A 53,631-nucleotide genomic window follows, 5' to 3' on the forward strand; every position below is an offset into this window, starting at 1 on the left:
TAAACAAAGGAGAGGGCAATTTTTGGAATCCAATGGATTACAAGATCTGAGGCAGCATCGTTTTACAGAGGTAAATTCTTGTCAGATGAATCTAATCAATTTCTTTGCGGTGACCAGATAGTTGGATCAAGGGAGAGCGCTAGGCGTAGTGTACTTGGATTTCAGCAAGGCCTTTGACATGGTTCCACATAGAAGACTTATAAATTGTGTGCCTTTGGTATGGAGCCTAGAGTGGCTGAGTGGGCATGAGAAAGGGTAGTGGTAAATACAGTTTTTTCCGAGAAAGTTGTGTGCCTCAGGGATCAGTCTTTGGACAGGTTCTTTTCAACATTTTTGTGAGCAACTTAATGGAAATGACTGTTGGAAAAATATTTGTCCTTTTTTTGCCAGTGATACCAAAGTCTGTAATAGGGTGGACAACCAGGAAGGTGTGGAAATCATGAGAAGGGATCTAGTGAAGCTCAAGGAATGTCTAAAGGTCCGGCAGCTAAGACTTAATTCTAAACAAATGCAGAGTATGCATTTAGGATGCAAACACCCAAGGGAAAGGTTCAGTATTGGAGCTAAATTCTTCTAAGCACAAAGGAAGAGCAGGATCTGGGGGTAATTGTATCTGATGATCTTAAGGTAGTCAAATAGGTGGATAAAGTGACGGTAAAAGCCAGAATGATGCTTGGCTGCTTAGGGAGAGGAATCATTAGCAGAAAAAGGGAGGTGATATTGCCCCAAATAGGTCCCTGGTGAGACCTGGAATATTGGGTACAATTCTTAAGACCTCACTTTCAAAGGTATAAAAACACGATGGTGTCAGTCCAGAGGGAGGCTACTAAAATGGTCCGTGGTCTTTGTTCTAATGCATAAGGGTATAGACTTAAAGATCTAAACATGCATACCCTAGAGGAAAGGTGAAATAGGGAAAATATGATAAGACATTCAAATATCTCAAAGGTTTCCATGCACCGAAAGTGAGAATTTTTCAATAGAAAGGATGCTCTAGAATGAAGGCTCAAGCAATGAGGTTGAAAGGGGGTAGACTCGGGAGTAATCTTAAGAAATATTTCTTATAAAGAAGGTGGTGGATGCATGGAAGGGCCTCCCAGTGGAAGTGAGGCAGACAAAAAATAGTATCTGGATACAAGAGAGAATGGGATAAAGACAGGGGATCTCTAAGCAAATGATGAAATAATGCTAAATTAATTGGACAGATGGGCAGCCTGGATGGCCCATTCGGGTCTTTTCTGCAGTCATAAGAACATAAGATATGCCATACTAGGTCAGACCAAGGGTCCATCAAGCCCAGTATCCTGTTTCCAACAGTGGCCCACCAAGTCACGAGTACCTGCAAGTACCCAAACATTAAATAGATCCCGTGCTACTAATCCGGCAACAAGCAGTGGCTATTTCCTATTGATTAATAGCAGTTTATGGACTTCTCCTCTAGGAACTTATCCAAGCCTTTTTTTTAACCCAGCTACACTAACTGCTTTAACCACATCCTTTGGTGAGGAATGCCAGAGCTTAATTGTGTGTGAGTGAAAAACAATTTTCTCTGATTTGTTTTAAATGTGCTACTTGCTAACTTTATGAAGTGCACCCTAGTCCTTATATTATTAGAACAAGTAAAAACCATTTCATATTACCTGTTCAAGTCCTTTCATGATTTTGTAGACCTCTATGATATTCTCCCCTCAGCCATCTCTTCTCCAAGCTGAACAGCATTCAGCATTTTTTAACATTTTCTCATAGAGGAGCCGTTGCATGCCTTTCATCATTTTAGTTGCCCTTCTCTGTACCTTCTCCATCGCAACTATATCTTTTTTGAGATGCGGCGACCAGAATTGCACACATTATTCAAGGTGCGGTCTCACCATGGAGCAATACAGAGTCATTATGACATTCTCCATTTTATTTGCCATTTCCTTCCTAGTAATTCCTAACATTGTTTGGTTTTTTGACTACCACAGCGCACTGAGCAGATGATTTCAATTTAATATCAACTATGATGCCCAGATCTTTTTCCTAGCTGGTAACTCCTAAAATGGAACCTAAGATTTTGTAACTACAGCAAGGGTTATTTTTCCCTATATGCATCACCTTGCCCTTGTCCACATTATATTTCATCTGTCATATGGACACCCAATCTTCCAGTCTTGTAAGGTCCTCTTTCAATTTATAATGTTTCTATAATAGGGCATTTAAATTGTTTGATGGGGATTCCCCTCTTTTAGTACTGATCAATGCTAAATCAGTAGTTATCCATCGAGTTCTTAAAGCAATTAAATAACCCTTTTAGTACAGTTGCCCAGTGGTACAGCTTAGAATCAGGTTTTGCGAGCCCTCTGTTTTTTGTTTTGTATGAAGACATTCCTAGCTACTGTTTCTTGTCTATAAATCAAAACACATATTTGTTTAGATCTGTAATCAACAAGTCTGGGACTTGAATTAGTAACCTAAAAAATACATATATTAAATGTGGGAGAATGTTCATTTCTTCACCAACAAACATACATAAATTAGAGAGCCAAGATGGCCGACGTGTCCGGACATGGGTAACCAGGGCTCTGAGGAGTAACGTTTGTTTGTGAAGAAAAATGCCTCATACCGGCAGAAAAAGAAGAGCGAAAGAGAGAAAGTGTGGGAGAACTTACTGAGGGTTGGATCCAGGGCCCTATGGACTCTCATGTAATACGGGAGCAGAAGCCGGTGGGAAAGCTCGCAGCGAGGAGAGCAGGTGGAAGAAGAAACCGCCTCCCCACGTGAGCTCCAGACCACCTTATCCCCGGTAATGCGGATGCGCCCAGGAAATCCTGCAGCCCTGCGAGGGGGGCAAACGGGAGTGATCTCAACCGCGAAAGCGAGAGTGAAACCGCCGGAGAATCGTGGCTGCATGATGAAGGCGGTGGGGAGGAACAATAGAGGCCACACCTCGCGGAGGAGACCGGCCTGGGAGAGGCTGTAGGCCGTACAACACAGCCTCCAATGGAAAGGAAAGTACTTTTAACTTTACCTAAAAAGAAAGAATTAACAAAACCAGATACTTTCTCTTTAGAGAAGGTTTGGGAAGCAATACAAACAGTAAATGATAATCTTTTTAATCAGATAAATCCTCTGGCTTTAGTGTTAAATACAACCATGGAGAGAATGGGAAAATTATAGGAAGATATGAATAAGCAAATGGATAAATATGAAAAGGTTGAGACAGCATTGAAAGAGATGAGAAATCTTCAATGTAACATTATAAAAGAAAATTCTATATTAATGAATCGCCTAGAACACATGAAAAACCAAATAAAAGGGAGAAACTTACGGTTAACAAATTTTCCCAGAGACCCTATGGTGACCCCCACGTGACATGTGGAGGCAATATCTGTTCCAGACATCGAAGATTTCAGAGGAAATGATCCCTCCTACATCTAAGCTGTATTATATACCAACTCTTAAAAAAAAGTTGAGAAGGAAGTAGAAAAAGAATTTCAAATCTTGACATCAAATATAATGGAAACTCCAGCTTTGGATGTAACAAAACTGTTAGAAACAATTCAGAGCGAGCAAGTGAAGCCAGGTACTCTTATTGTGAAGTTCTTGCCTGAATCAGATAGAGATTGGATTTTAAGATCATACTTTCGTAACAGGACTGAGTCTTTTCTTGGTTTAAAGGTTGGAATATTTCCAGATCTGGCGAGAAGCACCCAGCTTAGAAGAAAATTATTTCTGAGACCCCCAAGTACAAAAAATGGGAGCTATGTATATTCTTAAATATCCGTGCAAATGTTGCATAAAATACAAAAATGTTTCGTATATATTTTTTCAACCTGAGCAGTTGGAGAATTTCCTAAAAAAGTATTCATTAGCGATAACAACTTCCTCTCCTGTATTGGAAGGCTAAGTACTATTAGTCTACAGTTGGATCCGTAATAATGGAAATCTCCTGCATAGGACCCGTTAATTTCAGTAATTGCTATGTTATATTCCTGAGGTAGAGTGGTTAGTGCAGTTAGTGTAGCTGGGTTTAAAAAAGGATTGGATAAGTTCTTGGAGGAGAAGTCCATTAGCTGCTATTAAGTTCACTTAGAGAATAGCCACTGCCATTAGCAATGTTTACATGGAATAGACTTAGTTTTTGGGCACTTGCCAGGTTCTTATGGCCTGGATTGGCCCCTGTTGGAAACAGGATGCTGGGCTTGATGGACCCTTGGGCTGACCCAGTATGGTATGTTCTTATGTTCTTATCTCTCCCCGTTGACGAGGACGTTAAAGCAGATTGTTTAGGGAAAAGACGTTACTGTGTTAAGCTGTAAAATGTTTGATAGTTTAAAACTGCTAGCTACACAAGATTGTTTTCTTGATGTATCTTGGAAAATTGAAAAAATAAAAATTAGCCATTGTGTATGCAGATATATGATGGTGCCAAGATGTAGCCAGCTCTCAGAACTCAGTACAGTCTTTATCGCGCATGCATGAGAAGTTCCGATTTGCGCACACTTACCTCATCATCCTCTCTGCCTTTTTTTCATCCTAGCTACCACAAGGACATGTCCCCGTCTCTCTTGATATAATTTTCTACTTTTTGTGGCTTAGTGCCTTGAACTGCTCATTGCTTGATTGTTTTTTTCTATTGCTTCCGCTGTAGTCCCTTTTAATTTTAAAAAGAAAACTTAAAATGTTGCAAAGCATGGAAAGCGCAAGGCCAAAAAAAGCCTGTGGTCAGTGGGTTCAGTGCCTGTATCTGTGGGTGCCATTAGTAGAGCCTTGACCACAGCACTTCAGACTGCTGTCGCTGTAGGGTCTCTCGGGCCCATCAGTACCATGCCTGGAAAATGGAGGCCCTGAGAAGCATCTTCAGGCTTCCAGCATAAGAAGCTGAGGTGAGAACTGTCGTCCTTTCAATCCTGCAAGCGTGGGGGTAACTCTTGTCTTGATGTTGGCCTCCAGCTTAACCTCAGGTCAGGGACTGAGTGTTGTACGGAGGCCAACAGAGCAGGTGCCAAGAAAAGCACCAAAGTGGCATGGGGGAATGGCTTTGGAGCCATCCTTCTTGGAGCCAAAGAAGAGGCTGACACTATCTGTACAGGGAGTGGAGCCCTGTTATTATTTGTGATAATTGTGGGTGGATCCTTGGGCCAGTGGCAGATGACCACGCCCACGGGGGAAGATCCCGAGAGGGACCACCGGTCAGGCTCAGAGTTAGGAGACAGACACACACTAGTTCTTTTATTAGACAGTATACTGAACCACCAGAGGTGGCAGTAGTGAGCTGGAAGAGCCCAGGTGGGCTGTAGTCCCTCAGGCACTGGAACAGCGATCCCAGGATGGCTGAGCTGTAGAGAAACTGAGATAGTGAGTAGGCAGGGTATGCAGAGTTCAGGAACAGAACCTTGATGGTAACACTCACACGATATCCTCTTAGAACAGCCCAGGAGCTGGAATGGAGTAGGCCCTCGAGGAGCGAGTACCTGGTTCCAGGGAAAGCTCAGAGAGAGAGAAGGTAACTCACTGGTGTTGTAGGCAGTGGTGACTTCCTGGCAGAAGTTATATTCAGTAGCAGGTCCAGGAACGTGGGCCCTCGAGCGAGTACCGGTTCCAGACTGCGACCAGAAAAGCAAGAGAGAGAGCGAGGCCCCCGAGGAGCGGGTACCCCTGGTAAAGTCCGAGGAGGCAGAGTAGCAAGGTATGCGGAGAGCGAAAACACTGCGAGCATAGAATACTGTAGCATGGTGGACTGGATTGTAAAACAATATTTTATACAAAAATAATTTATTCATTGTTTTATTCATGAATATTCAAATCACATCATATAATAAAATCGTGGGGGGATGTCCTCACAGACCCACGCCGCATATAGATAAAATGCAAACAATGCAAAAATCAAATTGAAGAGTTCTGGTTTCTAGTTAGTCAACAGTCCTACTTTCTGGTTAATTGTCAGTCTAATAATGAAGGTTTATTAATCCTTTATGAAATATTCAATAAGTCCTTCATAATAAAGAGTCTTGCGATGGAGAAGGTACAGAGAAGGGCAACCAAAATGATAAAGGGGATGGAACATCTCCCCTATGAGGAAAGGCTGAAGAGGTTAGGACTGTTCAGCTTGGAGAAGAGATGGCTGAGGAGGGATATGATAGAGGTCTTTAAGATCATGAGAGGTCTTGAACGAGTAGATGTGACTCGGTTATTTACACTTTTGAATAATAGAAGGACTAGGGGGCATTCCATGAAGTTAGCAAGTAGCACATTTAAGACTAATCTGAGAAAATTCTTTTTCACTCACTGCACAATGAAGCTCTGGAATTTGTTGCCAGAGGATGTGGTTAGTGCAGTTAGTGTAGCTGGGTTCAAAAAAGTTTGGATAAGTTCTTGGAGGAGAAGTCCATTAACGGCTATTAATCAAGTTTACTTAGGGAATAGCCACTGCTATGAATTGCATCAGTAGCAAGGGATCTTCTTAGTGTTTGGATAATTGCCAGGTTCTTTTGGCCTGGTTTTGCCTCTGTTGGAAACAGGATGCTGGGCTTGATGGACCCTTGGTCTGACCCAGCAGGGCAATTTCTTATGTTCTTATGGAGTGTGTTTGTGGAGGGTGGTATGATACGAGAGGAGATTTATAGTTCGGATATGATGAGAGTATGGGGGTATTCCCATCTCAATATGGGGATGGAGGGAAGAAACCGAGTTTCATATTATTTTGGCAATGGGGTCTATAAAGATTGTTTCCCGGAATGTGAAGGGGTTGAACACTTTTGGCAAGAGAAAGCTTTTATTGAAAGATTGGGTAGGTGGAAGTGGTGAAGACCAGAACTGTGAAGGACTTCAAAGGGGCATGGGATAAACACTGTGGATCCATAAAGTCTAAAGGATGTGAATGAATGTGGAAAAAAGAATTTGCATTCACAAAAAAGCAGGGAGTAGCTTGCTTATTACGGCGGTTACTACCCCAAACCAAATAAGCCTGATACTTCACTTTCAATGCATATCCAGCATAGCTGTGTGCTTCAACGGCAGGGGGAATGAAGAAAAGTGGATCTATATACAGACAACAACCAAAAACAAATAAGCATGGGTGTAGCTTGCTTATTGTGGCGGTTAGTACCCCTAACTAATTAAGCTAAATATTTTACATAGATGCAGCTCCAACACTGCTCTCTGCATTAATGGTGGGGGTGGAAGGGAAATAGAACCAAAAGATTACTAAGAGCCAAGAGTAACAGATAAGTATGAGAAAAAAAAAAGTGCAAAGCTTGCTGGGCAGACTGGATGGGCCGTTTGGTCTTCTTCTGCCGTCATTTCTATGTTTCTATATTGTGCTATGTAAAAAAAAAACAAAAACTGAACACATCTGAAAACATGAACATTTACTGGCAATGCAGCATTTTCCACAGCAGTTTTTTGCATATTTCACAGTGAAGAATAAAATATGGTGGGGTGGGTGTTTTATTCTCAAAGAATGTAGTAGTGGATATTCTAGCCAAGGTTAGAGGTACGGAGGAACAATATATTATAGTAAAATTCAGGATGCATAAAGATTTGTATACATTAGTGAATGTATATGCCCCAAATATGCAACAGGGGTCTTTTCTGGGGGGCCTATCCAAGGTTCTGTCTCAGTGGGCTGAGGGATATTTCATTCTTGGGGGGGGATCTTAATTAAACTCATTACCCATATTTAGATAATAGTGGAGGGCACCAACTTCCTAGAAGCTCATATAGAACGTGTTTAAAGGCATTAATGAGGGATGGGAGGGTTGATTGATGTTTGGTGATTGATGCATCCCATAAGAGCACAATTATACCTTCTACTCTAAATCACATAAGGTTTATTTTAGAATCGATTATTTTTTGTAGATAAAACTTTGATTTCTAAATTAGAGGAGACAGACACAGATTTCATGTCGTGGTCGGATCATGCCTCAGTCTGGGTGAATATAAAGGGTGTGGGGGAACAACGGGGAGACATTTTTGGAAGATTAATGAAAGCTTGCTAGAGGATCCAGAATATTGCAAGCAGTTACAATCTGAACTTGAGGAGTATTTGAGGGTTAATGATAATGGGGAGGTTTCCAAAGGGACCCTGTAGGACTGTCTAAAAGCTGTGGCTAGGGGAAAACTGATTGCAAGAGCAACTCAGGTGAAGCAGAAAGAGTATAATCGTGTCAAGTTATTGCAGGAAATAGGCAAGTTGGAAGTTGTACATAGTAGCGGAGGGTCTGCTACTATAGTTTCGCAGTTGGGAGTCTCTGAGATCTGAACTGAGGGATCTGAATATGGGGGATATATTGTTTCAGTTGGACAGAGCTACGCAAGAGTATTTTTGAAGGAGGTAATAAGGATGGCCGTATGCTAGCTAGGAAACTGAAGGATCGCTAATTTCAAAATCAGATTTTGAAAATTAAGGACAGGTCTGGGAAGATGATTTTTGAGAGTGAGGATATTAGCGAGCGCTTTTCCTAATTCTTCCAGGAGCAGGACAGAAAGATGTTCAGTTGGCGGATATAGCGGGGTATCTGGAAAGGGTTGTACTCCCTCGCACTACAGAGGTCCTGTGCATGAGTCTAAATAAAGAGGTGTCTATACGGGAAGTGCAGCAAGTGATTAGGAATCTGAACAAGGGGAAATCACCCGGCATAGATGGATTCTTTGCAGGTTTTTATAAATCAATGTCATCAATAATGGCAGCTCCACTGGCAGCTATGTTTAATTCTCTGCTAGGAATTACGGTGCTGGCCAAGCCAGGGAGGGACACAACATTATGCAGGTCCTATCAACCTATTTCTCTAATCAATTTAGATTTGAAGATATTGGCAAAAGTTTTGTCTGAGATTGGGGTCTATATACTGGAACTCATACATCAAGATCAAACACAGTTTGTCCCAGCCAGATTAGTGTCAGATAATGGTTGCAGAGTGATAAATCTGGTTTTGTGTACTCAACAACAGCAGTGTCCAGCTATCCTGTCGACTGTCAATGCTGAAAAAGCTTTCAAAATGGTCCATTGGGGAGGAAGTGACGTCACCCCTCATGCGAGCAGCTTAACTCTGCTGCTCCGTGAGCACCGCGGGCTTCAAGAGCTTAAACCGCGCGGTTTTTTTTCATTTAAATCGGAGCAATCACGAGTAGAAGGGCTCCTGAACATCGGGGCATGATGGCTAAACGCAAAATAAGCGATCTTTAAAAGTTTTCATACGCCAGGGACACGGGACACCGGCGATATCGGCGGCGAAAATTCCAAAATGGCGCCGGAGAACCCGCTCTCGGAGAGCGAGGAGGGAGCGACTGTCCTCCCGACCCCTGAGATTGCAGAACCATTTCGGGAGGAACTAAGAGGTTGGTTTATTGAGCTGAGGCAGGATATTAAAAACTATAAGGCAGAAATCACTAATTTAATCGCTGAAATGCGAGAGGAGACTGCTGAGCTGGGCAGAAGGGTGGATGAAGCTGAGATCCGGCTAGGGGAAGGCTGGACTCAGATGCAACTTTGCCATCAGAACTTACAAGCTACCTGCCAAGCTTTAGCTGACAAAGTGGAAGATATGGAAAATCGGAGCCGGAGAAGTAACCTTCGGATCAGAGGGGTGCCGGAAACAGAGGAGTATGGGGATTGCTTTGCTGTGGTGGAAAAAATTGCTATTTTTCTTTGGGAAAATGAAGAAACCCTGAAGGATACCACCATGCCTAATATTCTCCTTGATAGGGCACACAGAGCTCTGGGACCCAAAATTGCAAATAGACCTAGAGACATAGTGGTATGTTTTCATTCCTTCACTTTGAAAGAAAAGCTCTTTAATATCTCCAGGAGCAAGCGCATGTAGCTTTGGGAGGGCCATGATATCGCCATCTTTGCTGATTTGTCCTCAGCCACTTTAAAAAAACGTCAGGAATTCCGCTGTGTTACCACTAAGCTTCAGGAGGCTAACATCCGGTACCGCTGGCTTTATCCAGGAGGTGTGTCTTTTATGCTTCAGGGAGCTACCCACAGAGTTAAGACAGTTATGGAGGCCAGCGCGATTTTGAAGGAGGCAGATATTGTTATCGAAGTCCCACCTGCGGCGAAAGGAACCGGCCCTTCCCTGACCAACATTGCGACTACAATCAATTCTCAGCCTCACTGGCAGCGAGTCCCTAAGGGACGAAGAAGGCTTCAGAGACTCCTGAGAATGATCACACGACTGACAACATGGATTGACTGAGTTTTGGTTTATACATGTGCTGGAACTTTTTTCTGCTTGGTAGTAGAAACACTGGCGGTTACTTTATGTTTCAATTGCCACCCGTTTAGGTGCCATGAGGAGCGACGAAGACTTCCTCCATGCTTATTTGGAGCACAGGGTTTGGGCTTCTGGGTTTGACGGAGGGGGAGGGTGGGGGGATGGGGTTTGGTTTATTGCAATGAAGGTGATATTGTTAATTTCTCCAAGAAATCGGATCCTGAGTGGTGGTCTCATAGAGGGAGGTGGCAGGACAGAGGGGAGTTTTTATTTTAAGTAGGAGGGGAAAATAAACCTATAATTGGCCATAAGAACCTCAAGTACCTGCACCGGGCGCAGCGACTCAACCCATGGCAGGCACGTTGGGCTCTATTCTTCACCCATTTCAATTTTATCCTCCGGTACAGACTGGCTGGGAAGAATGTCAAGGCTGACACCCTATCGCGGGTGTTTGAGTCTACGGAAGATTCAGATGAACCGCAGTTCATCATTAAGCCGTCATGCATTCTGCTGTCTGCCACTACGACCATCCTGCCCGGGAAAACTCTAGTTCCGCCGCATTTGCGGAAACAAGCCCTGGCATGGGCTCATGATTCCCGCTGTTCCGGTCACCCAGGACAATCCCGGATGTTACAGACCCTGCGCCGGTACTACTGGTGGCCAAAAGTTAACAAAGATGTCCGGGCGTATGTGGAGTCCTGCCAGACATGTGCCCACCACAAAAGGATCCCCGGTTCGACCCCAGGCTTACTTCAGCCCTTACCAGCACCTTCAGAACCATGGACCCATGTGGCAACCGACTTCGTGGTTGATCTGCCACTAATCCAGTGGCAACACGGTGATATGGGTGGTCGTCGACCGTTTTAGTAAAATGGCGCACTTTGTGCCGTTGCCAGGATTGCCGTCCACTCCACAGCTGGCCCAGCTGTTCGTCCAGCACATCTTCAGGCTACATGGCCTACCAAGAAGCATCCTTTCGGATAGAGGACCTCAATTTACTGCCAGGTTTTGGAGGGCCCTTTGCCAGAAGTTTGACGTTACCCTAGACTATACGTCTGCTTACCACCCACAGTCTAATGGTCTTGCGGAAAGAACAAACCAGACCTTAAAGCAGTTCCTCCGTATCTACATCAACGAGAAACAGGATGACTGGGCTAGCCTGCTACCCTGGGCAGAATTTGCACTTAATTCTCATCTCTCCACGGCTACTGGATCCTCGCCATTTCAGATAGTGTATGGGAAGCAGCCACGTCCACCGCTGCCAGTTCCCATTCCAGTTACGTCCCCAGTAGCCCAACTCTCTGCAGATGACTTACACCGCCTGTGGATCTCCACGCGGCGTGCGCTGATCAAAGCCCGTCAAGCGGCAAAGAGGTATGCCGATCAGCGAAGAAGGCCATACCCGCCTCTCAGGCCGGGCCAAAAAGTATGGCTGAGCACACAGTTCATCCGCCTGAAGCTGCCATCAGCGCGACTGGCCCCACGATTTATTGGGCCTTTTCCCATCATTCGACAGGTGGGTGCCATATCGTATCAACTTCGTCTGCCGCCTTCCCTCAAGATATACAACACGTTCCATGTGTCCCTCTTGAAACCCTTGGTATTATCGTGGCCTTCCAGCACGCCTCCGACTCCCCAACCTATTGCCTCCGAAGATGACCTCACCTATCAAGTCCGAGAGGTCTTGGACGTGAAGAAGCATATGAAGAAATTGGAGTACCTATTAGCGTGGGAGGGGTTCAGCCCCGAAGAAAACACCTGGGAGCCATTGACCAACATCTTAGACCAGGGCTTGCTTGACCAATTCCACAGGGACCATCTGTCTAAGCTCAGGCCTCCGGGAAAGCGACCTCTTCTTGACCATTGTCTCCAAGGACCTGCCTAAGTCCCAGCGGCCCGGGTCCCTACGGGCTCCTCCCGGGGGGACCGCGGGCTTCCAGGGGTGAAGCTCCAGTCAGCCCTTGCACCGAACATCTTGACCTCCCAAAGGTCCACCTAAGTCCCAGCGGTCTGGGTCCCTACGGACTCCTCCTGTGGGGACCGTGGACTTCCAGTGGCGAAGACACACTTCCGTTCTTCAATGTCTTCTGTTCCTGCCTCGCCACCCGACGGGAGAACCTACGGATCTTCCTCCTAAGGTATTCCATCCTCCCGTCGGCCCAAGGGTTCACAAGCCTGAGCATAACAGGACTGGAAAATTAATCAGTGTGTGCATAATGCATATATAATGCCAAGACCCCCTTTCTAAAATGCACAGGGATTGGCAAATTCAAAACATGCACTAGCATTTCATCTGCCAGTGCCTAGTAACACAAGAATAAACGAACAAATTCTAGTCACATGACTAACGACATAATCAGAGATTCACAGTAGGACTACAACTTTTTGTCAAGCTATCCCCCCATATAAAACACACTCTGTAGGAACCTTGGTAACATGAATAAATAATAAGACAGCCAATAGGAATACATATTAATTTCTAAATTGATTAAAATGTGTCAATTTAGTATCATTTTCTCTTACTGCGCACTAACAGCTGTTAGTGCGCACTGCCACAGAGTTAGTGTGCAGTATATTTCCTAAGCATACTGCGCGTTAATTCCTGTTAGTGCGCGGTAATGGCTGAATCAGTGCGCACTTAAGGACATTACTGTGCATTATGCACCTACAAAATAATGCGCACTAATTGGTGTTACTGTGCACTAGCAGCTATTAGTGCGCACTACCACAGAGTTAGTTGCAGTATATTTCATAAGCATACTGCGCACTAATTCTCGTCAGTGTGCAGTAATATCCAGATCAGTGCGCACTAATAGACATTACTGCGCACTATGCACTTATGAAACAGTGCGAACTATTCGGTATTACTGCGCACTAAGAGATATATAGTGCGCAGTAACTCTGTTAGTGTGCACTAACACGAAATACGAATTTTGCTGAAATTTCAGCAAAATTTGCTTCGTATATCGGTGCTTCTGACCCATGACAAATTAGACAATATCATTGACATTGTCTAATTTGTGAAAAACAAATGCTCATCCCTACTAAATAATATTCCCCAATATTTATTTATTTAGCATTTTTATATACCGACATTCTCGATACAAATATCAAATCAGGTCGGTTAACTTTGTCCCAGTACTTTTAAAAAAGAAAATTTCCCAACTGATTCCTTTCAGCCACCAGCAAGGTGATCCTCTCCTCTCAGTGCTCCCGCTGGTTGGGTTCTACACCTCAAATAGGTTCCAAAGGACAGACTGGCCGAACCTACTATGTGTTCGCCATCCCTATTCAGACACTGATGTGAATGTGTGGAAAGAACTCCACGTCACAGCCTTTCAGATCTCCTCCACAGGAACTGCTTGCAAGTGGGCCACCAGCGCTGCAACGGCTCTGACAGAATGAGCCTTGACATGACCCAAGATGCAGTCCCGCCTGGGCTTACAGGAGATGCAATCTGCTAGCCAATTGGATATTGACTGGCAACGGCAACACCCAACCTATTCTTACCAAAAGAAACAAAAAGTTGGGTGGACTGTCTATGGGCTTCTCTCCACTCCAGATAGAAGAAGGCTAAGGTTCGCTTGCAAGTCCTGAGTTTTGGAACTCACTCCCTTTTGAAATGCGGCAATGTGATTGTATAAAGAATTTCAGAACTCTCCTAAAAACTTTTGTATTTAAACTTGCTTATTTTTAATCTTAATTTGAAGCTTATTTTTATTGCATTTGTCTTATGTTGTATTATGATTTTATATTGGGTTTTTTACTGCGTTTGTGTGTTTTATTTATGTTTGTTACTTTTATATATTGCCTAGACCACTTGTGTGTTAAGCAATTCATAAATTCAATAAAATGTAAATGTCCAAACTGTGAAGTGCTCGTATCTTGGTGTGAATGGGGCCTGGGAAAGAATATTGGCAGGATGATTGACTAGTTAATATGGAAGTCCATCACCACTTTGGGCAGGAAGTCAGGCTGTATATGCAAGACCACCCTGTTTTGATAAAATTTAGTATAAGGTGGATAAGCTCGCTGACCTTGCGAGCTGAAGTGACCACCTCCAAAAATATGGCATTCCAGGTCAGGTAGTTCAGGTCAAAGGAGTGTGGCGACTCAAAAGGAGCTTTCGTCAGCTGAACTAACACCACGTTAAGGTTCCAAGACACAGCAGGAGGTCTTAAGGGAGGCTTCAGTTGAAGCAGGCCCCACATGAAACATACAACTATAGGCTGTACAGAGAGAGGCATACTATCTACACCTTGTAGTATGTGCCAATTGCAGTCAGATAAACTCTTATGAAGTTGGTATCCAAGCCAGCCTCCGATAGGTGCAGAAGGTAATCAAGCAGTATGTGTGTGGAGCAGGAGAATGGATCTAGGGCCTTCTGCTCACAACACATGGAAAATCTCCTTCACTTCAGTGCATAGGACTTTCTAGTGGAAGGCTTTCTAGAAGCCACCAGGACCCAGACACATCTTCTGAAAGTTCAAGCGGCTACAGAATCAACCTCTCAACATCCAGGCTGTGAGTGACAGGGCCTGGAGGTTGGGAAGCTGCAGCCTCCTCTGATCTTGTGTAATGAGATCTGGGGAAGTCTCTAGACTGATCAGTTTCCGGATGGATATTTTCCGCAGGAGTGGAAACCAGGGGCAATGAGGATCATAATCCCTTGGTCTTCGTGAAGCTTCAAGAGAGTCTTTCGCACTAAGGGAATCAGAGGATATGCATACAGAAGAACCTTGCCCCAATGATGGGCAAGGGAAACCGAGGATGGTTTGCCATCTGACCTGAACAGGGAGCAGAACCAAGGCACCTTCCTGTTGCAGGAAGACGTGAACAAATCTACGTCTGGGCTCCCCCAGAGGCAGACTATACAATTCACTACCCTCTGGTCCAGGGACCAGTTGTGGGGTCTGAAGGCTCGACTCAGACCCCACAACTGCTGCCACCTTCTCTGTCCTGGTCAAGTACATGGCTCTGAGCACCATCCCGTGGGACAGGGCCCACGACCAGATCTGGACTGCTTCCTGACACAGGAGGTATGAACCCGTACCTCCCTGCTTGTTGACATACCGTATGTCTATCTGGTTGTCAATCTGGATCAGGACAACTTTTTTGGACAATGATCTCTAAAAGACCATAGTGCGTACCTGATTACCTGAGGCTCCAGGAAGTTGATTTGACAAGAACATTCCTGAGTGGACCAAAGACCCTGGGTACTAAGCCCATCTACATGAGCTCCCCACCCCATGGTAGATGCATCCATGGTTGGGACAATTTGAGTGGGGAGACTCGAAAAGAAGATCCCCTGTTCCAGATCTGAAAGTACCCGCCACCAGGACAGAGTCCTGGAGAGATGGGGTGACTTGGATGTAATCCTGGAGACTCTGAGTGGCCTGATATCACTGTGACCTCAGGGTTCATTGGGCTCTGCACATATGTGTAAACGTGCCAAGGGAGTAACATGGACAGTTGCGGCCATATAGTCCAACAGTCTCAACATGTACCTGGCTGAAACCTGCTGGCTCTGTTGAATTTATTTATTTATTTTATTTATTTGTATTTTTCTATACCGGCATTCACGGAGTTCGTATCATGTCGGTTTACATAAAACAAGGGGTGAGAAATACATTATAACGTAAATAACTAATAATATAAGAGTATACATTAAAAGGTAAAACAAGTGCATGGAAGAAAAAAGTTACAATAAAACGGGGTCATTCTAACTGGGATTAGAGTTAGAGGAAAGATAAACAGTTTAACGAGAAGTAAAACATTGTAATGATTGGTAGATAGAGACTGTTTCAGTTTAATAGGAAATGATCAGTAATGCTGCATTTGATGGTAGAGTCACTGATCCAATGGTTTCCACGGTGATGGTCCCTGCCTGAGACGTGATCTTGACTAGCAAATTGTCCAGATATGGGAAGACATGCACCCCCAGTCTGCACAGGGGTGCTGCCACCATGGCCAGGCATTTTGTGAAGATCTATCGGGAGGATGTGAGCCCGAATGGCAACACTCGGAACTGGAAGTGCTGTGTTTCCATCACAAATAGGAGATATTTCCTGTGACCTGGGAAGATCTCAATATGAGTGTATGCGTCCTTTAGGTCTAGGGAGCATAGCCAGTCACCTTTTTGCAAAAGGGGGATCAAAGTGCCCAGGGAAACCATCTTGAACTTTTCTCTTTTTAGAATCTTGTTCAAGGTCCTTAGATCTAGGATGGAATGGAGCCCTCCTGTTCTCTTTGGAATCAGGAAGTACCTGGAGTAGAATCCCCGCCCTCTTTGCCCAGGTGGTATGGGCTCAACCGCTCTGGCCATTAAGAGGGAGGAAAGCTCTGTCTGTAGTACCTCCTGATGTGCTACCAACTTCCAGTGTGGGCACGGACGGCAATTTGGCCGGACACCCAATAGATTCAATTGGTACCCTTGGCAGACGATGGACAAAACACATTGGTCTGAGGTTACACTGGGCTAGTTCACAAAGAGCCACAGCCTGCCCCTGGCTGAAAGGTTCATTGTCCTGAGTATGGGCAACTGGCTTATGCTCCCTACGGCCCAGTCAAAACCCTGTCTCCGGAGTTGATTGAGGAGCTGCCTGGGGTTTAGGGGCTCTCTGCTGCCTGGGATGGCTGAAGGAGCCCTGATGGTGTTGACGGGAGTGAAGAGGCAGAGGATAGTACTTCCTCTGGTGAAGGAAAGACTTCCTTGGCCCCAGTCTTGATGGTGACCTGGATGAGGAAGACTGGTTTGGAGTACTGGCGGAGAGTTGTTGGAGGATCTCATGGTGGTCCTGAAGTTGGGCTACAGCATCCCTCACCCTATCTCCGAAGAGATTCTCTCCAGTACATGGCACGTCAGCAAGTCGTTCCTGTACCTCTGGTTGGAGATCTGAGGCCTGCAGCCATGCCATTCTGTGGGCACCGATTCTCATTGCAGAGACATTCAAACACATCGTAGGTCACATGGACCTTGTGTTTCCCACATTCCAGACCCTTGTGCACCAGCGCCACGAGGATGTGTTGCTGCTGTTGCGGCAGCTGCTTAGCCCCCTCCTGCACCTGTTTTGAGATGTTCCACAAGTACTGGTTTATATAGAGGAGTTAGGCAGCGATGCGGGCAATAAGCTCTGGAGGAGGAGGCAGCAGCAGGTCAGCCCTGGCCGGGCTGGCGGGACGCACACTGCCGCGCCAGCAACACGCTGGGGAGATTTCCTTCGAGATGGAGCCGCCAGGGCTTGGTTGCAGTGCATGGGCAAGGCCCTCAGCCAGCCGGCCAATCCCATTCCGCCGCTGTAGTATCCTGCGTTCGGATTGGCCGGCTGGCTGAGGCATTCAGTTCTTGGCGTCGAAGGGCTAAAATCCGGTCATTTTAGCAACTCCCAAAATCTTCCGGGCATGAAGCAGAAACATAGAAATGACAGCAGAAGAAGACCAAATGGCCCATCCAGTGCGCCCAGCAAGCTTTGCATTTTTTTCCTCATACTTATCTATTTCTCTTTGTTCTTAGTAACCTTTTGGTTCTATTTCCCTTCTACCCCCACCATTAATGCAGCGAGCAGTGTTGGAACTGCATCTAAGTGTAATATGTAGCTTAATTAGTTAGGCTAGTAACCCCCGCAATAAGCAAGCTACACCCATGCTTATTTGTTTACCCTGACTATGTAATTCAGTCCTTGTTGGTTGTCTGTATATAGATCCACTTTTCTTCATTCCCCCTGCTGTTGAAGCAGAGAGCTATGCTGGATATGCATTGAAAGTGAAGTATCACTTTCAATGCATATCCAGAAATTCAAAGTAGTGTCTGGGAAAAAATCCGTATGGATCTTGGGAAGCCTAGCTGCGCGCAAGGCGGGGCCCCGTTCATGGCCTACTGGGCCTCTTGCCAAATTATGTGCAAAATATTAAAACTCTGCGCTGCGCAGTCACATAGACTCCCCCCCCCGGGGAGTACTCACACCTACCACCCAGTTCATATAGCTATGAAGATGGAGTTGCTGGTGATAATGGGGGTTGGACGCTAAGGAGTGCAGAGCAGACAGAGTAAGGAAACCACGGCTGTGCATTTGTTTGAAACAAAATTTACATTGGTTGAATTCCTTTTTCAAATTTTATTTATTTATTTATTTATTATTTTTATATACGGACATTCATCTCAATTGAGATATCACACCGGTTTACATTCAGGTACTGTAGGTATTTCTCTATCCCCAGAGGGCTCATAATCTAAGTTTTTTTGTACCTGAGGCAATGTAGGGTAAAGTGACTTGCCCAAGGTCACAAGGAGTGACAGGGGGACTTGAACCTTGGTCTCCTGGTTCATAGTCCACTGCTCTAACCACTAGGCTATTCCTCCTCTCTTTTCTATTTTCTATTCCTCCTATTCTTTGTTTGAAAGAAGTCAAACAATTGAATTTGTTTTCCGATGTTTCATTTTCTAAAAAAAATCTTTTCCCGATGCCACTAGCAAACGAAAGAAAAAAGAAAAAATACACAACACCCTCCTTGGCCTCCCTTCTGCAAACTTTCTTCCTGGGGCAGGAGAGATCCCTGGTCACTCCCTGCCTCACTTCATTTTTTTTTTTATTTTAATTTTTTGTGTTAAATAAAAAAAAAAAACAAACAAACAAAATGGAAAAAAAAAAGTCTGGGCCCACTCCTAATGGCAAGGAATTGCTAGTAATCAGCATCGTTTAGTTAATAACCACCCGCAGTGGGCGGAAGGAACCCCCTTTGTTGTTTCTATAATGAATCAGGTGCCAGCAGGCTCTTTGTCCTTTTCGCTGCTGCAGACTAGCATGGCTACCCCCCTCAGGCACCAAAAGGGGTTTCACCCTTACAGCTCCTCCTCCTCCACACAGAGCCCAGGGTGCGGGTGCAGGGAAGGATCCGATAGATGGCAGCTCCCTCCTCCTCTCGCTCTCTCTCTCTATCCCTCCTTTATTCCCCCTCCTCCCTCCTCTGATGCCATTAGGCGAGAAGCTGAGCTGCCGGGCACCCAGCAAACGCCCCGATCTCCCACCCGGGGAGATGTGCAAGGAAGCAGCCGGGACTGAATCTGCAACCTCGGACGTCCTGCTCTGGGAAAGGGCCAGGGAAATGGCTGCAGCCAGGCTTTCTGCTCAGCAGGTAGGAGACCGGCAGGGCATGCGGCTCGGGTCCGCTCGCGCCCCGGGAGCCGGGGCTGGAAATCCTGCTGTGGAGGAAAGGGCCCGGAGAATGGTGGCCGCAGGGCTTTCCGCTCAGACTTGAGTTCCGTTCTCTTTTTCTCCCTTTGGGGACAGGATCGGCTCTCGGTGCCCTCTGCTAGGAGCAAGCTCTTCCGACTAAAACGGAAAGCAGCCCGGGGCCGGTAAAAATAAATAAATAAAATAAATCCCCCCCCCCGATCCCGGTAGGGTCTCTCTGGCAGTGCCAGCCCCAGCCCTCTGCAGCCTGCTCTCCATAAATAAACCCGGGAGCGGCTCCCTGGGGGGGGGGGGGGGAGAGCATTGCTCGGGCTTCCTGCAGCGCAGAAAGCCCGGGATCTCGGGCCCTTTTGCTGTGAGAGCTGCGTGCATTGTGTCTGTCTGTCTGTCTGTCTCTGTACCCAAGGCCCTCTGCCTGGAGAGCACCGTAAACGCGGGCAGCTAAAAGGCCTGTTCGCCCCCCCGTAAGATCATAACCCGAGCCTGCCGCGGTTTCCTGGCCCGATGCAGCCATTCTGCCCTTCCCCTGGCCGCACGGTGGCCTTTGTCTGCTCCCCTTTTTTTTGTGGCCGCCTGCCGTTCCGTGTGATCGCGCACATAGGGCTCAACACTTGTAGTGCGACGCCCCTTCTTCTCCCCTCTGCCCGCCCGGCTGCTTTCCCGAGCAGGCTGGGCTCCTGCCTTGGTTTCAGCTCCCAGCACCTCCGCCGGGACCAGAGAAGTATTTCCTGCCAGGCATCCTCCCTCCATTGTTTCCCCCCCAGTTTCCTTTCCTCTGGAAGGCTTTGCCGAAGCCCTGATAAATATTTGACTGCTTTTACCCTGTCCCCCCCCTTTTTCCTTCTCCCCGCCAGTGAGTTCGGGTTGAAAGGATTTTTCAAAGGCCTGTTTTGCACGCCCTACCTCGACCCCTCCATTCAGTTAAAAATCCGTGCACCCTTTTACAGTGCGTGTAGTCTGTGTGCCATTTTTAGAGGGGGGGATGAGAAAATAATGCACACGGGGGAGGGGTCATTAAGGCTTTACTCCAACAGGAGCAGGGCTGCACCTGAGGCTGGAGGGTGCTATTATCGAATTGGAGCTGCCAGACCCTTTTTTTTGGGGGGGGGCAGTCAGGGTATTAAAACGTAAGGGGCAGAGGAAAAGAAGGGGGGGCAGAGGAAAAGAAGGGGGGGCCCAGGAGGGAAGCGAACACCAACCAGGGCGTGGTTTAAGAATGGGATCATACGGCCAGGGCCAGAACCACTTTGCTTTAACTTTTTAAACTTTCGCTGGCTTGGGAGTGAGTGGATGTCTCTTTAGACCGTCAGGAGTTTCAGCGCTAAGGGCTGAGGCCACTGTCGTGCAATACCGCATGGCTGTGGTACCTTCCCCCCCCCCCACCCCCCATGGTATTTTACTGCTGGATTCATAAACCCGTGGCGGTGGGTGCAGCAGATCGGTCACATAATGAAGTTGTTACACCTGTAACGTTAGTTCTTCGATGGACAGCAGGATGTCGGTCCTCACGCAGGGGGTGACGCCGTCAGACGGGCGCCTGGTGCAGAACGTCTGATTTCAAAGCTTGGTGCAGCCCAGACCACCTCCCAGGCAGGGAGCACCCCCCCCCTCCATCCAGGATAAAGTTAAGACTTGGACAAACCAACTCCAAAGGTGAGGCGGGAGGGTGTGGTGAGAGAGCTGGCCATCATGCTGTCGGAGAACCAACGTCACAGGTAAGTAACTTCACTCTCTCTGGGGGCAAGCAGGATGGCGCGGCCCTCGCGTGTGGGGGGGAATACGAACCGGCAGGCCGCCTCAAACAAAAAAAAGGAAAAACTAAACCGTGAGCAGCTGCTGCTGATGATGATGATAGGCGATGGTCCAGCCATCAAAGATGACGAACCAATGAGAGTGGGAAGGTCATCAAAGACTCCACAACGTCCATCAAGTTCCAAAACAGTTTTACTGTAATCAAGCAAGCAGAGAGGTTCAAAGTGGCAGCATCCAGCCAAATAGTTTATATCGGTGAATCAATGGTCCGTCCCCCCCGACACGGGCCGGGTTTCGAAAAGACTGCGTCGGGAGGGCGCCCTTAAATTATAAGGAGCTCAGGTCAAAATTAAAGGTTGCAGTCAGAAAACATTAAATCCCCCCCCCCCCCAAAGCCAAGAAGGGTCAAAATAACCATGTACAGTCCCTTTTGAAATTACTTTATTAAAGGCTTTCCGAACCAAGTAGTTTTCTATAAATCTGTCGATTTATTTTGACCCTCTGGGTTTGTTTGTTTTCTTGGGGTTTTTTTTGAGGCAGCCTGAACCAGAATAACGGGCCCTAGGAGGAATGGGGTTGGGTTCTACACCTCAAAGAGAACTCCGTAGGACAGAGTGCTAAAAATTCAGCTCTGCGTCGGGTACCCCTGACAAAACAGGGGTGCGCTGTGAATATGTGGAGAAATTCCCACGTTGCAGTTTTGCAGAGCTCCGGCACTGTGAGTCGTCGCCATAAAATTTCTCAAGGCAAGTAGGGCTATCCCTTCCCCTAAGCCCCGTAATAGAGCCTGGTAGGGTAGCGCTCCCTCCCTCCTCATGTTTAATGATGACATCAGTGGACAGTCGGAGGGCCTGATTTAGTGCGGTTTTCCAAAATGGGCACAGACTGGCCTTTGGCCCCTCCCACATGGCAAGGGTCTACCAGGTCGGCAAATGGTGCCGACCTGGCTCAAGGCTTGGGCCCTCCAACTGTTCCACTAGTGTCATTTTTAAAGGTAGGAGAGTCGGGGGCACTAGCTCACTAAGAACATAAGAAATTGCCATACTGGGTCAGACCAAGGGTCCATCAAGCCCAGCATCCTGTTTCCAAAAGAGGCCGATCCAGGCCACAAGAACCTGGCAAATACCCAAACACCAAGAAGATCCCATGCTACTGATGCAATTAATAGCAGTGGCTATTCCATAAGTCAACCTGATTAATAGCCGTTAATGGACTTCTCCTCCAAGAACTTATCCAAACCTTTTTTTTTAAACCCATATACACAAACTGAAGTTAGCAAGCAGCTCATTTAAAACAAATCAAAGAAAATTATTTTTCACTCAGCGCATAGTTAAGCTCTGGAATTCATTGCCAGAGGATGTGGTTACAGCAGTTAGTGTTACTGGATTTAAAAAAAAGTTTGGATAAGTTCCTAGAGGATAAAGCCATAAATTATGATGGTAATTAATAAGCAATAGCAGCATGTGATCTATCTAATGTATGGGTACTTGTGGCTTGGATGGGCCACTGTTGGAAACAGGATACTGGGCTTGATGGACCCTTGGTCTGACCCAGTATGGCAAATCTTATGTTCTTAAGTAGTCCTTCTATTATCTGAAAGAGTAAATAACTGATTCACATCTACCCGTTCTAGACCTCTCATGATTTTGTAGACCTCTATCATATCCCCCCTCAGTCGTCTCTTCTCCAAGCTGAACAGCCCTAACCTCTTTAGTCTTTCCTCATAGGGGAGCTGTTCCATCCCCTTTATCATTTTGGTCGCCCTTCTCTGTATCTTCTCCATCGCAATTATATCTTTTTTGAGATTCGGCGACCAGAATTGTACACAGTATTCAAGGTGTGGTCTCACCATGGAGTGATTATAGAGGCATTATGACATTTTCCGTTTTATTCACCATTCCCTTTCTAATAATTAAAAAATGATTTTTTACATTGCTTTTCTGTATTATTATTTTGATTTATATTCTACCTTTTGTGACTGATCACCCACTTCAAAGCAAATTACATTTAGGGTATTGCAGGTGTTCTTTGTCCCCAGAAGTCTTACAGTCTAACGGAAGGCGCAGTGACTTGCCCAAGATCACGAGGAGTGTCGGCGGGATTTGAACCCTGGCTTCCCTGGTTCATGGGATCCTTTATCCCTTTAAATTTTATGGAAAGGGGGGCATGGGGAACTGATTATAGAGGAAGGAGGTACTGGAATTGAACGGGGAGGGGGTTAGTCCAGGGGGAGGCAAAGCGTTGCTGCGTGGCTGATTTTTCTCTTTGTTATATAAATTTTATATTTGTTTAAAGGATTTATCTCTCGCACCCTTCCGAGGTTCAGAGCGCCTTGAACGATGGCCCCGACGGACTTAACATATTTTTTTTTGGGGGGGGGAGGCGTGTTGGAGGGCCGCCATGGCGCGTTTTCTCTCCTGTTTAACAGTTACCAGCTCTTGGGGCAATCCTAACCGATAAGCGGCTGATGAATTTCTACTTTGCTGCTCGGAAGCACAGCTTTCGCCCCCCCCCTTTCCACCGTTTTCAGCCGTGCGCCCGCCTGGTACGCTGGGCGTCTCACTCACTAATCTACGCCGGTACCCAAAACACCAGGCACCCACCCCCCCCCCCCCCCCCCCCACCGCGTTTCGATATCTTCTTTGTCGAGCAGCTGAAACTACGAGTCGACACTCCCGACGCCCTCGGAGATGAGGGCGTAAGCTGAGGGAGCCCGCCGCTCGCGTTCTGGAAACCGTGATATACACACACACGGCGTAGTTACGCTCCTGGGGAACGCCTCTTCGTTTTATTTATCACAGCTAAAAAGCACGAGTGTTGCAGTACTGGAAGATTCCCTTCAGCAGATTTAGCTATGACCGCCCCTGATTTTTACCTGCTCAAGTCGTCAACTGAGCCTTTCAGCATTGCTGCAGCTGCGGCAGCCAGAAGGCGGTGGACCTCGCTCTTCCTCCTGAATCTTTTCTCACTTTACTTCCCTCTGTGTGGAGTCCCCCCCCCCCCCCCCAGCAAGAGTTGCTTCTTCCTGCTCCGGGTTCCTCTGAAATGTTTTTCGGGGCTCCGTGCTGTGGAGGATCTGGTCCCCAGTTGCTGCTGCTCCACCAACGTACCCTTTGCCTCCGCTTAACTGAATCCATCGCCTTAGCTCGGGGACGTGGTTCTGATCTGTCCGCTCCCGTTGTGAGGCGCTGTGTTTTGGTCCAGTGGTGGGGGCGGGGTAACAAGAACCCCCTTTAGAGTTTCCTGGACGGCGCAGAGAAGGCCCCCCCCCATAAGTAAGAGCACCCGAGGGATCATGAGGGCGTTCAGAGAGCCGGAAACCCAACACGGCTCCGTTTTTTTTTTTTTTCCCAGCAGGATCCTCGAATGGAGACCGTTTAAGTAGGAGGATTCTGAGCCTTGGCGTAAGATAGGATAACACAGGAAGTGCTGGGCTGGTTGGGCCAGAGGGGCCCATCAAGCCAACAAGCGGGCCGGTGCGGGTCACTAAATAAGTACCTGGCAGGTCCATTCCTCGTGGCTCTCCCAGAAACAGGCAACGGCAGTCCCCCCATTGCTTGCCTGGCTAATTCATTTTTTTAAAGGTGCCGTCCTCCTGAAGCTTGCCCGAAACTTTATTGAATGGCCTTGACTGCATCCTCCAGCAACAAATTCTGCAGTTTGTGTTAACTTAAAAAAACAAAACAAAAATTCTTAAATTTGCTTTAAATCTGCTGCCAGTTAGTTTCATGACATGTCCCTTACTTTTTAGTACAGTTTGGAAGGGCAAATAACCGTTTCCCGCCACTCATGATTTTGTAGACCTCTATCCTATGCCCCCTCAGCCGTCTCTTCTCCAAGCTGAACAGCCCTAACCTCTTCAGCCTTTCCTCATAGGGGAGCTGTTCCATCCCCTTTATCATTTTGGTTGCCCTTCTCTGTACCTTCTCCATCACAACTATATCTTTTTTGAGATGCGGCGACCAGAATTGTACACAGTATTCAAGGTGCGGTCTCACCATGGAGCGATACAGAGGCATTATGACATTTTCCGTTCTATTAACCATTCCCTTCCTATTAATTCCCAACATTCTGTTTATTTTTAGACTGCTGCAGCACACTGAGCCGACAATTTTAAAGCCTAGATCTTTTTCCTGGGTGGTAGCTCCTAATATGGAACCTAAGACTGTGTAACTACAGCAAGGGTTATTTTTCCCTATATGCAACACCTTGCACTTGTCCACATTAAATTTCATCTGCCATTTGGATGCCCAATCTTCCAGTCTTGCAAGGTCCTCCTGTAATGTATCACAATCCGCTTGTGTGATTTAACCACTCTGAATAATTTTGTATTGTCCACAAATTTGATAACCTCACTTGTCGTATTCCTTTCCAGATCATTTATATATATATTAAAAAGCACCAGTCCAAGTACAGATCCCTGAGGCACTCCACTGTTTACCCTTTTCCACTGAGAAAATTGACCATTTAATCCTACTCTCTGTTTCCTGTCTTTTAGCCAGTTTGCAATCCACGAAAGGACATCGCCACCTATCCCATGACTTTTTACTTTTCCTAGAAGCCTCTCATGAGGAACTTTGTCAAACGCCTTCTGAAAATCCAAGTATACTATATCTACCGGTTCACCTTTATCCACTTGTTTATTAACCCCTTCAAAAAAATGAAGCAGATTTGTTCGGCCAGATTTCCCTTGGGTAAATCCATGTTGACTGTGTTCCATTAAACCATGTCTTTCTATATGCTCTACAATTTTGATCTTGAGAATAGTTTCCACTATTTTTCCCAGCACTGAAGTCAGGCTCACTGGTCTATAGTTACCCGGATCGCCCCTGGAGCCTTTTTTAAATATTGGGGTTACATTGGCCACCCTTCAGTCTTCAGATACAATGGATGATTTTAATGATAGGTTACAAATTTTAACTAATAGATCAGTCTCACAAGGTCCTCTTGCAATTCATCACAATCTGCTTGAGATTTAACTACTCTGAATAATTTTGTATCATCTGCAAATCTGATCATCTCACTCATTGTACCCTTTTCCAGATCATTTATAAATATATTGAAAAGCACAGGTCCCAGTACAGATCCCTGAGGCACTCCACTGGTTACATTTTTCTACTGTGAAAATTGTCCATTTCCTAGCGTGTAGCAGTTGGACTCAGGACCAATGGGTATAGTGTACTCCTGTTAGCAGTTGGAGACGGATCAGATTTCAATCTGACGTCAGTCCCTAGTACATATACCCCTGCAGGAAGTGCAGCTCTTCAGTATTTTCCGTCTCCATAGCAGTTAGGGACTATCGGCATGCTCTCAGAGCGTTAGACCAAAATTAAAGAACAAAACCGAAATTTAAAGAAGAAACCTACCTGAAGACGAGCCCCGCACTCCTGCGGTGATACCCTCGGGTCCCTCCCCCAGTTGAGTTTCCCGAGGTGATTTCCGTGGTCCCTCGGAGGTGAGCCTCGGTCCGGTGGCCGATTCGCGGCAGGGACCTAGCCCCCGAATCCTCGGGTGCGGCGTAGAGGTAGCCTCGGTCCAGCGGCCGAATCGCGGCGAGGACTTAGCCCCCGATCTCGGGCACGGCTGAGAGGCAGCGGGTGCACCCCCTCGAGCGCGGCGGTGAAGGATTTGCCCTCTCCCCCTGCAGCCGGAGACCACCCGGAGCAAAACCGGGAGTGCCGAAGACGAGGTAAGGTGGAAATCTTCTACTTAATCCGGTCTCCGAAGATCGAGGAGGAGCACAGGTCGGCGATTGGAATCTGTGCCACCGGGTTGATCCGCCCTAGCAGGGCTTGGCCCCGGCTGTTCCAGGGTCTGCCCACGTGGAGACCCTCCAAGGAGGTCGCCATATTGCCCGCATGCTTGCCGTCGCCATCTTGGCCTTGTTCGCTGCACCGCCCGCCGTCCGATCCGAGCACACAAATTAAGCTAAGCTTAATTTGTGTGCACATAATTATTTATGTGCACATAATCTTAGGCGCACATAAAACCTTACGCGCATAAGTTACGCACACAGTACAAGGCGCACATCTACGGCTAGGCGCAAATCTGCACGCACAGATCAGACGCAATGGAGCGCATAAGAGCTTACGCGTCCACAGAAATGGCACCGCCAGAAACAGGAATAAAAGCCCAAGGCCTCTGCCCAGCATGTCACATCAGAGCCGCACAGAGCGAGGAAGCGGACTCCCTATGCGCACACTGTGAGGAGGCCCTGGGAGATCCAGGCCAGGGCCAGTCCCCCCAGGGCCCAGTGCTAGCTCCTCAGGGGGCACCCCAGACCTAGCAGGCCCCAGTGAGTCCATCCCACAGACGGGGACCCCCAGGGAACCGGCGCCCCTCAACTTAGACCCAGCATCGATCTCCTGGGTAGAGTTATTTAAGGGGATTCACGCCTTTGTCAAAATGCAAACTGAACCCCGGGCGGACCAGCTATATGCGCCACCGGAAGACCCTCATGCCCCAGGACCCTCGAGGCCTAGGCACAGGCTCCCACCTCCCAGAAGCCCCACCTACGGGGACACGGATTTCTCCGAAGAAGAAGTCGAGCCCCTTGAGGAGGGAAACTTCCCTCAGGGACAGAGCCACACCGAACCATGAGACGCTTCTTCTCAAAGGATGAGCTTCCGGACCTTTTATCCCAGTGCCTATCGGAACTCGCTATCCCGGGCCAAGGCACCCCGGGGGAACCTAGAATGAACCCCCTGCTGGAGGGCCTTCGACAGACGTCTCGCCATTTTCCTCTCTTACAGGCGGCACAACAGCTAATTGACCTGGAGTGGAATGCGCCGGAGTCCTCATTCAAAGGGGGTCGAGCCTTATCGGCCATGTACCCCCTGGACCCAGCAACCAAGGAGCTTCTGGCTTGCCCTAGACTGGACGCCATGGTATGCGCGGTCGCTAAGCGCACTACCATCCCAGTGGAGGGAGGAGCGGCGCTCAAGAATGCACACGACCGGCGCCTGGAAGCCATACTAAAACAAGCATTTGAGGTGGCAGCCATGCCCCTGCAGATTGCGGCCTGCTGCACCGTGGTGACACGTTCCTGTTTATCCCAAGCCAGGAACAACACTCCAGGAGAAGACATGGAATCAGCACTATCATTCCTCACTGACACGGTTTCCGATCTAGTGCGCACAGCAGCCAGAAGAGTGTCATCCACAGTGGCAGCCAGGAGACAACTCTAGCTTCGAAATTGGCCGGCTGATGCCTCCTCCAAAACACGCCTCACGAGAATGCCCTTCAAAGGATCCCTCCTGTTCGGCAGCGAACTAGAGAAACTGGCTAACAATGGGGCGACTCCCCATTACTCGCCTGCCGGAAGACAAGACGAAGAGAAACCAGCGTCCTTTTCCCAGGTCCACCAGAGGCAGAAACTCACAGCGCTTCAACCCTTACAAGAACAACTATCAAGCGCCCCGCCCTACGGGCAGGAACCAGTCCTTTCAGAACAAACACAACAAGAGGAGAACCAGCTCGGGTCCAGGCCCCAGCCGCACCCCACAATGAGATTCAGCCGACCCATCCAAGGGAAGAAGCCATAGGGGGCAGATTTGCCCAATTCTACCAAAGATGGATCGAGATAATGTTGGACAAATGGGTCCTAAACATCATTCGAGAGGGATACTTTCTGGACTTCACAGCATCCTTCCAGACAAATTTGTGAAATCTCCCTGCCAAGAGGACAGCAGTGGAAACCATATTAACCAAATTGCTCACCTTAAAGGCTATAACACCAGTGCCCACGCACCAGCGAAATACTGGACACTATTCCATCTATTTTATCATCCCCAAGAAAGAGGGAACGTACCGCTCATACTGGACCTCAAGTCTGTCAGCCGCTACCTGAGGGTACCACACTTCCGCATGGAAACCTTACGCTCGGTCATAAGGGCGGTACAGCTGGGAGAATTTCTGACTTCCCTGGACCTGTCAGAAGCCTATCTGCACATCCCAGTCCATCACGATCATCAGCGCTTCCTACGCTTCGCGATCCTGGACCATCTCTACCAGTTCCGAGCGCTACCCTTCGGGCTAGCTACAGCCCCAGGACGTTCACCAAAATCATGGTCGTAGTGGCGGTGACACTGAGGAAAGAAGGATTCCTCGTTCACCCATATCTGGACAATTGGCTGATCAGTCAAAATCCCCAGAGGAAAGTCATCAGATGACCACCAGAGTCAAGAACCTCTTGGAGAACCTCAGATGGGTCGTCAACTCAACCAATCTCTGGAATACCTGAGAGTCCGGGTCGACACCCAACAGGACAAGGTTATTTTTCCCCCTACAAGGAGAAGGAAATTGATGGACCAGTTGAGAAAACTGTTGAACAGTGCTTGCCCCACGGTACGGGACTACCTACAAGTCCTCGGACTCATGACTTCAACCCTAGAAGTCATACCATGGGCAAGGGCCCACATGCAACCACTACAACGCTCCCTACTGTCACGATGGAACCCGATGTCCCAGGAAGCAAACCTGCAAGGGATCTCGGCCGCCCACATCGCGGGAAAAGACAACGTCACTGTGGATTACCTCAGCAGAGAAAGTCTAGACCCAGGGGAATGGAGGCTGTCATCCACAGCCTTCCAGTTGATAATAAACTGCTGGGGAACTCCAGCCATGGATCTTCTGGCAACCCGGTCCAACGCCCAAGTTCCCAAGTTCTTCAGTCGCAGACGAGACCCTCAATCCCAGAGGATCGACGCCCTCATCCAAAACTGGCCACAAGAAGACCTGCTGTACGCCTTTCCTCCATGGCCACTACTGGGCGGGATCATCCGCAAGATTGAATACCACAGGGGGCTAGTACTTCTAGTGGCCCCGGACTGGCCAAGAAGGCTGTGGTATGCAGACATGCGAAGACTTCAGGTGGGGAACCCACTGTGTCTACCTCCACAAAGGGACCTGCTCCAGCAAGGAGCGATCCTCCACGAAGACCCAACTCGATTCTCTCTTATGGTGTGGCCATTGAGAGGCTTGCCTGAAGAAGAGCGGATACTCGAGGGCAGTAATTGACATCTTGCTCCGAGTACGCAAGTTTTCCACATCCTTAACTTATATACGAATATGGAGAATATTCGAAGCCTGGTGTGAAGACCACGACATCCTTCCTCGGACAGTCAAAATTCCCATGATCCTGGAATTCCTGCAGGACGGCCTGAAGAAGGGGTTGTGTCTCAACTCCATCAAGATTCAACTGGCCGCTTGCCTGCTTCAGAGCCAAAGTGGACAGCATCAATCTATCTTCCCATCCAGACCTCTCCCGCTTCCTGAGAGGGGTCAAGCAAATCTGACCATCACTAAAGTGGCCGGTACCCCTTGGAATCTCAATCTAGTACTCGACTTCCTAGCGGGAGCTTCCTTCAAACCTACACACGGTCTGTCCCTACGGCTCCTGACCTTGAAGACTGCAATCCTAGTGGCAATATGTTCAGCCCGTCGCATCTCAAACTTCAAGCGCTATCCTGCCGGGAACCGTTCCTCGGATTCACACCGGGATCCATACAGCTACGCACTGTCCCCTCCTTCCTTCCAAAGGTGGTTTCTCATTTCCATCTAAACCAAACCATCTCGCTGCCATCTCCAGACGAGAATAAGGACTTGGAAGACTCACACCGCCTACGCCATCTTAACGTTGGCAGACTCCTAGTCCGATACCTAGAAAGATCAGAATCCGTACGAAAGACGGACTACCTAATCGTCCTTCACAGCGGGAAGAAACAAGGGGAAGCTGCCTCATGGGTAACCATAGCCCGCTGGATCAAAGAAGTAATCAAGGCGGCATACATAGAGGCAGGCAAGCTTCCACCTCTGCAAGTCAAGGCCCATTCGACAAGGGCTCAGGCAGTGTCCTGGGCAGAAACCAAGATGCTGTCACCTGCCGAGATCTGTCGGGCAGCGACTTGGTCCTCCATTCGCACCTTCTCGAGGTTCTACCGCCTGGAGGTTCAGGCCAGTGAGGACACAGCATTTGCTAGTGCAGTACTAAGTGGGCCATGGGCAGCCTCCCACCTGGTTCTGGAGTAGCTTTTGTACATCCCATTGGTCCTGAGTCCAACTGCTACACGCTAGGAAATGGAGAAATTACTTACCTGATAATTTCGTTTTCCTTAGTGTAGACAGATGGACTCAGTATCCCGCCCACGGCTGCCTCATAATACGGAAACCTCGGGTGACAATCCCAATCCCCGAGAGCAAGACAAGCACGGGTAAGCCACGCTTTATCTCTAGTTAGGACACCCATAGTTACCGGGTGCCGGCGTTTCTCGGTTGAGTGCACTGGCTGTCTCCAGCTAAAATTCACGTCAACCAGTTCAATTTAATCACGTTAATTAAGTTATTCAAAGACACATATATCCACAATGCTTTTCGAAGAGAATACTGAAGAGCAGCACTTTCTGCTGGGGTATATGTACTAGGGCTGAGGTCAGATTGAAATCTGATCCGTCTCCAACTGCTATCAGGAGTACACTATACCCATTGGTCCTGAGTCCATCTGTCTACACTAAGGAAAATGAAATTATCAGGTAAGTAATTTCTCCATTTATCAAGTTTACCATTCGTGGCTTCAATAACCCCCGCAGTCCCTTCTCTGATTATCTCTGCGACATCACTTTCAACCAGCGCGGCAGCTGCTGTTGCCATGATGATTTCGGCCAGTCACATTTTTTTTCAGCTTTGGGCCCTGCAGAGCTGCCTTGATAGAGGGTGGAAGGGTGGGTAGGGGTCTACAAAGACCCCCCCCCCCCAAAAGAGGATTTTTAGGATTTGGAGGGAAGGCTTGTATGGGTCTTGTGGAGCTTTATATATCATCACGGGCGCATCAGGGCATGCGCTACTGTCCCAGTGCTCCCTTGGGAAATGATCTACAATCCCGAGCTCTAGATACAATGAATGCGGCTTGCCAGGTTTTTGGAAAGCCACATTATTTTATTAGAGTAGGATTACTTATGCATTAACCTCTTGGCGTGCATTTGCAAAATGTATGCATACAAATCTCATGCAAAGCAGTTCTTTGTAATAGGGGCATGTTTTGGGCCAAACTAATGTGCGATATGCTGGTACTGCACAATATACAATGTTTTTATTAGTCATTCATGGCATATCGCAGCGTAGTAAATCTCCCTATAAGTTTTTGTACCTGAGGCAATGGAAGGTGAAGGTCGTAAGAAGTAGCAGGAGGAGTTGAAATTTTGGCTTCCCTTGTTTGCATCCAGTTGCTGTAACCACTAAGCTATTCCTGCACTCCAGTGGCTAGGGCAGTGTGCAGTCTCCTCCTGTTTTCCTCCTTCCTCCTTCCCAAGTCCTCCGCCCCTTCCTGCCCTGCTGATCTCCAACACTGGGAGGTCTCCTGATGCAGAAGGGGCTGAGTGTTTCTGGTTTGTTTTTCAGGTGCCGGTTACATTTGAGGACATCGCTGTCTATTTCTCCCAGAAGGAATGGGGATATTTAGAAGAATGGCAGAAGGAGCTTTACAAGGAGGTGATGAAGGAGAATTATCAGACCCTCAGATCGCTGGGTAAGGGAGATACAGACTTATCATATGAACTACAACTGGGATGGGAAATTTTTAATTCGTCTCCCTTGGCTAATTACATTTTGTTCTGTAATTTTGAGCATCGCTGAAGAAACACATTTAAAATTATAGAGTCACCCATGAAAGGGTTTTGTGACTTTCCTTAGTTATAACGCGGTAGTTCTGGTATTTGGGAATTTGATTCAATTGATGTCTATAGAGGTCAGGGGCATGATTAGGAGGATGGTGCCACTGAGTTTCTATAGAGGTGAGTAATGTGGTTAGGACTAGAGGGTGCTAACATTGAAATGTATTTATTTTTTATTTATGCAATTTTTATATACCGTTACCCTGAACACAAGGTTCCATCTTTACGGTTTACAATTAATTAAGAACAGAAAAATACAATAAAGATCAATTAAAAATAATAAAATAGTAGAATATTAAACATAAAATTAGCATTAATAAAGATAAGAACAATCAATTAAAAAACTGCGGACTTAAATATCAATCTGGGTGTTAGTTCCGTAAGCTTGTAAAAAGCACCATGTTTTTAAGTCTTTCTTAAACTTCTTTAATGGAGGTGAATGACATGGTTAGGAGGAGAATATCATTGACGATTCTGGAAGTGAATTACATGTATAGGAGGGAGATACCCATAGAATAAGAACATAAGAAATTGCCATGCTGGGTCAGACCAAGGGTCCATCAAGCCCAGCATCCTGTTTCCAACAGAGGCCAATCCAGGTCACAAGAACCTGGCAATTACCCAAACACCAAGAAGATCCCATGCTACTGATGCAATTAATAGCAGTGGCTATTCCCTAAGTAAACTTGATTAACAGCCGTTAATGGACTTCTCCTCCAAGAACTTATCCAAACCTTTTTTGAACCCAACTACACTAACTGCACTAACCACATCCTCTGGCAACAAATTCCAGAGCTTTATTGTGCGTTGAGTGAAAAAGAATTTTCTCCGATTAGTCTTAAATGTGCTACTTGCTAACTTCATGGAATGCCCCCTAGTCCTTCTATTATTCGAAAGTGTAAATAACCGAGTCACATCTACTTGTTCAAGACCTCTCATGATCTTAAAGACCTCTATTATATCCCCCCTCAGCCGTCTCTTCTCCAAGCTGAAAAGCCCTAACCTAACCTAACTAGGTGATGCCTGTGGTTAGGAGGAGAAGATCATTGACGATTCTGGAAGTGAACTACATGTATAGGAGGGAGATACCCATAGAATTCATAGGTGATGCCTATGGTTAGGAGGAGAAGATCATTGACGATTCTGGAAGTGAATTACTTGTATAGGAGGGAGATACCCATAGAATTCATAGGTGATGCCCATGAGTTCTGTTGGTGTGAATGATATGATAGGAGTCTCTAAGGAGTTGCAAGTCCCCATGGAAAAGCTGACTGTATCCAAAACCAAACTGGAAACGAATATCGAGCAGACTGATACATTTGAAGTTACTTTAAGGAAAGTACAAGATAAAGAAGACTGTTTAATTAGAGACAACGCTTCGCTTCATGATAAGAGAGAGAGATTAGACACTGTGGCTAGGCGTCTCACCTTAAGATCTATTCAGTTTCCTAAAATATCTCTGTTTGCATTTCTAGATTTGTTTAGGAGATATACGATGGAAGTTTTAAGGCGTCTCAAATGGAGAACAATTTTTCAAAAGACAAATTGAACAAATTGATGGGAAACAGCAGCTTCACGTCATCCGAATAGATGTAGTATTGGACTGCATACATCCTTATTAACTGAGCAGGAGGAGCTAGGCAAATGTCGAACAGCAGTAGAGAGAGTGATGTTCCCCCGGGAGACTCCCAACGAGAGGCGTCTTTACCCATCTCGACTCTCTGGTGTCAATCGGACAGAAAGGAGGAAGTCTGAGTGCCTGAGATATTGCTAAAACGAGCCTTCATCAGGGCCAATTTTTTCTCATCAGGGCAATTCACTGCTCTCTCTCTAACCTTCACAATTTCCCATCCACTTACTGGGTAATATGAGTCCTCATGGGCAATAGCAAGGGGGTCAGGGTTATTTTGTTAATTTATTTCCACATATTTTCAGTCCACTTGTCCAAGGCGGATTACAGTATTTCATAGGTAATTCAAAGGACATACGGGGACAGACAGCCAGACAATAAAAATGTGCACCTCCTCGTAAAAATCGATTTAAAACAGGCTCTCAAACGAAGGCATGACAAAACAACACTGCCTTTAATTGTCTTCTGAATTTTAGATAATCCTTTTTCACTGTGTAATCTATTGGACAAAGAATTCCACAAAAGTGGATCAGAAAATGAAATGGTCTCTCTCGTTTTCTGTAACCTAACGTCTAAAACTTAGCACATACAACCCTGGGGATAACGAATGGCTCCAATAAAGCCATTTGCCACCTTGCAGGTGCATGCCATATTGCATGAGAGGTTAAAACGTTGACCTTAACTCTCTGTTGGATAGGGAGCCAAGGAAGTTGTTTCAAATAAGGGGGTTGTATGTTCCCCCTGTTTAGCCCCAATTATAACTCTGGCTGCCATATTTGGTACTAATTCTAAGGCTCCTACCCATTTCTTTTTTTAGGAATACCAAGATAAAGGGAGTTGACATACTCTATACCAATGCATAAGCAGTGCGCAAATCCCTCTTATTTATTATTGCCCCCCAGTCCACCCGAGCCACCAGATCTACCAACAAAGGCACCATACATGTCCAATCCCTGAAAATGGCTCATCTCTCCTCTACCCGCGACCGTGCTATCTCTATTGCCGGTCCGGCTCTATGGGAACTCTCTACCTGACCACATGCGCATTGAAACCGGTGTGCAATTAATGCAAAAAGAAACTAAAAAACACTTCTGTCAACCATGCTTACCCAGATAACTCTTCCATCTCCCCTCGTAGTCCCCCCCCTCCAGGGGACTGCCCTCTCCTATATTAAGGAGACTACCATTGTAAAATTATAAATTGTATTCTCTGGTTATGACTTTCTTGTTTATCTATCCTTCCTACTGCCTATTTATTTTACCCCCCCGCCCAGTTACATTCTCCTTGTTGAAATGTATTTTCCAAGCTTTAAGTTATTATGTGAACCGGTATGATGTACCCACTAATGCCGGTATATAAAAGTTTCTAAATAAAATAAAATAAATAAATAAATATTAATAGAATTCCTCATAGGTCTCATCAGCTTTAAGTAGAACAGTGTCTTGGCTACCATTCTAATTTGCTTTTGTAATGTTAAAGCAGCATCTAAATCAACGCCTTCATTCTTAATGGGCATTTTAACATTGGCTGACTTTAGCAGAACTTCAACAGGGGCAGAAATGTTGTCTTTTGACTATTCAACTTCATCATATTATCCCTCCTTCCAGGTCTCAATAGATGACATACAATTAGCCAAACACTCCATTGGCAAGGTACCATCAGATTCACAAAGAATCAGCAATATATATATATAGAACTGGACTCCTGATGCTCTCAAAACATAGCATTTTACTACACTATTATATCACTATTGTTATTCATAGTAGTATTAGTATTACAATTGATGCCATCCTCCTGTTCTATAATCAGGTTACGGCATCCAAAGACCTGATATCCTCTGCAGGATGGATCGAGGAGAAGAGCCATGGGTCAGGAGAGCATGGGAGAAAGAGATTTTGATCCCCTCATACACAGGTGAGTAATAATAACTCCGAATCTATGCAGTGGGATAAAGAATGGGTAGGTAATGCTCATGACCCCTGTAGCAGATAGATGTGATGCTCTGGCAATGGGGAGCGGTGCTACCAAAGCTGCTGGGCTGAGTAGGATGACTATAACGCTGGACGTGTTAACAACACCATTTGGAAGGGATCCAGTCACTTTCAGGAGTCTCATGTACAGCCTAAGCCTTGGAAAATTCTAATGTTGGGTCTGAGGAAAGATATCATGGCTTGTGAAGAAAGTGGAATGACCAACCTGTAATGATTGTGCTTTGATGGCAAGGGAGTGAGTTACGCAGACGGGTTAACGTAAACCGGCCCAGAGCGGGCCTCCAGACCTTTCCAGTAAATTCTTCTCTGACATGAGGCTGTGGTGCCCACAGCTCTTCAATGTCAATATCTGGCCAAGCTCAAAGGATGAAAAGGAGAGAGGACAACTAGAACATTTAATTGAAGGCCTCAGAAACCAGTCTCTCTCTCTCTCTCCACTCTGAGCATCGCTAGGGACAGCATAATGGTAGGCCATGCGACATGGTAAAAATGGCAGGAAAAGACCAAGTGGTCCAACCAGTCTGCTCTTTTAGTTTCTTACGGTAGTAACTGCCGCTCCATGCAGGTTACCCCCCGAAGCCTTATATAAAGTGTAGTAATATTTACAATTGAAACCAAGCAGTTTGACAAACCCATAACAAAATGACTGCTAGCAACATTTTTACGGTTGAGCGGCCTTCTTAGTAATTCACACAACGTTGCTTAAATGCCCTTTGCTTTTGGACTGGGCCATGGAAACGCTCCAGTGCTTTTTTTTTTTTTTCTTCCCTAAATGTCTGCGTACCCTGGAACGTAAAGGTCGGGGTGGTTTCTTAAAGCCTTAATGGTGGATCCCCCTTGGGAGTCGAGTATGATTCAGGCTAGATCTGAGCTCTGTGTTTTTCTCAGATCTTAGGTCTGTCTTGAAAGTGAGAGAGAGAGAGAGAGAGAGCTGATGACCTCTTCGGTGAGGCCTGGGAAACCAGTGCCATTTTGGTCAGTTCCCTGGACCTTTTTACTGTGCTTTTTAGTACAAGTAACCAGACCACTCTCCCCAGCATCTTTACACGGGCGAATGAGAGGCTTCTGCTTTTGGTGCTCCGAGCACGTCTTGAAGCCCCCGGGGCTTGCTTTTCAGGAAAACAGATGCAGTAGAATCCAAAGGGAAAAAAAGAAAAGTTGGAGGTATAGGAAGCCGAGCCAAGGCGAGAGGGGTGGAAAAAGGAACGATCAGGCTTGAGCTCTGTGGAGATTAAAAAAAAAACCCAAAACAAAATAGTTTGAGCAGAATGATCTGGAACAAAATGTCTGGGGGCACTTGCTTTTTTTAATGACCGAGGTAATTTGTCCGGTGCAGTGAACAGAAGGTTATAGCCACAGAATTAGCTCCACCTATAGCTCAGCTGTGGTGCCACCATAATGATTTATTTTTCTTTTTCATCTTTTTCATGTGGGAAATGCAAATCTTCTGTTTTGCAGTTTTTTGTTTTGTTTTTTTTTAATGCTAATAAAAGGTTCCAAATGTGTAAATATTTCTTCTCAAGTACTTTATCAAATTATGGTTTTAATCAAATGAGAGACCCTCTTAATCCAAACCCTTGGCAGGACCTACGTGAAATAGGCTCCGACGGCAGCAGTGTGCTCTATAAAGTTCACACCGGCGCGGTGTCCTGCTCCAGTAAGGTTGCGCAGCACGGATTCTGTCTGCTTCAGGGGCTACAGGGTACTCAAAGGCATGAAAAGTATTTACCTGTAGATATCAGCAGAAGGATAACAAAGAAAGAGAACTTTTAAGAGGGTCATCATCAGAGGGACGTCTGCAGGCAAAACGGTGCTTTGTGTGCAGAAGTCGCCTTTTACAAACTCGTCCGTCTAATGCGTGCGTACATCAGGTGCGGGCATGCGATGAGCGGTGGCGACTGTGAGCCTTTAGTGCCGTGGCGTGGTTGATGCAGCCTCGTAAGTGAACCTACGAGATCCACGCCGCCAGCTGGCGAACGCGTCCCGGAGCGGGGCAGGCTGGAGCTTCGCCTATGCCAGCCGCTCCCCCCCCCCCCCAGGTTCAGGCCTTTGGGCTCTGGTAGCTGGCAGAGCGGGCAGGTGAGCGTCCAGGAAGAAGCCGGGGGTCTGAGCAGGCAAGGGGTCAAGAGAGACCGGAGACAGGCCAAGGGTCTAAGCGGGCGGCAAGCAAGCGTGGTCCGGGTCCAACCAGGCTGAGGTCAGGTCCACGTGGCAGGCAAGCGTGGGCAAGGTCCAAGGCTGAGGTCCGTACCAGGTGGGGCAGTCTGAGGAAAGACGAGACAGATGGCGGGGGGGAGGTTAGAAGAACAGGACTGGCGAGGCTGGATGAGGCAGGCAGGAACAGAGGAACCAGGAACACAGCAACACGCACTACTGAGAAGGCGGGAGACCCGTTGCTGGAGGCGCCTTAATGAGGTCATGGATGAGTTTAAATACTCAAGCTGCGTGATGTCACCGGAGCACGAAGGCCCCTGGGGGTTTCCTGCCACGACGCTTATTCAGGATGCATGCGCCAAGGGGGAATGCCGGTGGGGATGAGATGGCAGCGGTGGAGCTGTGAGGAACGTTTGGGCCTGCCGGTGGGTGTGGCCGGTCGTGGACCTACCCCCCCCCCCCCCCCCGAAGCCTCTCCCCAGACTTCAAGGTCTCCGTTTCTGAGGGGGGGGGACTGGCTGTATAATTATTTCAGCAGATGAGGGGCTTGGGAGGTTCCAGGTGGGCTCCCAGGAACTTTTTTGGGGGCCAAAGCCCTTCCAGGACATAAGATCTTCTGCTTTTGTTTCTGATCCTCTTTGAATCCAGAATTTCTCAGACTTCGTACAGGGCGTCCTCCTCGGCTGTTTTCTCTGTGGGGCGGGGGGGCCTTGATGCCCATGATAGGGATCGCTGGTTTTAACAGGGACACGAGGAAACCATCGCCCGGCAGGCAGTCTTCACTCCCAGGCCACTGCTCCCATCGGCACAACTTAGCGGGTGTAATCGTGTGTGCGCTGTCGTTTTCAAAAAGGGAAAATGCGTGTACTTTTCCTTTTCAAAATTGGGGGTAACTCAAGCAGCGGTTGGGCCTTCTAACTCATGTGGCCTGCTATAAATTTACTCCCAAGGGACACCTACGTTGCGCACCAGTTTTCAGAGTGCATTTATGCACCTTGATGTTCAAAACGTGGGCCGGATTTTCAAAGCCCTACGTGCGTCGCCCGGGCCTATTTTATAAAGACCCGGCGACGTGCGTAAAGCCCCGGGACGCGTCTAAATCCCCAGGGCTTCGAAAAAAGGGGCAGGGCGGGGCTAGAGGCCTCCGGCACAGCGGCCATTTGTTGCTGTGCCGGCATGTGCACCTTGCGCCTGCCCAAAGGAAGGCCCAAGAGGTGAGAGAGAGAGAGAGGTTAGGGGTGGGGGGTTAGAATAGGGCTAGGGGTGGGAAGGTTAGGGGAAGGGGTAGGAAGCATAGAGTAGGGGGAAGGAAAGTTCCCTCACAGGCTGCTTCTATATTGGAGCGGCCTGGGAGAGAACGGGTGAAGGCCGTGGGTGTCGGCGCGCACAAGGGGATGCACTAGTGTGCACCCCCTTTCCGCGTGCCGACCCCCGATTTTTATAATGTACACGCACCTGTTATAAATTCGGGCGACCGCGTGCGCGCGCCGGGCAGCACGTGCACATGTATGCCATCTAGTAGGAGATGAAAGAAGTTTATTGGCCCGCTTCTCCTGTGGTGATACTCTATGTTCCCTCCCTCAGTCCCAGTATCCTGAGGTGATTCCTTCAGATTTTTCCCTCAGTACCTGGTTTTGCTGGCGTGGACTTAGCTGTTAAAAAAAAGCAGCTGAAAGGCAAGTGGTTACAGGAAGCCAAGCACGGCGATGAAGGTATATGCCCTCTCCCACCTCACAGCAGGAGACTGACTGGTGTACTCGGCTGGAACAGGCTGAGCTCAGGTAGAGTATTTAAAGATTAAATAAAAAAGAGGGGGGAAATTGATTTTAGAGATTCCTCTCCCCTCTGGTCTCCGTGCTCGGCGCGCCAATCTGACATCCGTTCCCAGCTCCGGGGGAGCTTGGCGGGTTAAGTAGCCTTCTGGGCTAGGCCCTGCTCTCAGGCTTAGATTTTTCACCACATGGTAGGCTGCGGCAGTGTTCGCGCGCCTTTTCTCTGCGCACAAGGCTGCCCTCTTAAGAAATGTTGGTTTGCGCTTACGCGCCTGACTGTGCATCTAGTTTATGTGCCTAGCTGGGTGCTCGGTTATGTGCATAGGGGCACCTGACCGGGGGCACAGTGGTGCGCTTAAGGTCGCCTAGGCGGGCGCTCAAGTAGAGTGAGTGCTTGGGTAGGCGTTCAGTTGAGTCTGTACCTGAAATGATGATATATCAGGTGCCTAATTTTTGAGCATCTAATTTTTCAAGCGCCTATTTTGAGCACAGCTGTGGGTTGGAGCGAACTGAACGCTGACGGCAAAGAAACCTAAGTGCCTTAACGTTTTGTGCTGTTTGCCATATTCCGGCGCATCTCAACCTGGCGTTCCCTCTAACGTGTGTCAGCGCTGTTTGGAAGCTCAGGGAGGATTGCCTCCGTCTTATTTTGCAAAGCCCGGTCCTTCCCAGCATGATGCGGGAATAATAATTAAAAAAAAAAAAAAAAAGAGCTGCCAGAGGTTTACCTGCTTTGGGGGCTCCCCTAATTGGCTCTTCAGCAGAGGATGGTGGTGCAGTGGGCGCAGGACAGACGCCTCCTGGTCCTGGTTTTGGCATGGACCCCCTCTGCCTTTTGCTTGGGTGGAATTTTTCAAGGGCTGCAGTCCCTTTTGGCCAGTGCCAGTGATCGCACCCAAAGAATCTTAACGGATTAGGATCGCTGGCTGCGGTTTCCCGGTCCATCCGGCGCAGTGGGTAAGCGTTGGAGCATGTCTAGACTGCTGTGGGGTCACGCCGACGCTGACCCGGATTGATGAAGCCGATCCTTGCTCCCCGGGGGGGGGGGGGGGGGGGGGGGGGAAACTCCCTCCGGGGCTGGAGCCGTATAGAACAATGGTTGCTTTTCTTTCATGGAGTCGAGTTACTGGCTCTGAAGTCCTAGACGTTGAAGGTGCTTGGGCGTACCTGGGCCTGATTCCATGTCTGAGCCAAAGAAAGGTCTCAATTTGATTCCTTGGCATAAAACCTCGTGCTTTTTCCCTATTTCGGAGGCTTTTCAAGAATTGATCTTGAGTGGGGCGCCCCGGAAGCTAATTTTAAGGGGAATGAGCCTTGGAAGGACTGTATCCCCCCTGGATCCGGCTGTGAGGGAGCAATTGTGCTACCGAAAGTGGACGCGCTTGTGTGTGCTGTCACCGTGCGAACGACTGTTCCCACCGGCTGTCCCTTTTGAGCGGGCCTTGAAAGGCTGGCGATGAATGTGCAGGTAGCTTCTTTTGCTCCCTGGTGGCTCGCTCTTGTTTCAAGAAGACAATAAATTTGGTGTGAATTCGAGTAGCGATGGCACTGGCAGACGCCTTTTGAGCAGATGAGGTCTGCGATCTGGTCCGCACTTCGGCAGCTGTGGCTCAGGAATTGGTTGGCTGATACAGTCTTTAGGAAATCGCCCTTTAAAGGACCACACTTGTTTTCAAGTGAGCGGAAAAAAAAAATGGCCAATAAGTGGAGTGAGTCCCAGATTCCTCTGTTACGAGAGGGTAAGAAGCAGATGCTGTGCTCCTTTGGCATGACAGGTCGTGCTAGGAGTTTCGGACGCTTTCGAGCCTACAGAGAGTAGCTTCTCAGAGGACTCGGCCTTTTGGCAGGTCTCAGTGTTTTTGTCCCAGGCAGCCCAGAAGGGGTGCAGGCTTAGATAGTGGTGCACCTCCTCCCCCCCCCCCCCTTGAGCCTCTCAATGCTACAAATAGGTTACAAATAGAACCAGTGAGTTCTACAGGTGATAAGAGATGGTTAAGTTCTGGAGTTCTCAGTGTCCCTTTGGGACGTTTTTATGGTGTATCCCTGCAGCTCTCCACAGAAGAGACAAGCAGTGGAGTGTTTGCTGCCAAGGCTCCTCAGCCTGTGGGCTGTAGCTCCAGTGCCCATGTCACAAAATACAGGCTGGTATTCCATTTATTTCACTGTGCCAAGAATGAGTGCTCTTTTCGCCTCATCCTAGATCTCAAGGGAGTCAACTGACATTTGCAGGTGACTCGTTTTTGCATGGAAACCTTAAGCTCAGTGATTATGGCAGTACAGTTGGGAAAGTTTCTGACGTCCCTGAGTCTGGAGCATCAATGGTTTCTAAATTTCGCTGTTTTGGGGCGACATTGTTATTTTTGTGCGCTGCCTTTTGGGCTGGCCACCTCACCCAGAACCTTTTCCAAAGTTATGGTGGTGGTTGATGGCATTCAGGTTCACCCGTACTTAGATGATTGGCTGATTCGGGCCAAGAGTCTTCAAGAGAGCCTTTGAGTCTCACACAAGGTGATCTCCTTGCTACAGAAACTAGGATGGGTGATGAACTTGGCCAAGAGCAATCTATAGCCATCCAGACTCTGGATCATCTCTGTGTTCATTTGACATGAAGCAAGGCATGGTGTTTCTGCCGGAAGGCCGCATTCAGAAGCTGATGGTGCAGGTGCGACTATTGACAAACAGTACACTCGACAGTGTGGTCTTATCTACAGGTGCTTGTTTTGACGGACAGCCACCCTATAGGTGCTTTCGTGGGCAAGGGTGGATATATGATCTCTTCAGCACGCTCTGCTGGCTTGATGGAATCTACAATCTCAAGACTATTCGATACGGCTTCACTTGCATTACAGCTGCAGTGGTGGTTGCAAGCGGACCATCTAAGGAAGGGGGTTTCCCTATGATCACCAGACTGACTAATACTCACGACGCATGTGAGCCTCCTGGATTGGGAGCCCACTGTCAGGAGTTGACAGTGCAACGACACTGGCATACAGAAGAGTCACTCTGGAGCTTCAATCAGCAGAAAGCCCGGGCTGTCAGGTTGGCTTGCTTACGATTTTTCGACCAATTGCAGAGTTGAGCAGTTCGGATAATGTCAGACAATGCAACAACATCCCTGGCTTACATCAATCACCATGGAGGAACCAAAAGCCAGCAAGTTTTACAGGAAATAGCCCAACTCATGGAATGGGCAGAAGTTCGAGCCCATAAAAAAGGCTACTTTGAAGGATCTTACCTTAAAGGTGGTGTTCCTCGTGGCTATTTCTTTGGCTCGCAGAGTGTCGGAACTTCAAGCATTGTCTTGCAGGGAGCCCTTTTTGAGGATTATGGATTCAGAAGTTTTCCTTGCGGCCAGTTCCTTCTTTCCGAAGATGGTCTCTTCTTTCCACTTGAATCAGTCTGTGGAACTGCCATCCTTCTCTGGTTTGGATCCTTCTGATCCTCATTCCACTGATTATAAGAAGATTAGATGTCCGATGAGCCTTGCTGCATTATTTGGAGGTTACAAATAGTTTTCACATGTCGGACATTTATTTGTCCTCTGGAGTGGTCCCAGGAGAGGTCATGAAGCATCAAGGGCTACTATAGCCTGTTGGTTGAAAGAGGCCATTGGATCGGCTTACCTCCTTCAGGGTCGTCTTCTCCCGAAGGGTCTCCATGCGCATTCTACATGTTCTCAGGCAGCCTCATGGGCTGAGTGCCAACAGGTTTCTCCGTAGGAGATTTGTAGAGCACCACTTGGAAATCGCTGCACAACTTTACTCGTCATTACCAGTTGGATGTGCGAGCTCCAGGCTCTGGGAGTTTTGGTGAAGGTGTGATCCAAGCGGGAGACTCAAGGGTCCCACCCTGGGTAGAAGAGCTCTGGTACATCCCAGGATTCTGGACTGATCCGGGTACGTACAGGGAAAGGAAAATTAGTTCTTACCTGATAATTTTCGTTCCTGTAGTACCATGGATCAGTCCAGAGTCCCGCCCTTTTTCAGCGTAGGGATAACGGAGAGTCCGCTTATTCAGTGCTTGGTTACTTTGCTCTGCAGATAAGTGATTACATTATTTGAACTTTTTTTATTATGTTTTCCAATCTTGTTACGGGCTCTGCTACCATTTGGGTTAGTTAGCCTGGTTTCTATGGGTTTGAACCCCAGTTATAGCAGATTAGTTATATAGGATTTTGAATCATTCTGCTTGGATACATTAAATACTGACAGACAGAGACTGTAGGTGGGCACCTCAGGGTTAGGACAGAGTCCGCCAAAACTTCTCCATCTTCATCTGCTGGAGGGGAGGCAAAACAATGCAATGTAACAACATCCTTGGCTTAGATCAATCACCATGGAGGAACCAAGAGCCAGCACGTTTTCAGGAAATAGCCCCAAGTCATGGAATGGGCAGAAGTGCATTTCAGATCTCAGCCTCCCACATTGGGGAAAAGACAATGTTAGAGCCGAATTTCTCACCAGAGAGAATCTGGACCCAGGAGAATGGAAATTGTCAAAGGAGGTGTTCCAGTTCATAGTGGACTGCTGGGATCTAGCGTTTCTAGACCTGTTGGCAATATCTCACAATGCGAAGGTTCTTCGCTTCTTCAGTTGAATGAGAGATCAAAAGTCTTTGCACATCATTACCCTTGAGCAGGAGTGGCCGTGGGCAAGCTCCTATATGCCTTTCCCCCATGGCTCATGTAAGGCAGAATGATTTGGAGGCTTGTGAGTCATGCAGGGATAATGCTTCTGGGACCCAGGAGGCAGTAGTATGCAGATTTTTCAAAGGCTCCTTGTGGATCCTCCTATCCGAATATCTGTTCACAGGAATCTGCTATGGCAGGGGGGGTCTTCACGAAGATCAGACTCTATTTTGTCTTATGGTTTGACCCTTGAGAGGGCTTGAATACTGAAGTGTGGATATTCCAATGTGGTGATTGCCACTTTGCTACGAGCGAGAAAGTTCTCCATTTCCTTAGCCTATGTGTGGATTTGGCGAGTGTTTGAACCTTGGTGTGAGGATCAAGGAATTCCCCCTTATTAGGTTAAGATCCCACTCATTTTGGATTTTTTTGCAGGATGGATTGTGAAAAAGGTTGACTTTTAATTCATTAAAGGTACAGGTGATAGCTCTTGCCTGTTTCCGAGGTCAGGTGAATGGTGGACTCTTGTTGGCTCATCCAGATGTGGCTCCTTTCTTAAATGCAGTGAAGCATCTTCGTCCTTCCCTGTGGTTGCCAGTACCATTGTGGAATCTTAAACTGGTTTTTGGATTTCCTGGCTTGTTCCACTTTTCAATTGCCGCACAACTTTTTCCTTAAGGTTACTTCTGTTGAAAACAATATTTCTTTGGGCAGTTGTTTGGCACGTAGACTCTTCAAACTGTGGGCCTTGTCTTGCCGGGAACTATTTCTGCGAGTGACTCTGGGGGTGATACAGTTGCGTACTGTTCCATCTTTTTTGCCAAGGTGGTCTCCGTTTTTCACTTGAATCAATCAATTCCCTGCCAACTCTGGACAGGGAGAGAGATGTGGATGAATATCGCCTGTTACGGTCCTTGGATGTCAAGAGCTGTATCTTGAAGAATTGAGGTTTCTGAACATCTCAGGAAGATGGACTCAGCTGTTTATATGACATGATGGGAGTAAATAGAGTGAGCCGATGTCATGGGCTACAATAGCTTAGAAACATAGAAATGACGGCAGAAGAAGATCAAAACGGCCCATCCAGTCTGCCCAGCAAGCTTCGCACTTTTTTTTCTCTCATATTTATCCGTACTCTTGGCCTTTAGTAACCCGCTTGATTAAGGTGGTGGTCATGGCTGTGTAGGTGGTTGCTGAGTAGCCGTTGCCTAGTCAGGTAGAGCTCATTCACTAGGGCTCAGGCGGTTCATGGGCAGAGGTTAGATTGCTGTCTTCCATCGAGATTGCCAAGCTGCGACGTGGTCCTCCTTACATACCTTTTCCAGGTATTACCGCCTGGATGTGCGAGCCTGGGAGGGATGCAGCCTTCGCACAAGCAGTATTGATTGGACCATGGGTAGCCTCCTGTCCTGGTACATCCCACTGGTTCTGGATCCATCCATCCGAATGCTAAGAGAGGAGAAATTATTATTTACCTGATAATTTCCTTTTCTTTAATAAGGATAGGTGGATCCTTCTTCTCGTCCTCTGTTGCCAGATGTTTATGCCATTGTCCTCCTTCGTGGCTGTGTGTTCCAGGGATTACTGGTAAGTGTCAGTCTAGTCCCTAGACTAGTATTACTACACGCCTTGTCTAAGCTCAGTGGTTGTCTGTTAATAATCAAGTTTTGTTAGTTTGTCCACAGTTGGATTTTGCGGTGAATACTGGCGGACTGATATATAAAGAGAGAGAGAGATACCGTGATGTCAGTTTTGCTCTGTCTCCATCTGCTGGTAGAGGTGCATAACCCACTGGTTCTGAATCCACCTATCCTTATTAATGAAAAGGAAATTATCAGGTAATGGAGAAATTACCTGATAATTTCATTTTCCTTAGTGTAGCCAGATGGACTCAGGACTAGTGGGTTATATGCTCCCCTGCCAGCAGATGGAGACAGAGTCAGGTTTCAAAGCTGACATCACCCTAGATATACCCCTGTATACCGGCTGAGTACAGAGACTGTCCTCCGGCTGCGGGGAGAGAGGGTGGTGGCTGTCACTACCACGCTCGGCTTCCTGCACCCGCTGCCTTTCAGCTGCTCGAGCAGCAAAGTCAACGCCGGGAACCGGCTTCCGGACCAAGGCAACCTCTGAGGGATCTGGGAAATCACCTCAGGAAATCTCAACTGGGGGAGGGACCTTCAGGTATCACCGCAGGAGAGCGGGGCTCAATCTTTTCTCCTATTTAAAAGAATTTCTTCCCAAAGGTACAGCGATCCCCCATAGGGAAAGCACGTCCACATCTGCTGGGAGATGGAGAGATACTGAATGGCTGAGGTCACTGCAGGGATGTATCTAGGGTGACGTCAGCTCTGAAACCTGACTCTGTCTCCATCTGCTGGCAGGGGAGCACAACCCATTGGTCCTGAGTCCATCTGGCTGCACGCTAGGAAAATAGTAGTTTTTCTTTTAATTGGCAAGGAGTGGTCATTTGCAGGGCTCCCCTATGCATGGCCCACAAAAAAGTGAAATTGGAGCACTACTGGGGAAATGCCCTGCATTCCTGAAAGGAACTTATCAGGGAGCTAAACCGGGTTGCAGTTCCTAGAGTCTTACATGGTAAAGTTAACTCCCACAGAGATGCACAGAATCTCTTTAGAGCTTTTTGCACAGCAAGTGTAAGATTTCTGCAAGAGCCACAAGCATTAGAATCACGACTCCATGGGCCACTGAGCCTGACCTCTGGCCATTGCTACAAGATTTAACATTTCTTTTTTTTTCTTTTGATTTGCAGGACACGTGGAGGTCACACAGGAAGAGAAGAGGGAGGAGAATCGAGAACAATGCCCTAGGAGACTAGGACTAATGCCACGACAGTCAGGAAACGGTCGTGAGAAGGTTTACCAGAAGACGGAGAAGGGAAATATCAGGAAAAGGCAGCCGAGAGCAGAGAAGAAGCAGCAAGGCTCTGCAGAAGACTCTCCGGATGGAGTCCCTGCATGTGAGCGAAGTGACAGGGAGCTCCCAAATATCCCTGAGCACCAGAGACACCCGAGAGCAGAGAGACCCTTCCAAAGTACTAACAGTGATCACACGTCCTCTAAACTCCACCAGAGACACCCGAGAGCAGAGAGACCCTTCCAAAGTAATAACAGTGCTCACGTGACTTCTAACCTCCACCAGAGAGACCCGAGAGCAGAGAGACCCTTCCAAAGTACTAACAGTGATCTCATTAAATCTGATCTCCACCTGAAAGCAGAAACACCTTTCCAAAGTCATCACAGTGATCACACGACGTTTGACCTCCTCCAGACACACTTGAAAGAAGAGACAGCCTTCCAGAGTGATACCAGTGACCAAATAACCTTTGTAATCCAAGAGAGCCACCTGAGAGAAGAGAGACCCTTCCCGGGTAATCATAGTAACCAAAGGACCTCTGAGCTCCAGCAGATCGATGGGAAAGGGAAGGGATCCTTTCTCTGTGACTTGTGCGGCAGGAGCTTTGCTAAGAAATACCATTTGCTGTTGCATCAGAAAAAACCACCCAGAAGAGAGGCCCTTCCTCTGCACCGAATGTGGCAAGTACTTCAGGCGGAAGGGGGACTTGATTCGACACCAGCGGATGCACACGGGGGAGAGGCCTTACTCCTGCAACGAGTGCGGGAAGAGCTTCAGCCGGAGGGGGATCCTCATAAAGCACGTGAAAACCCACACGGGCGAGAAGCCCTTTGCCTGCCCGGAGTGCGGGAAGTGCTTCATCGACAAGACCCACCTGACCATCCACCAGCGGACCCACACGGGGGACAAGCCCTTTCCCTGCGCCGACTGCGGGAAGTGCTTCATCGACAAGACCCACCTGACCATCCACCAGAGGAACCACACGGGGAGAGGCCCTACCTCTGCACCGAGTGCGGCAAAAGCTCATCGACACAAGACCCACCTGACCATCCACAACAGGACCCACACGGGCGAGAGGCCCTTCCTGTGCACCGAGTGCGGGAAGACCTTCATCAAGAAGAGGGACCTCACCGTGCACCTGCGCTACCACACGGGCGAGAAGCCGTTCTCCTGCGCCGACTGCGGGAAGAGCTTCAGCCAGAAGCGCTACCTGATGAAGCACCAGAGGACGCACACGGGGGAGAGGCCGTTCCCCTGCTCGGAGTGCGGGAGAAGCTTCGGGCAGAAGGAGAGCCTGACGCGGCATCTGAGGATCCACAACATCATAACCTACATCGTGACGTAGCCGGCGTGTCCGCAGATAAAGGAGCATTTTTTGCCCCTATTGCCACTCAAGCTGAGAGTGTGTCCTAGCTATCGGTCATGCAAGCTTGGAAGGATATCGCTCCCCTTTCTCTGTCTGGAAAGTAATCAAGTCAGCTGTGTTCGTAAACTGATGTCTCCCACTCCTTAACCCCCCTTCCTCCTGATTATATCTGAGAAGAAATCAGAGTCCTGCTGCCAGGATCATGGGCGTTGACCTTACCCTCATCTCACCACTCTGTGCCAGTCAACTTGTCTTTTTCCCCCCTTTTAATGTTCCATTGCCTGCAGGTTTCTGCCATGAATCCTTCCCCACTCTGACCCGCGTGCACTTGAATTCCTGCCACTGCACTGGTTTCCGACACCTGGGGGAGGGGGGAGGAGGTTACTGCAAGGCATCAACCACTTTCCGAATAAAGAGGAATTTATCCTGAGGCCCCCTGCCTCCCTCCAGCTTCGTAGCATGAACTCTTCTCCTTGGAAGCTTCTTTTCTACGCAAAACTGTACCTGAATGAAGCCTGCCAAATATTTTGTGTGGTTCTGTCCTGCTCGCCCTTTAGCTCATCCTGTTGAGTACATTTTAGGTGTCTCGAGCCTTGCTGTAGAGGGGCTTGCCTCCGCGTGGCAGACCTTGTATCATTTTAATAGCCCTTCTCTAAACCAGCTCCAAGCCCATCCGTGTGTGTGTGTGCCTGTAAATCCTCGGCTGTGCATCGTAAAAAGAGGGTTCTGGCAGTCCTCTGTAATCCTGCTTCTCTGTCTCTCCTGTCCCTGTTTACAGCTGGCTCATCCCTCTCTGTGTAAATGCTGTGAAGGAGCAATTACCCAGACTTCCACATTAAGATAGCACAAACTTCATTACGCCTGCTTGCTTAAGTCACTGTAAAACATCTTAAGAACGAGGCACCCCCCCAAGCATTTTGTCTTCACCTAATACCCAGGATGGGTCACCAGAGCCCCCCCTCTGCGAGATTATCCCCATAGTAAAAAGCCAGGAGGTGAGGCAGGGGTTTTTTTGGCAGGAAACGGGGATTGGCAGTAGAGACCATCGCTGTTCCTGATCTCCGTACAGCAGGCAGTTCTGGCAAGGAAGGTCTTCGCCGAAGGCCCGGCCGGGATTGTATGAGAACACTGTGTTTATCATATTCCCCTTCCATTTGTGACTCACGACTGTTACTTCCCAGTCTCCCTTCCTCAGCTTGAAACAGGTGCAGGAGAGGGCTGGCCTGGGTGGCGACGGTCCTGCTGAGCCACCTCTTCCCTGCTAATGGACTCCAGCCGTGCCTAGTTCCTCTGTTCCCCCCCCCGCGGATCCTGGATTCCCGATAGGGCTTCCTCCACAACTATTGCTATTTAAAGAGAAAAAAAAAAAAAAAAAGAGCGGGGGCAGATCATAGACAGCGTTGGGTATTCGAGAAAGCAAACTTCAACAGCCCCGTGTGATCAGAGCCCAGGGCTGGTGCTTCCATTAGGCAAATTAGGGCAGCTGCCTGGAGCGGCAAAATGTTTGGGGCGCAAGATCCCAACCAGTGCGAGGACCATACTGGCAAAGAAGGGAACCTGTTGTTGGAGCCGCTGCTGCCAGTAGGAAAGAAGGCACTGTGCCAGAGCTGCTGCCAGCAGGTAAAGCTGGGAGAAAAAGGGTGCATGAACACACAGGGTTTGCCTAGGGCACCGGCCCTGTCCGAGCCTGACTCGGGAGTGACGAAGGAGAGGTGGAACGTGAACCTAAAGATGAGAGACTGTTAAGTGCAGCCCGGGACCGGCAACGCTGAAGCTGCAGAAAGAAATGGAGTCTTTCAAAAAGAAACAAAAACCCCACCCTCCCTCACACTGCTTCAAAGCGGAGCTTTCCACTTGCTACAGTCTGCCCATCGAAACGGAGCCCTGTTGGACTTGTACCCTAGTTTTGGATTTATTTCTAAAGGGGGGGGGGATCACTAGTGTAATTTTCTTCACTCATGTGTATGTGTGTGTGTGTGGATTATTCAGGAAATTTAAAAACTATGATTATCAAATTCTGAAGCTGTTTGGACCGATGTCACTGCCAGCTTACGTCGACCACTGTTAACCATGAGCGCAACGAATGTACATCGGTTTGCTTTGGCCTCGACGGTTTTTAGCACGTTTCTTTCGTTTCTTGATACCAAGCACCCGGACTTTGCCAAATCCTGTGAGCATTCGGTTGGGCGACGTTTGTGTGGCTGCGCCACAGTGGAAGATGTTTTCGGGTGATAGCCAGCCATTAGGATTAACTTAAATGAATTTGCAGCAAAGTCAACCCCAGACCGGCAGGAAATCCCCAGTAGGGGGTGGAGCAACCCTCCCCACCCCCACCCACTGCAGTCTTTATATTTGGGGTTTCCACGATGGATCCGGCAAGAAAATTAAAAAAAAAAAAATCTGCATCCGCCGGGAACCCTCCCAACCCGAGTTTGACTTGGGGTATCCTCCTCACTTTGTTTCTGGCCCTACAGACCGGAACCGCTTTCTCTCCGGCGAGGAGCTGCGGACGACCGACTCGGACAGGGACCTCAAGCCGGGCTGGCGGCACACGAGCGGTCACCAGGGCCGGCTGAAAGTGGGTCCAGCTTCCAAAAATCTCACCAGAGGAAAGATGTTTTTTTTAAAGCCCGGATAATTCTTTTTTTCATGAAAATTTATGCAAATACATTTTTTTATTGTTGCAATCCAGAATAATTTATATCATGGAACCCAGCTCCCTGCTCTTCCTGTTCCCTTCACTTTCTTACCTCACAGGAATATATAGACGTGCGTATGTTAAGTGATTGATGTGGGGTGACTTGCTAGGGGTTGTAATTTAAGCCGCAGCCTGTGCTGCTGCTGAGTCAGTAAATTTCATGCCTTTCGAATCCAATCATGCTTTTTCTTATTGGTTTCTGTGCAGTTCCGCCCATTCACGCTGTTGCTATTTCTCTTATTGTTCATTCGTTTCGGGAGGGGGCTGGGGCTTAATTTGGGTTTCAGTTCATTTAATGTTTATTTCAGGCGGTGATCGGAAATAAATATTAAATTACCCCCACCCCCCCAAAAAAAATACAAAGAAATGATCCTTTCCCCTCTTGCCTGGGCCACATTTATCTCTTCTGTGGGTGTCTTCCATGCAGAAAGGGGCGGGGGGACCCCCCCCCCCAAGTCACTCCGGCCTCACTGGCTTCCAGTTCGAAAATGGTATGGGCTGACGCCATTTTGATCTGCAGCCTTACAATAATAAAATGGCAGCCACACAACAAAATGGTGCCGGCCTCTGTACCAGCCCGCATTGTTTCTCAAGCAGGGCCAGTGAGGGAGCGACTGGGGATCGCTCCTGCCCCCCCCTCCCCCCATGGAAGTGGTAAGTCTGATCCAGAGGGTGAGGGCTGGATGGGAGACGGGGAGGCTTAGGGGAAGACCAGGGATGATGAAAGGAAGGTTACTTGCACTTCTGTTGTGTGTGTTTTTTTTTGTTTTGGTTTTTTTCATTGTCTTTCTGAAATGAAAATTGAAGAAAAAAATTTCAGGGGTATTTTTTTTGTTGTTGTTGTTGTTACCCTTTTCATTTCATTTAAAAATGAATTCACGCCACTACTCCATATCGTCTGCTCCCTAACGGGGGCCCATTCCAGAAACAGCACCCCCCCCCCCCTCCCATTTCAAAACCTTTCTAGAGGCCAAGCCACTAGCAAGTGAGAAACATCCGCCCAAGGTCACTATAACTAAACCATAAGGCAAGGGGGGGGCATCTGCGTCATCCACGAAACGTCAACTCAATGACAGAACGTCTTACAGACGAGCTTGAACGCAGAGTGAGGTTCTGTCCATTTGAGGTGCTGGCCTCAGGATATATCCCAGAGAATTAATTTTTCATACACGGGGCGTGCGATTGTCCCTGTTCTCTCTCTCTCCTTTTCCTAAGGTTCACCGGGTTTTAACGAACCCATCAAAGATATCCCACTGCTTTCAACAATGACCCTTTGCTCACACCTCTTATCAAAATGTTAATTTTTTTTCTCCATCCTTTTGCCAGTGACATGTCATCTTTTACTGGAGATTCGACAGATTTTATTAAATGAACCAAAGCTCTTTCTGACTTTTCATGATGGGCTCACATTGGTCACATTTGACAGGTGGCAAACAGTAGCAAATATTGAGCTTGTTGAATATTAATAGTCACGAAAGGGTTTATGCAGGGGATATGCAGGATAGGTTGCACAATTCAACGTGGATTTGGAAAAAGATATTCGGAGCACACGGGAAGGTGCAGCCACCTTAGCATATTTTCATAGCAACACAGTAAATGACCATATTGGCCCAGCTGTAATTCATTTTCTTTGGCTAGGCATGCATATAAATTCCCATATGCAACCCAGTGCATCGGAAGAGCAGATGACCGGCAGGAAAACATGCAG

At 47.7% G+C, this 53,631-nt stretch overlaps 1 protein-coding gene across 1 annotated transcript; it reads left to right on the forward strand.

Annotated features, from left to right (window-relative positions):
• The first annotated feature begins 19,026 nt into the window (after nt 1-19,026).
• LOC115083163 (zinc finger protein 569-like) lies at nt 19,027-49,204 on the forward strand. Its single transcript, XM_029586971.1, has 5 exons — nt 19,027-19,331; nt 32,537-32,663; nt 36,248-36,352; nt 47,756-48,869; nt 48,919-49,204. Exons 1-5 carry the CDS (start codon nt 19,167-19,169, stop codon nt 49,202-49,204), a joined length of 1,797 nt encoding a protein of 598 aa, XP_029442831.1. The 5' UTR covers nt 19,027-19,166.
• Nucleotides 49,205-53,631: the final 4,427 nt, after the last annotated feature.

This window comes from Rhinatrema bivittatum, chromosome 2 (genome assembly GCF_901001135.1).
Source record: "Rhinatrema bivittatum chromosome 2, aRhiBiv1.1, whole genome shotgun sequence".
Lineage (NCBI taxonomy): Eukaryota > Metazoa > Chordata > Amphibia > Gymnophiona > Rhinatrematidae > Rhinatrema > Rhinatrema bivittatum.

What these genes read in the sequence shown, in the direction of transcription:
- LOC115083163 (XM_029586971.1), top strand. Translation starts at nt 19,167, where the DNA reads ATGCCATTAGGCGAGAAGCTGAGCTGCCGGGCACCCAGCAAACGCCCC. An exon ending in TCAGACCCTCAGATCGCTGG is followed by an intron (nt 32,664 to 36,247) that starts GTAAGGGAGATA and finishes TTCTATAATCAG; the next exon opens with GTTACGGCATCCAAAGACCT. An exon ending in AGGCCCTACCTCTGCACCGA is followed by an intron (nt 48,870 to 48,918) that starts GTGCGGCAAAAG and finishes CATCCACAACAG; the next exon opens with GACCCACACGGGCGAGAGGC.